At 46.5% G+C, this 72,089-nt stretch overlaps 1 protein-coding gene across 1 annotated transcript; it reads left to right on the forward strand.

The window, feature by feature from the left end:
• Positions 1-265: 265 nt before the first annotated feature.
• Positions 266-29,752, forward strand: LOC144829513 (transcriptional regulator Kaiso-like). Its single transcript, XM_078688727.1, has 2 exons — positions 266-327; positions 27,351-29,752. The coding sequence occupies exon 2, from the start codon at positions 27,353-27,355 to the stop codon at positions 29,324-29,326; it is 1,974 nt and encodes a 657-aa protein (XP_078544853.1). The 5' UTR covers positions 266-327; positions 27,351-27,352; the 3' UTR covers positions 29,327-29,752.
• Positions 29,753-72,089: the final 42,337 nt, after the last annotated feature.

Raw genomic sequence — 72,089 nt, forward strand, 5'->3', positions numbered from 1 at the left:
CGCCACCATCGGGGGGGGGGGGGGGGGGGGGGGGGGCGCATTCCTGCCTAAGCTCTTACCTTTGTTGTAATCTTTTTTCCCTACTGTCCCACGTCGCAAGTCTTCACCCATTTGCAATGGTGATGTTTGATTCGCTGCTGCTCGGCTTTCTCAAATCAGCATGTCAATGAGGGGGACAGCAGCTGAGATTGCCGGAAGTGCCGCGAAATTTGCGGGCATAAAACTCCTGCCTCCATTACCCGCTGCCTTTTATTCCTGGTTTCCTGTGGAGGCTTTCCCAGGGCACCGCGCTCTGAAGGACTGCTGAAATCTTGAAATCTGAAACAGGTGAGAGGGCTTTTTCGAAATCGGGGGCGGGGGTGGGGGGCTTGTGGGAGGATTGTTGTGCAGAGGTTCCGCCATAACAGAGGGTTGGAGGGGGTGGAAGAAGGGGAAATCGGGCCCATGCTGCTGCACTTTCACGAGGTTAATGCCTAGAGCTGAAATACTTTGTGGGAGGCAAGGAGACTCCTCTGCTGAAACCGAAAGCGAACGAACTGACAGTCCACAGTGAACTGTCTGTTCATTTGCTTTCGGTTTTAGCAGAGGAGACTCCTGCCTCCCACTGCAGCTGCTGTATGAATTTAACCCCCTCCTGGGAGTATTAGCTTTTCCCAGAACGGAAACAAAGTTTCTTTTAGAATTATCAGGCAGTAAAGTATCTATTAGCTTCCTAAACTGTATTGCTCTGGAAATTATAGTGCTTTTTTTTGCTTACTGTGAGGGCTGAAGTACTTTTGGGGGTTATGAGGTTCTCCTAGGTCTTCAGAGGTACCTTTAGGGCAGCAGCCCCTGGGTCTCCACAGTGAAGCTAAATTACACCATTTGAAACCTGTTTGAAAATATTTATAGAATGTTTAACTTTCTCTAAAATATTCCCGGACTGGAATTTAACTATTACATAGGCCTCCCAGGCAATTGTGTGGAATGTTACACTTGGGCTGCATTAGAAGAGCACAGCAGCCAAGCTGGAAAGTTAGTAGTTTATTTTAGAATTATACAGGTAGGCGGCAACATCCACAGGGCTAAAAGGGCTTCAAGTTGCCAAAAGAAAAATGCCAGCCATGTGTTGCATAAACAGCCTGCAAACTGCTTGTTTTGGCACTAAATATGGTTTATAAATAAAGAAGTATGTATTTATTTGTAATGTGACTTTTCTGTCCTTGTTTCTTTTAATTATCAGTCATGGATCTTCCAGGCAGCCCTAGAACGCAATTTAAAGTGCTTTCTATTTATATTTGCTGTTTGAAGTATGCACAGATAAATGCTGAAAATACAGCTTTAGGTGACTGCTTATTTTTGTACCACCTGGGACATCAAAATAATGAGCTGGCAACCCTAATCATAAAACTGGAAGTTTCTTGCAGGATCAAGTTCGGGCCTAGTTGCGCCCCAGGTGTGCTGGCAGGGTCAAAGAGGTTGCTAAAAAATTGGATAATAAACTAACTGGTGGTAAATGCACGCTTTTACGTTATGGAACCTTAGCTTGCGACTACCATCGCTGCAGATGCCTGTGTGTATTAAAGCTAAGCAACACATAATTGAACCCTAGTTGGTGCAGAGGAATAGTGACCTTTGTATGTATATGCCAGACCACTGGAATTAAGCATTGTGGCATGTTGCGCTTATTTATATATTTCCCGCATTTGCCACATAATCAATCATCCGCTGCATGATTTGCAGATTTTTTTTAAAACTTGTTTCTAGCTCAAACGGTTTCAAAAGTCACTAAGAATGCTGCAACACATGTTACCTCGCAGTGGAAGGCCCTTTCTAAAGGTTGGCTGGTCACCTTTCTGTTGCTTATTGCTATATGTTAGTGTTAATAAGGTACTTAAGAGGGGCAATAAAGCCAGGACAGTGTTAACAAGTGTACAAAAGGCAAAATAATGCAGTAATGCTACCACAAAATATGCAGCATTATGCAGCATAATTCGCCTTTGCTGGCTGCAGAATTTAGTCAACCCTGCGGCATAATTTGTCCCAGCCTATGGCAGAAAGCACTGTGAATATAGAAGTCACTATTTTAAAAACTTATTTACATACTCTAAGCTAGGGTGCTGCAAAATAATGCAGTGATTGAGATAAAACAAGTTCTTACAAAATATACTTTTTAGTAGATTCAAGATTCAAAGATAGCTTTATTCGGTATTTAACAAACACCATAAAAGCGAACATAAATACAAAATACAATCAAGACACAATGAAAAAATTGCATGAATTTAAAAGACACTACACAAATACAATTCATTAGGCTTATCAATTAATCTGATCTAAAAACCATTAAAAACTTTACATTTAAAAACATTTGATGGGGAGATAAATTCATTAAAGCGAAGGAGCAATTGAGGTAAATATAAACATATTTGTGTATTATATGATGTTATTAGGCACAAAATAATACTCATACAAACCCTCATGCTCCTAATCATTTCTCATGGTTCCTCTGCATTTTATAATGAACGACAAGAATTTTATCATCACTACAATGGTGAGCTCATCTTGAAGCAAATACAATCGATGGAGGGCAGATTTGCAACTTCTCAGACCCCATGCCTTTAACAGTGGTATCAAAAGTTTTTTCCTCCCCCACTGATAATACTGACAGAAGAGGATACAGTGTATGTTAGACTGGGTGGCTACACCATCGCACGGGCATTTTATCAGGTTCCCGGACCACTCATTTGGCACGGGGAACGTTATTAACCTGAAAAAAGATTCCGTCCTCATTCGTGCTAAGAGCATTCTGTGGTAGGATGAAAAATTGGGCGCCAGATAAGGGTGGAGGCCTTGATCATGGAGGATCTGGCGATGGGCAACGATAGTGGACTTGTGCCCATCTAAATAATATCTCCTGTCCTCCAATAAACCAAGGCATGACATTTTTAGTGATTTTTTTGAGATTAGGGCACATGATGTTGGATTTGAGAATAACTCTGGTTGGTTAATAGAATTCAGAAATTTCTTCACATATGCCAACCACGGCTGCTTGGTGCCCTCGGCTTGCCCCAAGCAATCGTGAATTACTTCCCTATTGAAAGTCGTGTCCTCACATGTCCAAATCTTGAACCATAACATAACTGGCGCTATCTTTATCAAATCACTAATGTGGGGTCTGTCAAGTTCATTGTGGCATATGGTGGTGGATATAGAGCGCGGGACTGCTAGAAGGTATCTCAAAAAAGCATTTTCCACCCTTTGTATTTGAGAGGGATCCGCAAGACCCCAGATCCCCGCCCCATAAACAGCCGTAGACACACACTTAGCTGCGTATATCTTAAGTAGTGTGTCTACCGGTTTCCCGCCTAGTTTTTTGGCAAATTGTTTAACTGCCCCTATCGAGCGTGCAAAAGCCAAGTTCCGGGAGGTGATCGCTGAGGACCATGTCCCCCTGTTATTAAAAATAATGCCCAGATAAGAAAACGTTTTAGACACAGCTATCTTTGAATCATTAACAAAGGTTTTACAGTCAGGCACTTTTTTACTGGTGGTACAAGACATCGTAAACGTTTTCCCCACATTTATTTTTAGGCCCCTAGAACTCATAAAGGTTGCAAAACCCATTAACGCCTTTTGGAGTCCCCGCTGAGTGCGGGCCATAATCACCGCATCATCAGCGTATAGCAATAGTGGGACTGGGAGACCATTTATCTTTGGGTAGTCCACCTCCAGAGCAATTAACGAGACTGCTACCTCGTTAATATATAAGTTGAATAGAAATGGCGCAAGTATGCAGCCTTGGCGGACACCCTTTGCTATGGAGAACTTTCTAGTTTGCTCGCCATTTTTGCCAAATCTCACCGTAGCGCCTGCATCTCTGTACAACTCCTGAATAAAACTTAAAATATTATTATCTATCCCCATTGTGGCCAGGGTTCTCCACAACATTCCGTGATCTAAACAATCGAACGCCGAGGTTAGATCAACGAATGTTAGGAAAAGGTTCCCTTTTTTTGCTCCAATATATTTATTTATTATTAGGGACAGATTTAGACCTTGCTCTACGGTTCCCAATCCGGACTTAAATCCATATTGGAATTTTGAGAGAATCCCCTTGCTCTCAGACCATGCTTGTAATTTAGTTAAGAGAACCCTCCCTGCTACTTTCATTAGGTTGTCTAGCAGGGAGATGGGACGGTAACATTTTGGGTCTTGTCTGTCCCCTTTTTTAAATATTGGGATGAGTATTGCTTCGTGCCATGTGTTGGGAAAACCTAAATTGGTATAAGCGTTCATGACATTTGCTAGTAAGGGGGCCCAGAGATCCACATTCCCCTTAAATAGATCAATGGGAACTCCATCAGGCCCAGGGGCCTTTTGACTAGCACTCTGGCAGATCGCTTGTTCCACATCAGCAGGGGTAAACATTATATTTAGTGGAAAATTTCTGTGAGACGGTGAATGGACCTCTCGCTCTACCTCCAACTCATCTTGTTCCAGCAATGCAAGTGATTCTTTTTTGTAGAGGGAGGTGAAATAGTCAACCCAGGTATCTTCTGGTATGCCAATTTCCAAAGAATCTTCCTTCCTGTCTGAAAAGAAGGGAGCATTGATTTCTTTCCAGAACATGGTGTTGTCCCTTAGGGCACTTGCCTTAATAAGGGCTTCCCAGGCTGCGTTTTTGAGGTCTAACTGTCTGGTTCGTAAGGTCTGCTTATATGCTTGCCTAGCCTCCTTAACTCTGCCACTATCCCTTGGGACTGTCTTTAGGGCCTGTAAGAGGGCTTTATGTGCTTTGGTGCAGGCTCGATTGAACCAGCCATGTAGTCTTTTTGCCTCCCCTAGCTTTTGTTTCTTATTTAACTTGGCGTTTATTGTGGCGGTAATCCCGTCAAACGCCTGTATTATTTGCTCGGGGTTGGAGCTTGATTCTAGGCAGATGGAAAACTGGCCCATTTCTTTCTGAACCAAGTCTTTCAGGAACTTTGTGGGATCGATTTTTGCCCATTTTATGGCGTAGCCGTTTTTTCTGGCCAGCGCCACTGAGCGACCATGAAGTGTGCTTATCGTGCTTGTTTTTGTGGTTCCCGAATTCCCTAGACTAAGGGAAGTGCTGATAGGGAAATGATCGCTTATTGCTAGATCCTCCGTATCAAAACCCACCACCCAGCCCTGATTCCTGTTTGAGACTAAGATAAAGTCGATTACAGTACCTGCTCCACGGCCACAAAAAGTAGTCTGAAATGACACAGATGGCTCACATAGTTCATTGGCGAAGGCCAAATCCCAATCGTGCATAAATTGGTTTAGCAGGTTGCCTACTATGGAGTGTTCAAAATGCGTGGTCGGGTCTCCCCTTAAGTCAAAAATACCACAGTTTTTTGTTTGGCTATAGGGGCATAGGTGGCAATTAAAGTCCCCAGCTATGAGAAGGCAGTCTGCCCCCTGCCCACCTCTCCTTAGCAGTGAGTCAAGCTCCGCTATAAAGGTTTTAACCTCCACAATCGGCGCGTTACTATAGATGTTTATTAGAAAGAAAGAACGCCCATTTAGTTTAATAAACAGACCTTGTAGTAGGCTCCCAACCCCTGCCTTTGAGCCACTAACCTCATGAATACACTTTTCTGTCTTACAGAGGTTAGAGGTAAAGATGCACAGTCCCCCCGAGCCTCTACCTCGAGTACCCTGAATCGAAGGGACGTAGAATGTGCTGAAACCCTCGACATGGGTCTCGTCTAAATCCCAACACTCCTGCAGGCAAATTATGTCCTGCCTTTCCATGAAAGTTAGGAATAACGGGTTCCTCACTTTTTTAGCTAGCCCGGCAATATTCCAAGATGTTATTTTTAACAAGTTTTTTTTTCCCTCGTTGCATGGACTCGGTTCTTCCTGGCTGATTGCTGGAGCAATACCCACGGGCAGAATTCCAAACTCATTATGAGTTAGAATATTATCTGCTCTGCATTGGTGTGCGGACATGCAGGTAGTTTCGACTGTGGACCCAAGTCCTTGGTCAGTTAGTGGCATACTAGTTTGCTCGGTTAGGTGTAGGCCTAACAGGTTTCCACCCCCCTTAGCATGATCTAGTGGGCTCCTTAACACGGAATTAGTACTTTCTGCCTGAGTAAGGACATCTTGGGTCTTATTTATGGGGGTTAAGATTACTAAAGCCCCAGGGATGACCTTTGTTGGTCAATCGACCATGTCTAAGCAGTCGTATCTGTTCCTTGTGGGAGCCCCCCTCCAGAAGTCAGGATTTGAGTTTCCTCTACTATGGTACCAGGGGCGAGAATCCCAGCCTCTGGACCAGTAATTATTGCTATTCCTGTTTCTATTCGAGTAACCCACCTGCGTCCAGGGCCAGTCTTGCACTTCATCCCAGCCAGTTGGAACAGCATAATTGGGGGTATTTAAAGGGGGATAAAAGAAGGAAAGACGCTGTACGTCGATCCCCCCCCTTTTTTCGAGGGCTGGCCAAGAAGAGATATAGTCAACCATGGCAGGATCGTCACAGTTGACTATAACACAGTCACCCTGTAGACTTTTTTTCGTGTCCCCAATCCAGTGCACTCTTCTCACAGAAGTTATTCTGCTATGGTGTGATGACTGGAGAGGTCTATTTTGACTTAGCCATTGCAGAACTTTGTTCCTCAATGACCACGGGGGCTCATCCGAGCCATCTGTCAATTCTGGCACCCCTGTTAAAACTACTGTGTAAGGGGTAGCCTCAGGCGGCAGATGGAACGGGCGCCTATGCCTAGTACCCTTTCTCTCTCTACCCTGGAATTGGGGAGGCTGAGTTTTCTGTGATGACTGTAAGGTCTCCTTGAAATTCGCTAACTGGGTGTTTAGGGCCACGAGGGCCGGGGTAGGCTGTACACTACCACTGATAATATCAGATTGACCCTTCCCATCTGCAGTCAGGGGTTTAGGTGTGTTTTGTGGATTTGAACTGGCACTTTTGTTAGTGTTGGAGTCTGCTATTCTATCGTGTGCAAGGGGCTTTGGGCAAGCCGCTAGTGAAATAAGCGGTTGAGCCGTTTTACTTAACTCTTTGGGTTTCCCATCCCCCGTATCTAAAGTGCCCAATGACTTTTGAGTAAATACAGGGGTATTTAGTTTTGCAAGTTGTTTTTCGATAATCCTTATACTTTTTTCTAAGGGTTGCAGGTGGTATTTTAGCAGTTCCCCCAAGCTGTTAGTAAGAAAATCATGCAGTGACACACATGTGGTGCAAGGTTTATGTAAACCACCTACAGCGCCTATTTCATCTAGGTTCCCCGGTGGTTTAGTGATCTGTGGGAGCGTGTTGAGAACCACTCTATTGGTGGAAGAATGGATTTGCGGAACTACAGTGATATGACTGTTCTTGTTCGGGTTGCAGGGATAGGCAATATTTGGTGGGGCAGAAGGAGTCTCCTGTATAACCAACCCACTACCTAACCTCTTGGGTATGGCGCCCTCCCTTTCACCCGTTAAATTAGGTTCCACAGCTAAGTCTTGGTTGTGTAGAAGTTGTAAATCCGGTGTTTTTTCTAAGTCATCCACCGAGTCAGACCCTGATGATAATTGTGTTGCGGACAAGTCCACGGTGTTTGGAACTGTGTGAACTTGTGCACTTGCTTGATTCAACAAGGGAATTATCGGCCCCTTAAGGATTGGAGTTAGTGCTGAAGCGAGGGGACCCATAGAGGATCTTCTCCTTGCAGCCTCCAGTTCATGTGACACCCTTCGTTCTATCAATTGAATGGTATTGTCAATAACTGCATTTGTCTTATTTAAAAATACATCAATGGGACCAGTTATGTCAGTAATTTTATCAGTGTTTTTTTCTGTCTTTCTCTTCCTGGTGGCTCTATTCATGATCACGCTCTATACGTTTCTAGCTCAGTAATATTAAGGAAACAATAAGGCTAAACTTCGCAGTAAACAAGAATGGAAGTATAGTTTGCCGGAGTTTTTAGCAATGAGAGAGTATAAATCAGGAGGTCAAGAGATGAAAGCACAAATACCGTGGCCCAGTCCAGTCTCTCACAGTCTGGAACGGGCTGAAACGGGCCCGCCCTTGGCCCGGGCTTCGCTCCGCGCTTCGCTCCGCGCGCGTCCCGCTAGCGCGTCTGTAACTCACTTTAAATAGCGGGAGGTGTCGGGAAGAGGACCAGCTGCGGCGAGTTAGTTGAAGCAGCGCCCGCTGGTCCTCGCAGTCCCTTAGTCCTTGGAAGTCCCACGACGGTATCCTCGTTGATCAGGTGAGCCGGCACTAGGCAGCCTCGAGCGGCTCCCGCGAAGCGGGGGCCGCGAGGCGTGGGTGGAAAGGCTGAAAAAAGGGGCAGAGAGTCCAAGAAGCGTCGTGCAGTGGTCAGCGTCTGCAAACTTCACACAGAGCGCTCACAATCCTACGCTCTTCAAGGTGAGGCGGGAGGGGTCGGGAAGAGGACCAGCTGCGGCGAGTTAGTTGAAGCAGCGCCCGCTGGTCCTCGCAGTCCCTTAGTCCTTGGAAGTCCCACGACGGTATCCTCGTTGATCAGGTGAGCCGGCACTAGGCAGCCTCGAGCGGCACCCGCGAAGCGGGGGCCGCGAGGCGTGGGTGGAAAGGCTGAAAAAAGGGGCAGAGAGTCCAAGAAGCGTTGTGCAGTGGTCAGCGTCTGCAAACTTCACACAGAGCGCTCACAATCCTACGCTCTTCAAGGTGAGGCGGGAGGGGTCGGGAAGAGGACCAGCTGCGGCGAGTTAGTTGAAGCAGCGCCCGCTGGTCCTCGCAGTCCCTTAGTCCTTGGAAGTCCCACGACGGTATCCTCGTTGATCAGGTGAGCCGGCACTAGGCAGCCTCGAGCGGCACCCGCGAAGCGGGGGCCGCGAGGCGTGGGTGGAAAGGCTGAAAAAAGGGGCAGAGAGTCCAAGAAGCGTCGTGCAGTGGTCAGCGTCTGCAGACTTCACACAGAGCGCTCACAATCCTACGCTCTTCAAGGTGAGGCGGGAGGGGTCGGGAAGAGGACCAGCTGCGGCGAGTTAGTTGAAGCAGCGCCCGCTGGTCCTCGCAGTCCCTTAGTCCTTGGAAGTCCCACGACGGTATCCTCGTTGATCAGGTGAGCCGGCACTAGGCAGCCTCGAGCGGGGGCCGCGAGGCGTGGGTGGAAAGGCTGAAAAAAGGGGCAGAGAGTCCAAGAAGCGTCGTGCAGTGGTCAGCGTCTGCAAACTTCACCAACTACTTTTTAGTAATAAGTAATCAAACTGAATTGAAAGCATAAGTGTGTCTACTATTCCAGATCTCATCTGATAACACCCTTACATTACATCTCAAAAATAATACATATTTGTCACCATGAAGCTTTAAGCAGAGCCACTGGAATTATTCAGCAGAAGACCACATCTCATTATGCTGCAGGTTTGACAAAATTATGCAGCAAGAAAAGGTAAATTATGCGACGCAATGCGCCACATTTTGTGGTTGGCATTACTTCATTATTTTGTCCTTTTAACTCAAGGTAATGCTGTCAGGGGAAATATTTCACCTAGTTTGTTCAAGTTTTAACACCCAAATACAGCAGTAAGTAACTACAAGATCGCCAGTCAATCTTTGCAAAGGGCCTTCCACTGCTCCGGAACATTTTGTCACGCTTTAAGTAACTTTTGGTCTGTTTGAGCTAAAATCAAGGTTTATTTGTTTGTTGAAATCTGCAGATTATGTAGCAAATGCAGTACACTGATAATTATGTGAAAAACGCTACTGCTGCAGAAACTCATAATTCCAGTGGCCTTGGCTTTAAGTGACTCAATCAATTGATGGCTGGTAAGAAGGCTGCTTTCTGTAACTTTCATCACTACCACAACACCCTTTGCTTTGAGGCAGAGACTCCTCAAAGTCCGTTTTAACCATTCAGGGGCAGGTTTTTGTGAAAGCGGCGTCCATGGGGTGCAGGTAGAAGCCCAGCAGGGTTGCATTCAGATGCAGAACCCTAATCCTCTTGATCCCTGGGGCCTCACAGTAATGGTCTAGGAGACAGGAAAGGAGCGAGATTCATAGATATTGTCTAAGAGAAAGCCCAGAATAGGGAGCACTGTATGAGTACTCATTTTTATATTTACAAATGGCCAGAGACATCTTCTTCAGAGAGAGACCCTAAAGAAAGGGACAAAGGGACATTCATTAGTGAAGCTGGTACTGCTGCCAAGTGTGTAAGTGGCCACTGCTGGTTATCATTAAGGAAGCAGATGCATCAGGACTGGTGCCCAGGGATATGAGGGGCCCACTGCATCACAGTTATGACTGTCTACCTTTAAAAAAGCGGCATCTGAGCTTATTTTCTTTTCAAGCATTAGGACCGAGGTGATGATCCGTCATGGTGGGGTAGAGGTAAAAGATGCAGAAGAGATGGACTGCAGTTATCATTAGTGCAGCAGGTGTAGTTGCATGGGTGTCAACTAGTGTGAGGGGCTCTCAACCTCCCAATTATGGGGAGCCGTTTGTTTGTGACGAAATCAGTTTTTGTTTGATGCATTTGCTGTTCTATAAGTCTCATATTTAGTGCAGTTCATAAGCTATAGAAAAAGTATTCCTGTTATCCTCTCATAGCCCCGCTCCCTGCACGCAGCCATGTCTCTCCCGCTCCCCAATGCTTGCCATAAAGTTTTGGAGGGGGGCCCGACCTCAAAACATTTTGCTTAGGGGGGGCTCAGAGTAAAAAATGTTTGAAGACCTCTGTCTTAAGGTAACGTTGAGGGTTAAAATGCCTGCTGCAAAGAATGATAACCTTGCAGATCACAAAGTAATGTACATAGGTCATTGGGTAACTGCTTTTGTCAGAGAGATCCTTTTGTTACTTGCCGTTTATTGAAGTTAGAATTCTGATATAGAATCCTGATATGGAACCGTAACATCTTCAGCTGGATGACTAGAAACCAGATGAAGCTCAATGGAGAAAAAACGGAGATTCTCCTCCTGGGGAAACAACACGAACTGTGGAACTACTCCCACTGGCCTTCTCAGATGGGAAATCTTCCAACCCCAGCCACCCAGGTACGCAACCTGTGGGTCATTGTGGACAGCTCCCTCTCCATGAAACAACAGGCCAGCAAAGTCGTCGGCCTCTGTTTTACCATCATGAAGTGGTTGAGAAAAATCCTCTGGATGTTGCCCATTTCCACCCAAAAAACCGTAGTCAATGCCCTCATTACATCCCGGCTTGACTACGGTAACATCTTGTACCTTGGTTCAAATAAAGCCGTAGTACGGCGGCTGCAGCTTGTCCAGAACTCAGCTGTCAGGCTGCTGTGTAGAATTCCTAAAAACACCAGGGTCTCGAACTACCGACGCGAACTGCATTGGCTCACGGTAGAAAAACGAATTAGATTTAAAGCCCTGAACTATATGTTCAGAATAAAAGCGGGTACTGCACCCAGATACCTATTGGCATTAGCCCATCCCTACACTCCCAAACGCAGCCTTAGGTCACAATCAGCGGCCAATTTCTGCGTGCCCAGGTTCAAACTCGCAAGAATGGGAGGCAGATCCTTTGCTCATCTAGGTCCAACCCTTTTGAACGCACTCCCTCCTTCTATCCGTAAGGAGGAAAACCACGCTAGATTCAGAAAGAACATCAAAACCTGGTTGTTCGAGCAATAATCTGTACAACCCCGCAAACCCTTGCGACCTTCTGTGCTGTGTCTCGGCGCCGGGAAACCCTTTTTGGGTAGCTGTTTGCACCTTACAAGTTAAAGAAATAAAAATAAAATAATAATAAATAATCTAATATTTTTTTTTATAAAGAGCTGCAAGCTAATTGCAAGGCATAGATTAGAGCATTAGGATTTTTTTTCCCAGTCTCATAGTAATATTGCAAAAAGGATTCATTTGAGTAGAAATTAATTCTTATTATTAAAGTGGACCGCCAACCTTATTACATTTTGAATTCGGAGTTAGTACTTCTCCAGACGAAGCATTCTTAAACTATACTGCCAGCCAGTATGGATGACATGTGACTCCTTCACCGTGCAGTGCTGTCTTATGGATCATTTCCTTTACACTGATATGCACACGGATCATTGATTGTCTGTTGAATGTGTGTGTAATGTAAAGTGCGCTGACACCCCACACTGGTATAAAACAAATTAAATGTATGAGAGAGACGGTGGTTATGGAGACTTAAGGGGCACTATTTAAGGGTGGTAGTGCGGGAATCTGTGGTGGAGGTGGTAATTGCGAGGTTGCCAACAAACACTGTCACACCTGGTGCACACAGCACTAAAGCCAGCCCTGATAATACATGCAAATAAGCGTAAGGGCTCGCAGTTTACTCTAGGGATGGAAAGATACTTTTGGCTGTTGAATTTTCAGGGATTTCCTTGGAGAAGTTTGCACTACTAATCGCCGGGATAAAGTAAGCAGCAGATTGTAAGAAAACATAAGCTGGCATGGTCTTCTGTCTTTGAACCCACAGCAAATGTGACAATATAAAAACAAGATTTAAATGCATCTTTATTGCTCATTCATGCTCTGAAGGAATAAAACACCTGGTTTTTGGCAGCTCGCCAGAACGGATTAGTAGGCCCTAAAAATAGCTCACCGAGATAAAATCTGGTTAGTCAAAACGAGTAGGGGAGCAGATGTTTGTAGAAATGTTCCTTTTTTGCTTTGTTGTAAATCAGTAGAATGGAGTGGCAAACGCCACTGATCTTGGAAGTTACGTGCTGCACTCACATGAATGATCAGTTTCTTGGCTGCATCACAGAGAGACCCAACACGGCCGCTCTTTCTCCTATAATGTGGCCAAGATGTGGAATGCCCTCCCCCAATATCTAAGGTCCAATCCAGAACTCACTTCCTTTCGCAAGCAATTAAAAACGTTTTTGTTTAATAAAGAGAATTCTTACCGGCTATATCACTCTTTTGTAACTGCACTCTCGCTTTCAGTCTCAGCGCTTGGACACCTCAGGGCAGCTACGTGCGCTTTACAAAAATCATTTTCATTTCATTTCATTTCACAGTGGAAACATTTTGAGGGAACATTGTGACTGTGTTATATTGTCACCACCCACCTTCCCTTCTGGGACAGCAGTTGATTCACGGTTACAATTCTCCACATAGTTCCACAAGAGAACAAGGGTCCAAGGGAAAATATTTACCGACCAACTACAGATTCAATCCCCAATTCCATACTAGTACAAACACAACAGGAATCTGGTGGTCATAAAATTATAGTGAGAAATGCAATTACTGATCAAACAGCCCCCAAACCGTATGTGACACCATACACCTCATTAGTGTGATCTTCCTACAACATAGGAAAGGAGCTATAGGATTTCCATCAACTGCCCTTCGTGGCCAGTGTCATCATCTGGAACTCCTGCTTTCCTACCGCAACACCTCATAGTTAAAGAAGGTGCCTCTATGGATGGGATGACCTACTAGTTGTTGCCAATTCCTCAAGAGAGGAAAGCCCTTGGTAAAACAGTAACCAACTTGGTCGCCAGTATAGACAATATACGCCTACGTTCCTATGTAACAGCAGCCGATGAGAAGTGTGGGTGCAGTGCAAATAGTGTGAAAGTTTTAAAAAGGATATTGAAGCAAACAAACACTTTTATTCCAGTATTGCTTTCAAACCTATTAAAACTAGTGCAGGAGTGGCTTGTACCAAATACGCCGCTGTTCTAATCGGTCTACTAGTTTCAGCCAAAAAAGGGGCTCTTGCCCTTGCTTTCTTCAGGACCCTATCTTTGTTGAGCTACTGCAATCGTGAATAGACATATTTATACTAAATGTGATTTGTCAAATTAATACCTCCATACAGGCAGGGTGATCTTCACTCCTGTAAGAGATGGTGACACAAAAAATACAGTGAACAGTAAAACCCGTAATTCGCTTTTAGATGATGTCATCTTGTAGTCCTTATATGGGGTAAAACAACATCACGTATTCTAAACACGTGATGCAATGTCAACAATGGGACACAACGTGCATCGGCTGGCCGCCTCGTAAATGCAGACTCTCCAGTGCCTCGGTACCTTCCACGAACTCAGGTCAGGTTCGAGCCACCGACGGAGAGGTAAGTCCACGGGATAACAGACCGCTTGGCTCTTGGTTATCGTTGCTAGAGCAGCTATATTTTGTTGTTGTTGTGTATGGTATTTCTTACTAGTGCATGGTACAATAGACCTCTTTGCGCTTGGCTATCGCTGCGACAGCGGCGATCTTGATGTTGAGTATGTTATCTCTTGCAACTGGATCTGCCTTTCATATGCGGTATACTTGTTGTTACACACGCTTAAGAAGTAACCATGTGGCAAAATTGGATTTGCCAGGATATTGGACATGTGGCGAATAAGGAGGTCATATATTACATGACACTGCTCGTGTAGTTGGAAAGCGACTTTAGAGTTAGCTCCGTTTTGGGCTGGGAGCCAAACCTTGAAGTTGCTACGATAAGGACTTAAGGGCTCATGTGGAGCCGTTTCTACCTGACACGCCTGAATAGCCAATGTAGTATTTCTTAGGCGACAGCTGGGCTTGGTTTGCATAACTCATGTAGCAGGTTATGCAGTGTTGAGATGATTCCTATTGAAGGCATACCCATTTGAGATGTCTAATACCATATAACCAGTCAGAGAAATATGGCCATTTTTTACCTTGAGAGGATTGCGCATTGTCAACATAAGGCACAGAAACAGCGTAATGTGCACATCTGAGCTCTGTCATTGAGGCCGCTAGGCCGGGTTATAAAGTCTTAGAGATGTTTTTTGTAAGAGGAATTTTTTTTTTAATGAATTGAAGGGACTGGGAACAAGAATAGAACCATCCCAGCAACACATTTAGGGGGTCTCTGACTTAAGTAAACTGATTTTCTTACAGGGCGGGTTCTTTGAAACCTGAGTGGTTACCAGGTGAGGTGAGGCCAATACCTCGCACAGGACAGGTGAGTGTATCCGTCCCAGCATTTTTCAACGATATGAAGTAAGGTAAATGTAATTACGGGTTTTACTGTTCACTGTATTTTTTGAGTCACCATCTCTTACAGGAGTGAAGATCACCGTGCCTGTATGGAGGTATTAATTTGATAAATCACATTTAGTATAAATATGTCTATTCACGATTGAAGTAGCTCAACAAAGATAGGGTTCTGAAGAACGGATTTGGCCGTAGGAAGGTAGAGCCACACTGTGCTCTCCTGAGCCCACCATGTCGATGTACTGCTCCCCTTGTGAGAAAGAGAATAGGCCCGGAGTGCAGCTTATTAACTGGGTTGTACCCACATCCAACTAACAGCACCAACTGCCCTGCCTGCGCTCCACACTGCACGCTTTGAGCAACAGGCTTGTTATTCCTTCACACCCCTTGAGCCACTTTGCCTATGCCCGATGAGCCTTGCATACCTCGCTCCGGCCCTCCTTCGTATATATCCTCAAAGGCTTCCTCAAATAATCGCCCACCATTCATGCTTCTACTCCCTTTTTCTTTGCCGTTGCTCCATTCCAACAATCCCACCACTAATGCTGAGACCGGGCCTCCTTTGTTGTGGCGTTTCCCATCTTCCTCTGTGCCTGCCCCCAGGTGCCCCCAAGCTGCTTTGCCTCCTTCCTCTGTGTTTTCCTGCTCCCACTGTGCCCTCACCCCTTCTGGCACCCTCTCCAACCACCCCCTTCTCTATAATGATATAGGAGTCCTGCGGCCCACCCTCTCTTCTACCCCTGCCCTTCCTCTTCTGTCCTTCCGCCACCTTGTGCCTCCTACGGGCCCAGTGCCTCCTCGCTATAATTTGCCTTCTCCCCCACCTGCCTCCCAACTCATTACTGTTGTGCCAAGCAGCCTATCCCCCCCACCAACTACTCTCTTCCTTGAGAAGACTCCCTTGCAGTCTGTCCTGACTACTCCCCCATTCCTCCACCCCTTCCCAGCTGCTGCTCGCGCATTATCGGCGGCCTACCCTCAACCCCGGCACACAAGGCCTCATGCGGCCCCTATAACCGCTTTCTCTCCAGCAGTTCTGCCCCGGCCTCCCCTCCTTCCCCTGAGGCCTCATATTGGCGTAATCTTTTCGCATTCCACCAGCGCAGATCGCATTGGCCCCGCCCCTGCCCTACGGCCCACTTCTCGCTCTTTCGGGGCTGCTCGCCTCACTACCACAGAGACTTTCTGGTGCTGCAGTGAGCACACGATCACCTCCCCTTGGTTACTTGCCCTGCAAGACCCCATTCCAAGTACTCATGAAGAATGCAACTGTTTTTGCCCCCTCATGACTGCAAGGAAACCATCAAGTGCGTTCCTAGGTGACTGTTCCGTAACTGACATCACTATGTCTGGATTGTGTCAGTTGCAGGATGCCACATCCCCTTAACCAATGTGTGAAACCCTTCTACTCCAGTGAAGGAGAGTGTGAGATGAAGGAAGTAGTGGATCTGCAAAAATAAGCAGCTCTCCCAATGCTGGGAGCTTCGGCATGACCTAGCTGCCCATTCCACTGCTGGCAGGGAAGTCACATTCATAGCACCCTGGTTATGAATGGAGAAATCAGCTTAAACTTTGACAATAATGCTGGCTGGGAAATTGAGATAAATACCAAATAAAGTGAACTTAGAAAAACAAAACTTAAAATATTATTTGTATTAGCAAAGGAAGGGGTATATTGGTCTTCAATTACTATAAACTGCAGACATAATTTAAAACCACAAGATTGACTAGAAAAGTACAAGGCTAAAGAACGAAAAAAGTTGGCATTGCACTCCTTTTTAGATGGATGTGTATATATCATCTGACAAAATGGTCACTATGTAAGGGAGGCAGTGGCCGAAGTGGTCTGACCAAGTGCCCCATGTTGTATGCTGTTGGGAGTAGTACCAAAATGTGAATGATAGTTGAACAGACGAGTATGAAGATGACTGATCCAAATCACCTTCATATATATTTTTTTTTCTTCAGTCAAGGGTTCATTCATTGATGCATCCCACTTTTGTCGAAGTCCTAGAGGTCCCACGGGCAGGTCCTCGCGGAGTGCCTGATAGAGGTGTAGGACGAGTCTTCCACCCAGCGCTGTTGTATAGGAAAACCCGTAGTATATTAGTGGTGGGGGTACCTCTGGGAAGGCCTCCCTTATTTTCCGCGCTTCACTAGATATTTTACCACATTGGAGGAACTGACCTGGTCCCAGTCCCAAAGGTGTTTTGTGCCTCCTCACGGGACATGAACTGCCCACTCACCTAGAGATCTTCCAGTAGGTGGCAGCCGCCATCTTTCCACTGGCGAACTGACTGTCTGCAATGGCTGCAAAAGGTCAATTCGCCCAGAAGGGCTTGTCAGGTGCAAACTCTTCTCAATAAGTTTTCCCATTCTTTTGCCAATGTCGTATTATGTATGGATACTTTTCGAGAACTCTTCCCCCGTTCCCCCCCCCCGCTATCCCCCCCCCCCCCATATCAACAGTTCTGCCAACAAGCCACTTCCAAATGTTCTGGATAGTAGAGCCGAAGGAAGTGACCCGATTAGGGTCTCCTGAGTCACTCGTGACAACCCCTAAGCCTTTCATACAAATGAAGAGCGAGTCAGACAGTAGAGAATACAAACCAAGTATATTTTATTCAGGTATACTTGAGAGAAGCCCAGTCTGACCAGCCTCCTATGATTGCTGCAGAGGGACTGACTTCAGCAAGCATGGTGATACATTATGTACAATTCAGAACCAATAAAGACACACCCAGACTGGAAATTTACAGTTGGGACCAGCTAGATCAAGAAGGCACAGAAGGATGAGTTTTGATCCTGAAATCGGGCACATGCTTTCTTACTGTCAAGGTCATTATGCCTGTGCCCGCCGCTGTAAGGGTGGGGGCAGGCCTCTATCTAGTGGGAAAGGTATGCACTAATAAGAACAGTGCATTCATTAGTACAGCATGGACCATCCTTGAAGAAACAGGAAAGTTACCACAGCTGCTTTTAGAAGAGGCAGAGAGAATTCCTTTCGATCATGGCCCAAAAAGGCGGTTAAACATAAAATGGCTAAGGCTAACTTAAGTCATAGAATTCATGAACAGCACAGCTAAAGCATTTTTATTCCAACAGAGATTGCTCTCATTTTTTTCTCTCTGTCTAACCAATGGACTGCGTGTTGCAGATGAGAAGCCATATAGTAGAATTCAAGTCTGGGTACCTCCAAGCCTCCCCGTTCCCATGTTCTCTGGAGAGTTGTTAGTCACACTCTTCTACGTTTTTCCCCCCCACAAAAGATCCCCAATGAGACTTTCTAATATGGCGAAATATGATCATGGAATTATAAAGATGGAGTGTTGTAATACATATAAACACCGGGGTAAAACAATAATTTTAATGATTGCTATGCGTCCCATGAGGGATACCCGTAAATCTGCGCAGAAACAAATACATCTTTTTAGCCCCTGTATTATGCGGTCGATATTAGACTTGCGATATGCTTTGGCTGTATTTTTCAGATCTATACCTAGGTAACACTCTCCTTCTGTCCACAGTAAATCAATGGGCTGTCTCAGCTCTGGGTGAACCATGGCCTTTCTACCCATTGGGACCACCCTGGATTTTGTACGATTTATACAGAGTCCTGATATCTCCCCAAAGCTTTGCATTTCTGTCAACAGTACTGGAACGGACCGTTCTGGCTGTGTCAAGTAGACCAAAGTATCGTCTGCGCACAGCGAGAACATATGATAAGTCTCTCCCAACCGTATTCCCCATGGTTCCATCAGCAAGATGGCCATTGTTTCCATCACTATTGCGTAAAGCAAGGGTGGGAGTGGGCATCCTTGATGGGGGCCTCGTCTAAGAGTTAGTTGTCTTGATGCCATTCTACCCACCCGTACTCCAGCTGTATGGGCCTCATAGAGCAAGTACATCCATTGGAGGCAAGTATCGCCCACCCCCATTCGCCAAAGGACTTGCCATATCAAACAAACGCTTGCTCGATATCTAACAGCGCTACGGCACTGTCAACATCCAGTAGTCTGGGGCCTGCCATACATCTGCCAGTCGCCTCAAATTACAGGTCATGTTCCTGCCAGGGATAAATCCCGCCTGGTCAGAGTGGATTCGTTGTGAGACCTTCGAGAGGACTTGCACCTCCATAATGCCGTTTAATATTTTCACATCGATATTTAACAACGATATTGGTCTGTATGAGGTCAGCTGGCAGGTATCCTTATCTTATCTCATGGCCACGAGTGCTTTACCCATTGTAGATGGCAGGGTACCTTTACCCAATGCCTCATTATAAACTTCTGGGAGTCTGTCGACGAGAAGGGCGGCAAAACATCTATAGAACTCCACAGGGACCCCGTCAGAGCCCGAACTCTTAGCCGGTTTGAGACGGCCTATAGCACCATGTATTTTGTCTCTGGTAATCGGAGCACTCAGAGTCACTTGTTTCTCAGGCGTTCGACACAGGAGATCTATCATGTCCAATTACGATATCATCTCTCCCAGATCTAGTCCAATACGGCTAGTGTATACCTTTTGCAGGGGATTCGCCAAGGCTTCAGCTATCACTCTTTGCTATTATGCTAATACTCCTTTCTCAGCACGGATTTGCAGTATCTGGACCACTGGTGTTTCCTATCTTTACAGGCATGCCAATAACGCTCCGGTTCTGTCTCATTCCCTATAGAGTTTCTGTCTACATGAAGTGTGAACATGTTTTTCAAGTCTGCGGAGATCTGTCATAAGAGCCTCCCTAGCCTTGCTCCATTCCCTCAACTTCTGTGGGGCCTTGGTGATCTCAGTCTCCAATTTTCCCAGGACGAGCTCATGCATTGCTACATCTCGTTCCAATTGAGATCGCACACAGTATGTGGTCTAAATGCAAATTCCCCATATAACTATCTTCATGGCCTCTCACTCAGTTGCTCGGCACAAGGCTGACCCCCAATTCTCCTGGAAGTACCTAGTCAGTTCCTCCGATATTTTGGCAGCAAAGGGAGGGTCTGTGAGAGCCTCGCTTTTGAGTTGCCACTGAGGTAACTCGGATCTTACTCCTCTACCCCCTCCCCACCCCCAATCTCCAACAGGGTCGGGGAATCGTCCAACAAATATCTGAGGGTTGTGTAACATGAAAACTATTTCGTAGTGGGGTGGCGCTCACGCCATAGGTCTCATAGGTGCATTCCTTGCCACATATCTTGCAATGCACCAGTCATGGTTGGTTTAATGTGGAATCATGGTGGCTCCTGATCGAGGGAACCATCAAGAACACAAATAACATCCCCCGCCAACATTACTGGTGCTCCCACATAAGGGGAGGCTGCCTCCAAAAGGTCGGCAAAAAAGGAAACAGTGTCATTGTTGTGTGCATATACATTAATGAAACATATTTCTGAGCCATCCAACATCCCATGTAGGATTACATACTTCCCATCTGTGTTGACCACATGGTTGTAGATATTGAAACCGAACCCCAGGCGCTACCCATATAAGTGCCCCCTTTGCACACCCAGAATACGAAGTAGCATACAGTTGTCCCCTCTCGCTTTCGCAGGGACTTTATTGAACCTCCCCAAACATGGGTCTACTGGAGACAGCTGACTTCCATCTTATATCTTTTTAAGTAGGCAAATAAGCGTCTTCGTTTTCCAAAGGCCGCAATGCCTCGAACATTCCAGGTAATTAGCGGACTCATTATGGTCTTCTTAGTGTACACCGTACGCCCTTTCGCACAGCATAATTCCTCACTGTTTTAACTGCGCTGATCATGTTAATCCCCTGGGCTATATCTAATTTCCCTCCTCTTCTGAACTGAAACTGGTGAAGGCATGCAGATGTCACCCCAGTCCCCCTGAACATTTCCCCAAACTTATAACCCTAAATAAGTAAACAAGAAGAAATACACTCTATCACCCATCTCCCTATTCAGAGGTATTGGCTAGTTAGCTGGTGAGGTGTGAGGACTAGCCTCCAATTCCTTGGCAAGGCACCAGCCTCTGGGGGACGAGCCCCCACCATATATCACAGTTTGTGTTAAATGTCCCATGGTGAAATTGTTCTCGCTCTCCTCCCTCCCCATATACCACCCCGGTTTGGTCTTACCAAATGTCACCAATCAAGGAGTGTCTGAAGGAGTACCAATTCCTTCCCTGTGCATTTCGAGTCATCTGTGTCCTCGCTCAGGTTACTGTTCATGGGGCCTCCGGGCGAAGAGGCTCTGGAGTCCGGGACAACATCTGATGCCCGTAAAGTCACATCCGGGCAAACCCTTATTCTGCTTGGTCTGCGGCTCTTGGCACTGTCTTGTGATTGCATATGTTGATGTTGGTGACTAGGTTGTCTCTGAGATCCAGATTTCCTTGGTGTCACTGTGGAGGGCAACAAACAGGTTCCCGGGGACCCTCTTGCATTGAGCCAGCCTTCCCCGCCGGAAAGAAAAATTATGTTTTACCACCACTTTCGACTCTCAACTTCTCCGGGAACTATGCTATATTTAAGATTCAAGTCTCTCATGCGACGTTTCACCACCAGGAAGGATGGTCTTTGTTCTTGTACTCTTTGCATGTAATCCGGGTATATAGAAATCTGGTGGCCATTGTATGTCAGCGGACCACGGCTTCTGGTAAACTGCAGGATAGAGTCTCAGTCCCGGAAGTTGAGGAATCTGGCTATAAGGGCCCTGGGAGGTGCCCCTGGTCTCAGGCGGCTTGGGGGGGGGGGGACTAATGCTTTATGTGCCCTCTCCACAGTGAAAAACGTGGAAAGTTTCTTTGGGGCCAAAGCACCAGCCAGCCAGTCTTCAAGGAATAGCTCTGCAGATGGGCCCTCTGCTTTCTCAGGAAATCCCACAAAGCGAAGATTGTTCCTTTGCGATCTATCTTCCGCATCTTCAGCCTGATCGTCGAGGCACACCACGTTTCTCTAGAGGCCGACTACTGTATCCCTCAGGGTATGTAGTTCCCTTTTGGAGCATGTCTACCGTCTCCTCTGTTTTAGTGACCCTATCTGAGATCTTTCGTAAATCACACCGTAGTAGGTTCACGTTTATGGCGACAGAGTACATTTTATGTTTTAGCTCATTTCTTGTAGCATGTATAGCCGCGAGCACATCCGTTATATAAGGCGGTCGATCCGAGTCTTGTACCTGCTCATCTGTATTGGTGTTGGGGCCAGTATTTCTGCCTTTTGATCCAGAGGGAGTGGCTTGGCATAGTTAGAGATTTTGTTCATCTGGGGTGGTTTACCACCCTTCTCTTTCACCATATTGTGCAATAGGTTTTTGCCTTTTAAGAAGTATAGAGCGAAGCCGGCCCAACGGGGCACAAGCATGGGTCCACTTGTCGTTATCTCTTCCCAATCCGCCACCAAGTTTCAGCTAGGGAGGTCTCTCTCCCAGCTCTTCAGGACGTCTAATATAGTCTTTTATGTGGGAATATTACTTCACCCAACCGCCTCAGAAGGGTCTTTCAGTCACTCCACTGAGTCCATTAGCCACTCTCCGAGTTCCCTCCTCAACTATTATGGTTTTGTTGCCGTCGATTTTTATGCTACAATTTGGACACTGCACATTTAGGTGTCCTATGTGTACTTTCAGGACTCTGCAGCTTCAACCCACGTCCTTGGAGAAGCAGTTCCCCCTTGGGAGTTTGTGGGTCTCCGAAGCCACCTTCAGTTTATTTTGACCCAGGGGACTTTTCTGGTTGGTTGCTGTCGTACATGCAGCTTGCAATGTGCCCCACACCGTCTAATATATATACTCCTTTATCCTGCTTAGAAATTACAACAATGGAAGCTTCACCAACCATGCGGTCATGTACCCAGCAGTACAGCTAGTGGGCTCAATTTGTGGGTGGGGTCACATCAGCCCTCTGATGTATCGTGGTCGAATGTGAAGAAATGTCCATTCTGAAACAGTTTCCTGAAACGTAGTTTATTTCGGAGGCAATTAAAATGATAAATTGCACCTCCTTGCCATGTCCTCCATGTTAGTATTTAACTCCTTGGGGCTTCGTCACCGCAGCAGTGCCGACAGCCCTGTGTGTGGGCAGACCGGGCCTTTCCCTGCGGTGTATCTGCCGGTTGATTCGGCTCCCGTGCGCCCAATGCGTGGCTCGAGTCTTTGCTTTTTCCCCCCTGCGTCAGGCCCCAGGCAGTCCACGTCTCCTCTGCTCACAGCCGTAAGCGGTACCTGTTTATTGCCGCATCCTCAGGGGGCCTCGACTATTGCCCTTTGTTTCTTTTCGACGGGGCCGGGCCCTTCGCGAGTGTCTCAAAATGGCTGCTCGTCTCCGTCTCTTACCATTCATTTTCACTGTTTCTGCGTCGCATCAGAGCTCCGAAATTCAGCTCCAGACATTCTGTTATTAGCCTTGCGAGAATCGTAGATGGTAGACGTCCAAGAAAGTCTAAAACCAACTTGATATTGGTCCAACCAGCTAAGAGGGAGTACTTTACTGATTTACAGCATTGGAGCATGAGTGAAGATTCCATCCAGTATGTGCCCTGCACTATGCGAAAGAGCATTGAGTAGTTGGGAGAGACTGAAACAAGACATTGTGTCAGTAAGTGAAATGGACTATCTACATGTACATCCTCTGAATAAAAAGTAAAGTCCCCTAGTATGGTGAAATTAGCTTTCTCTAGATTCAGTTGGCCGATTTGTAGTGTAAAGACTGATCTAGGGCCTGGCGGTCTGTGGACTAGAATGTTTAAGAAGGCTTTTGTATGCTGGATTTTTAATGTGAAGCGTAAAGCCTTACAGGAAATTGTATACCATATAGATTCCTTACAGCAGCGATACCGGTCTTTAAGAATAATTGCAATATGCTCAATTATGTCCAAGTATTGTGAATCATGGGGGAAGGGCATCCACCAAGTCTGGGCCAGAGGAGTCACCGGCCCATGTCTCCGTAACTAAGACACAATCAGTTTTGTGCCACAAAACATTTAGCAAATCCTGTTTTGTTTTAAATTCAAGACCTAGCATTAATCAGGAACACCCTAAATGTCTCTTCTTTGAGCTACTCACCTTCTTCAGCTTCTCACTCTCAAGTTTAGTACGAGGATTTTTAGGTGAGCCAGATAGCGGGAGAGCAGTCTTGGTTGCAAACCTGCATCACATGCTGGTCAATCCCCATTTCTGACTGAGCCCGCTGATGTTAAACGGAGAGCAGCTTAATGATTTACCATCATTCCTCAGGCTCCAAAGACTAGTCTGCGACTAGATTATCCGTGGAACCTCTTCTGATACTTAACGGCCAGAGTTTTTTGGCGCATGGTGCAGTTCGGCCGTGGACAGGTGCAGACAGCTTTGCCATTGTTGCTGCGGCTCAGACGCAGCTCTGTGTTGTAAATAAAGGCCAGGCTAACAGGGGGCATGGCTGTAGCAATGACATGTCGCATCAGCCTCAACGAAGGCGGGCGACTTAAAATACCAAACTGGAAGCCAGCAACTAATTTTCTCCCAGATGCTCCCCTCTGGGGCAAATGTATGTGGAAAGAAAAGTTAAAACTAACTAAGCAGATGGCAGCTAGACAGGAGCCAGGCAGCTCTAAAACAACATGCACTTTAGTGCTCTTGTCATCAATACAGCAAAACAATAGCCTTCACAGGGTTATTTTTATAGTTTACCATATTGTATTAAATGTGACTTCTCACCAATAAGCCACACCCAAACCCTGCACTCCCTTTAGGCGAGGCAAGAAAACAAAGCCAGGTGTATTTAAAAAAACACACAAGTTTATTAATGCAAAATTTAGAACGGTAGGCCTAATATATTAGTAAATGCAGATTACCAAGTATACAGTGACTAAAATGAACAATTAGAATAAAATGCAGTTCATACAAGTAGCAAAAGAGTAGAAAATATATACAAAATGGTTAGGAACACCTCACCGATCGATTAAGCAACATCCTGGCCAACTCAAGATGGCGGAGCCCTTCACCAGCCCAGGAAGGAGTTCAATCAGAACTCAAATTTCGTCACCTCCACAGCAATACGTCTATTCTGTGGCGAGCTTCCGCCTGGCCCTCGAAGGTTCCTAGCTTAAATACCATTACTAAATGTAAGGCGAAGCTTTTAGAAAACCTCGCCCCCTTCTCATTAGAAAACACCGAGCTGAGTGTACCAGTCTGCGTCAAGGCCAAGACGGAGGCTGGCCAAGCTCCTGTATTTTGACTCTAAGGCAGAGTTGTACATTCCACAGATAATATCCAGTTCACTCTTGTCAGTGAAGAGCGAAAAACAAGTGAGGAGCAGAAACATGCCCTCCCCACTTTGCAGCTACGTGCAAGCACAAAAAATGGTGTCAGTTCAGAAAATGGAGTCAGTATAAAGGATGCCATGAGGCCATGTCAAAGCCAATAGTAAGACCTTCATAATTCTCACCAATGTACAACACAATGCACATTTATGCACAACTGCTTATAGCATCACATACTTTATCTCTCAATGTTCTATAGCATCACATACTATATCTCTCAATGTACAACACCGAGCACGTGTCCATCACCGCTCACAACACTGCACTTCGAAACCAAAAAGCACATTCCACACATCTCGCACGCTTTCAAATGCACATCCCACACCTTCTATTCTTGGCAAGACTGTTCTACTCCATGACAGCTCCCACTGAAAGACAACAAAATTACAAGAAAGAAGAAAAGCAGGCATATGCAGGACTGTCTCATATATCCAGGCTAGGTTAAAATAACACACTAAAGTCAATTAAAATGATGGTAGTCGAAGGTCATCATAGGGTGCCAAACCACAAGAGTGCCTCTTTCACTACATATATCTAGTCCAACTATATCTACAATATTTACCTACCATAACTTACCCGCCATACTTACCATATTTACCTACTATATGTAACCTAATTATCGACCATGCCATACTTACCCACCTCACCAATCTACGAGACATAACCTACCACACCTGACTTTCCTTAACCTCTGCAGTGCATGTATCTTACACCTGGACTGTAGTGGCAGCTCTGTGTGAAAAGGAGCATCATATGACTTTGGGATTCCTAGTAGCAGCTTACAGTTAAATACTGCAGCCTGTCACAGAAAGCCTGTGTGTCTAACTTGAGCGACCTCTGGCAATGATGTAGGGAACTGCTATCTGCGTTGTTAGTGCTAATTGCAACTTTTGAAGAGCAAGCAGATGAGAATGTCATTGCTTCTTTCAAAACAGCAAGACCTATTGGCTTTGCCATTGTCTGTTTGTTTATGAATTCTTTGCATAACTTGAGAATGGCGAGACAGCTACAGCTGTGTCTAGGTTAGACATAAAAATAAAGAACTGTAAGATTTTAGCGGGACAAGAAATGAGGTCGTCTGTTATACAGAAGACAATAGAAAATAGGCATTGTATAGAAGTCTTTTGAAGCCATACTTGATAATAAAGATCTAGCATTGTTTGATTTGAGTATATATTGAAGTACTCCTGTGCAAAACTAATTTAAATAAACACTAATACAAAATATTTTAATATCTGTATGCCATGTTAGTTTTAATAAAATAATTTTTTCTTTTAAGTATGTCCTACAAAATAATAAATGGCATTAAAACGTGTTTTCTTGCTACTTTTGAATCTGTTGCCTGCAGAAAGGTGACAAGTGTAACTTTTTTTCAAAGTGCAACGTTACAAGAATGTCAACTGCTTGAAAGTGCTCAAACGAATTACTATCTTTTGTCAACTATTGCTTCTTCTAGATTCAGGGCCTTATTACAAGTTTGGCGGTCCTCCTGCAGCACCGCCACCACTGTGCTGAGAGGAGGACTGCCAAGCCCATGGTTCGCCCACCCATCGGATTCTGAGTTGAATCAAGGGCAGTCGGGTGGTGCTGCGGTGGTCTCACAGTGGCAACTGTGTTAGGCTCATAGGAGAGCCTTAACAGCAGACTGCTGCCGTGACATGGCCTGCAGCACATTGTTGCACAGTGTGGCATGCACCATGTTGTGCATGCCACACCGTGCAGGACAGGGGTGCAATTCCAGAGGGGCACAACATATGCCACCGGCATGCAGCCACCCCTTAGTTGCATGCCCACCACCCTTTTTATGGCAGGCTCCCGCCATGAAATGGGCGGTTGCAATGCAACTCGGAATATGCTTGGCGGTACCGCAGCGGCACCACTAGCATATTCCTGCCCATTTCCGCTGCACTACTGCCTCACTATCCTGGATTCCAGCAGAGGTGGTGATCCTGTGGCAACCAGACTGCCACCCTCGAAATACAGCGAGCGGACCGCCACAGCGAGTAGGCTCTGAATAAGGCCCTCAGTCAACGAGCCTATGTATTACTGATACAGCTTGCGTTTTACCACCTGAGTGATAGTCTTATAACTTAAGGAGTAGTTTAAATCAAATGTACACTTTTTTGTTACAAAAGCCACATCTTTAATGCACTTTTTGTTTCCATCCCCTTTATAGGTATGGAGGGCCGAAAACTGATTTCAGCTACAGATACCCAGTTCTCTAGTGCACTATTAGCATCTTTAAATGAACAACGTATCCATGGACTATTTTGTGATGTCACTATTATCGTGGAAGGCAAAAGGTTTATTGCCCACAAAAATATTCTGTCAGCATCAAGCACATACTTTCATCAACTATTTTCTGTTGCGAATCAAGTGGTTCAGCTGACTTGTGTAAGAGCAGATATCTTTGAAGAAATTCTTAACTACATCTACAGTTCCAAAATTGTTAGATTACACAGTTCTTTGCTTGAGGAGTTGATTAGATCAGGCAAACTACTGGGCATTAAGTTCATTGCAGAGCTAGGTATCCCTTTGTCAGAGATGAAAAGCATGACAAAGGGTGTAAATAATAACTGTGTGGGAATCTCTCAGCCTAACCTGGACCAGAGAGGATTTCAAAATAAAATTGCATCTACAGAGGAGCCCACCAAAAGGGTACTGAGCAAAGAAGATGGAATATGTGCCGTACCGTACAGTAATGAGGAAGACGCTGATGATGATGTCATTTTCTTTTCTGAACTTCTACCTCCAAAACCTGGTGTGTCAAATAACGTAGAAGTAGCACAACAGAGGTGCAGCCTAGATGTGGTTGCTTTGTCTAGTCAACAAATAAACATCGATGGTAGCAGTTCTGGTAACACTTCAATTGTTCCCATGGCAACGCCTGAAAGCAACTTACATTTCAAAGGTGTCTTGCCACCTGGAGAAGATTCTTCACGTGTTAACATTCAAAGTCAAAGCAAAACACAAGCTAGTGAATCACCTTTAGCTGCTTCCACTCACCATCACTCGATTCCTAGCAGCATGTTGCTACATCACCATCCTTCTAATTCATCAAGCGTCTACTCCTTTCCTCAGAAATGCTTATCCCCAACAACTGATAGGATTGTCCTGCAGCTCACATCAAATAATGTTGCTTCAGACAAGGTTGTGATTGCTAGCAATGATAGTTGTCCTAGCCCAGATTTGTTAACTGCCACTCATGGTAGTGCAGATGCTTGTGACAAGCAAGAATTTCAGAACCCAAAAAACATAGCAGTTAACCCAGAAAGTAGCTCACGGAAGGAGATGGAAAATACAGATGTTAATCCTGGATACACCAGCGATTGTTTCAAAGGGTCAGTTACAGGGTCCCAGAGCATTGTGGAGGGAAAGACGCTCTTCACCCTAGGGACCCCATCTGAAAATGGAGGGTTATCAATTGGTGACAAAGATTACACAAAGAATGAGAAAGATCCATGTAACATAGTTGTATCAATTAAGGATGACTCAGATGATGATGATGATGGTGAAATTAAGCTACCAAAATCAACTGATGGTTCTCCAAACAACAAGCGTTCGAAAGTAAAGCATGAGGACCACTATGAGCATGTTGATGAAGATGGAAAGGTGTACTACATCTGCATCGTATGCAAGAGATCCTATGTATCGGTGAAGAATTTGAAAAGGCATTTTAATATCCATACATGGGAATATAAATATCCTTGTCGTTTCTGTGGGAAAGTTTTTGCATTGGGGGAGTACCGCACAAAGCATGAAGTTGTGCACACTGGGGAGAAGAGGTACCAGTGCTTGACATGTGGAGAGGCTTTCACCTACTATAGTTCTATGTCTTCACATATGAAGACGGCTCATAATCAAGACCCTTCTCGAGACCCCAAGCTTTATCGTCTGCACAAATGCAAGTCATCAGTCAAAGAGAATACGTGTGACAATAAAACACGACTGTCAACTAGTGTTCCTGTAGTAAATGATGATGGATTTATTAGAAATAAAGGTACTGTTTCTGATGAAACAGCATCTAATTTATCCTCCCAAACAATTAACTGGGATGATCTCTTTGGTGATCCAGGAAGGCAAAATACTTTTAAACCAAGCCCATCCAAGGGCAGTGCTGAAATTGAGTTTATAGTACCGGAGTCTTACTAAGCTGATCACAAACTAAAAAACTGGTATTATGTAAATAGATTGCTAACAAAGTAAACACTAATTTTTACGCTGGAAACAAAAGATTTCAATTTGACATGTCTTCAAATGGTGTAGGCAGTTCTTTGTTGCCTTTGCTTTTTACAGAAATATGGCTGAACATGTGCTTTACACTCTGAGGATACTTATTGAAATAGCAGCCAGTTTCTTACTGTAATTTCATAACTTTCAATAAAGCAGACTCGAAAGGACATTTTAAATACTGGAAAGTTTACAAATGATTATGAGAAGGGAAGAATATTTCCCCCAAAAATGTCAGTGTATTCTGTTGCTGGAAATATGGCCATTTGCTGTTTTGAAGCAGCGCATTCATGTCTCTTGTATAGAAAGTTGTTTCTGTAAAGGCTATTAAATGGATTTTTGAACATCTGTCAGCCAAATAATTATTATAACATTTCTTTTTATAGTTTTTTTTTCATTTTCAGCCAACATACCAGCAAGGAGAAGCTTACATCAATTCAAAGTTAGTGCCTCCTTGTTCTAAGACACCATATGTTAAACTATATCTTTGGTACATAGCCACTTGTCGATATATTCATATAAGTGTGCCTGACCATAGAGGTCTAGTGAATTCTATCATTTAACAGTATGTCCAATTCTCCGCAAAGATCTTTTTGATGCCTCCCTGAGGTCAGAACTGTCCTTGACGTTTGCCACATATCTTTACAGACTTTGGCATGCAACCTCTGTTCCAGTAAACCAGATTTTCCAAGCTTATTCTTATCTTCCCTTAAGTCACAGAGATCACAGTATATCCTTTCCATTTAGTGCTCTCTTGGCTCCCAGAGGGTTCGAGTTTGATGAAGCCTTTTTCTCTACATACAATAACACAAAGATAGACTTCAGGTGTGTATGCACTGTCTGTTTTAGCACCTTTTGGAATGTTCCAGATATCCTCCCAAGATATTCCCTACTTGTTGAAATGTGTAAAATCACATGATAGAATTCTACTTTCACATATCCTTGAGTCTGTTCCTTCAAATCTTGTGTAACTGTAGTAGACCCAATAAAAATATTTAAGGCGGATCAGTCTAAGCCAGGCTTCTCCAACAAGTAGCTTGTGAGCTACTGGTAGCTCGCCGGCTAACGGTAAGTAAATGTAAATGTGTAGTACTTGTATAGCGCACGAATCACCCATGAGGCATCTCTGCGCTTGTACGCATACCAATGTGGAACCCTTCCTGGCTTTTCCCTGTGAAGTGCCCACTCCTGGGCACCCCCAAGGTGAAGCCAGGCATCCTAGCGTTGTTGGGGCCATTGTGGAGATTAAGCAAGCTATTGCCCAGAGTTGCACCCATGATTAGAATAGGCACCGAGGCAAGAATTATCAGGTCCGAAGAAATTGAGCCAGAGACCGGCCGAGGCGGGAATTGAACCCTGGTCCCAGGCTAGACCTCTGGATCAGGGTCTGCCGCTCTAACCATTGAGCCACACTTCTCCAAGTAGCTCTTCTGGGTGCAGCTCGGCCTACTAAATTAAAAGCTTTTAATTGGACCAATTAATTACACTGAAAATGGAGTATTCAACACCAAAATGTGTATACTTAAAAAACTCATGAGCTGATGCTTTGAGAAAATTGGCAGAATTTTCAAAATATATTTACAGCTGATATCTGAGTGATAGGTCATGCGGTGTTTGGGGAGACATTGTTAATAATAATACCTTTTTTACATTGCTGCTGGCAACTGCGCCTTATGGTAATCTTTCATATAGTGGCCACTAATGTAATCTTGTTTGATGTGGTCACTGTTACAACATTCATAATATTGGTAGTTTGGGGTGATTTTTATTAAACATACGTAGCTCTTATTACAAAGAAGGTTGGAGACCCTGCTTAGGGTCATATAAGGCTTCCCTCTACCCTGATAGCTTAGGCGAGGGGTTCTATATATATATGTGTTAAAAAACAGAGGCGAAAGAGGGCAACCCTGCCGTGTCCCTCTAAGAATATCAAAGCTAGATGTTAGAACGCCATTTACTAGAATCTTAGCAGAGGCCCCCTGATAGCAAATAACCAGGCTTTGAATAAAAATAGAAAAACCAAAGGTGGTGATGGACGGAGCGTTGACAATACAAACACTCACCCCCAGTCAACTGATCTGGGTTTAATCCATCACCGTTCTTTAGCTCACTCCGCCACCCCAGTTCAGACATGGCCATATGCAAATCAGTCTGACCCTGTGCCTCATGGGAACAGTCCAGCCCGAAATGCCAAGCCATGTGTTCCCTGGACCGGAATCAAGCTTCCCAGGACCGGTTTCTGGCATTACAGCCGGGCTTGCTTGACTCCAGTGGCAAAGTGAGCAAGGGACTCGCGTCTGAGCATACCCTGCCAACTTAGGGCGAACAAAGAAAAACCAAGATCCTTGTACTGGGGTGAATGGCTGACATTGTTCTACATTCTGTCCATCAACTGTGTTTTTTGCAATTTTCACCCCGAGTGGGCTGGGTATGCTCAGACGTGAGTCCCAGGCTCTCCACACCACTGGAGTCAAGCTATCCAGGCTGATGAAGGCTGATAGCCAGAAACCGGTCCTTGGATGCTTGATTCCGGTCTGGGAAAGACATGGCTTGGTAGTTAGGACTGGACTGTTCCCATGAGGCACAGGGTCCGAGCTGATTTGCATATAGCCAGTGTCTAACCCAGGGTGGTGTGGAGTGCAAAAAACCGATGGATTTAGGCCCAGATCCTTGTACTGGGGTGAATGTATGACATTGTTCTACATTCTGTCCATCAACTGTGTTTTTTGAATAAAAATAGGCCCAACCCCATAGCCCTCAGAACCTCCCAAAGGTAAACCCAACAGACTATCGAACGCCTTGGCTGCCTCCAATGCCACTACAGCCAAGGGTTCCCATCGAGCAGTGGCTTGATCAATATTACCTATTAACTGTTGTGTTAAATCTTGGATGTATCTTTTGGGGAAAAGCCTTTCTGATCACTATTAATCAACTGAGGGGCGATTTTAACTACCCTACCTGCTAGAATGCTCATAAAGATCTTACAATCAGCATTCAGCAGGGAGATCAGTCTATATGAGTCTGCCCTTAGCGGGTCTTTTCCAGGCTTTAAGATAAGAACAATGGTTGCCTCCTTCCAAGAGCTAATTACCTTACATCTGATTGATAAACTGAATTAAACATAGCACCCAAAATAGGGGCCAGTTCTTCGAGCAGATGTTTGTATATCTCGCTATGGATGGCATCTGTACCGGCTGCTTTATTATTTTTACACTTTCCAATTTGTTCCCTGATCTCGACCTCTGTAATTGGGGCATCCAGTGCAACCAGGTTAGGTGTAGTTTCCTCTTCATAGAGTTCTGCAAATAAAGAGAAGACTTACTTTAATATCGTCTAACCTGCTTGAGGTATCACCATTTTCATTGATGATTAATTCACTTATATGGTTTTTTGCACGGTCCACCCTGGCTTTCCATGCCAACAACGCACCTGCCTTCTCACCATATTTAAAATTCAGCATGGATTTAGAGAGCCACTGAGCCTTACATTTTGAATCAAGCATAACTCTAAACTCCTGCCGTGCGTTGTCAAGATCGCTCTGTCTTTGTAATATTCTATCAGTGTACCCCTGATTGGTCCTAATCCTTTCTGCCTCTAACCACAAGATTTTTTCCTCCAATAGCCGAAGATCCCGTGCTTCCCTTATTCTTTGCACTAATACGGCTGTGAAGGAAACCCCGAATGAATGCCTTGTAGGCATCCCAGACAATTCCATTGATGTGGAGTACATGTTATCTATAAAGTAGTTATGGGTTGCACCTTTAAGGTCTCTTACTATCTCGGGGTCCGATAAGACAGATCTTTTGAGTGTCCATCTAGGTCTTGTATTACTTCGACGCCCTTTTATATTAAATGCAACAGGGGCGTGGTCAGATATGTGACTAGGCAGAAGGTCTATCGAAATTACACTCTCCACAATAGAGCGACTGATCGAGGCATAATCGTGTGCTTGAGAAGTGTCCATACTTTTTACTATGAAAAGTATACCCCTGTTTGTTGCCCCTCTTTGCCCTCCATAAATCTACAAGCTCTAAATCATGTAACATATTATTCAGGGCCTGACGTACCCGGGGGGCTGCAGTGTGATGGCTCTGATTTAAACCTATTCTTAAGGGTATCTAAAAGGACATTAAAATCTCCACCTATTACTACTGACGAAACCTCTTCCATCAAAACCCATGGTAACTTACAAACATAGGTAGGATCATCCATGTTAGGGCCTTAGAAGGAGACACATATCATCTCTGACCCTCCAGAATCTAATCTAGCCATTACCCATCTCCCAGACTGATCTGTTTTTACCGATGTATTTAGTGCAACCTGCACCATGCTTAATCAAAATGACCACTTCCTTACAGTGGACCATCTGCTCACACATGCAATAATTTTTTTATCCATGAGTATTTAGAAAAAACAACCTGACTCTCTATTTGACTCAGGTGGGTCTCCTGGATTGGACAGATTTGAGCTGGACTATGTTCTAAATACTTCATTACTATTCTCTATCTACGAGGGCAGCGTAATCCGTTTATGCTTTTTAACATATATATATATATATATAGAACCCCTCGCCCAAGCGATCAGGGTAGATGAACAAATTACCCAATTCAAATCTCATCAATATAGTAGTAAGATCGCCCTATATGCGGACGACTTTGTAATATATACTGACAACCCAGGGGTAACAATACCGAGGGTCGAAGCTCTGCTGTTAGAATTCAGTGCTTATTCAGGGTATTTAGCTAATACCACTAAAACCGAGGTGATGCTCTGGAATATAGATAACTGGGTAGGCAATATTAGTAAAGAGTTTACATATTTGGGCATTATAGTAGTTGAAGAGATTGAGAACATTGCACAGATTACCCTGAATAGAATTACTAAAGAAGTTGGGCGAATTGTAGCCAGGTGGAAAAATCTCCCGCTAACAATTTACGGCAGGGTTAACTTGGTTAAAATGGGTATATTACCCAAATTAACGTTTCTTTTTAACGCTATTCCCCTTGCCTTTCTGGAAATTGCACTTAATAAAGTACAAAGAAGATTACAAGTTTTATTTGGGCACAGAAGGGGGCTAGATTGGCCTGGAAGAAATTGAGACGCAGGCTGATCAAAGGGGGACTGGCTCTCCCAGATCCAAAGTGTTACTGTTTCACTTTTCAATTTAAAAACATTCAGGTGATGCTCTCAAAACCAGATGACTCAACGTGGGGCAGACTTTTAGCAGAGATGATAAGGCAGGAGGGTGGCAATGGTTTTTTATATAAATTCAGAGCACCTAGATACTTCAAAAAAGTTTGGTTGAAAGTTTTACGGGATCCCCTGGAACTTTGGTATAAGATTAGAACCAGATGGGGGATAGGATACTACTCGGAATTCGCCCCAATTTGAAATTCTCCTGGGACTCCGGAGTTTATTAAAGACTATTTGGCAATTCCAATTAAAAGAGCTGGTAACCCCATCTGGTCAGATCTGGTGTCTTCAGAGGGGGCACTCCCATGGGAGGTTTTAAGAGCAAAGATTGGTGAGGGCCTCTCTAGATTTAAATATATACAACTGGCTTCGTAGTTTTCAGCTGAGAAGAGAAATATCTATGGGCTTTGGGAGGTTGGGAGTTCCCTTCAGGATATAAATCTTAAACATAAAGAAATCTCAAAATGGTATAAAATGCTGATAGAAGAAGAATCATTTATCAACAGATTATATTATACCCCTGCTAGGATCGCAAAGATTGCCTCTCTTACAAATCCAAAATGTCCAAGAAGCGACCTGTCTCAGGCCAATGATCTTAACATCTTCTTTGAGTGTCCCCAACTTGCTCCTTTTTGGAGCGAAATTGACGAAACCTTAAGTGGGATTTTTAAAGATGAAATCAGTCTAAATATAACAACGGTGTTCTTTGGCGACGATGGTACGCTAAGTAAGAAATTGAGGCATATACATAGAGGCCTATTGCTGTACCTGATTCTAAGTGCCCGAAGGGAGATATGTCTGAAATGGAGAGACCCCTTGCCCCCAAAGCCCCAGGACTGGGTTATAGCTGCTTCTTTAGTGGCCAGACTAGACCAGCATAGTAGTAATAATGATGATAGTCTAAATATCTGCAGGCCTTTACTGACAGGGGCAGAGGCCTGTGCTTTTTGAGAAACCCGTTGGTCCTATGCTTACACCAAGCCACTAAAAAAGGGGCTCGTCCGGCTTGGGACCGAAGTGAATGTAGAGGCTGAGAGGCGCACAGTTTGGTTAAGCGGCTATTTAAGAATTGCACACACTTTTGGTGAGATGAGAACAAAAATATATATATATATATAATGCTTCCCTCTTTTCTTCCTCACCTAAGGTCCCCAGATTCTTTTCTTGACTATCATTGATTTTATATAAGGGTCTTATTGTCTATGCAGCAAGTTCCTTGTATAAAGAGTTTTCTTCGCATTTGGGTATTACTTATTTGGCAAATAGTTGGCCACAATCTATACATGATCCACAGAGGTTTATGAAAACTTGTATAGATTATATCTTTTCCCCTGAAAGTCTGCACATATATCCTGAAAAGAATGTATCTACCCATCCAAGTTATAATTTCGAACTCTTATTCCTGTCTCTTCTCTTTGAAATCTTTCAATCTGTTAGCCTCCTTAGAATGGACTCCCAAGCATAAACTTGCATCCCCAACAGTACTGCATAGATACCTGTCCCAAGGCCAAAACTGCAACCATGCCAGGTAAAACCTTCCTAATCTTACCAGATTCTGGAAGTTACATGCTTGGCCCTACACCTTGCGATTTGACCCATGGGAGCCGGATATCTAAATGACAGTTATTAGCCTCCACCAACTGTGCTGCTAGTAGTAGTATTTGTTAACATTGGCTGATTCTACTCCACCATCCTATACTAATCTGTACATGTAGGTCAGTGACATTCATGCTGCTTCATCTTACAAAGTTTTTTTCAAACCTCATTCCAGTTAGCTTTACTACATTATAGCAGTCATGGAAGGCATATTCTGCAAAAAATGTATAGAACAGAAGAATAATTTTATATAAAGTTACTCCTTCCAGTGAAGTCAAGAAGGAAAACTAACCCCTACCCAATGCCTTAGATCATACATACATGAAATGGTGCAATACTGGTTCAACATTAATGCTCCAAAACTCTTGTAAATCTAGTTGTGTGTAGTGCATATTTGTATTAAGTTCTGCAGATTTCGCCATAGGCAGCTGTAGTTTCCATTCTTCTTTATTATATCTATGATTCTATAACCGGACAGAAATTGGTTTCCAAGCAAAAAAAGAGATCTTTTTATTGTTTTTTTATTCTATTGTTACTTCATTATAGCCAGTGAATCAGGATAGCCCCGCCAGTGAGTGATGGGGCTATCCTCGTCCTCTCTGCTAGTGGCTTTCTAACTAAAGGGACGTAAAGTACCCATAATTAATAACCATTTACCCACACTCTGGGTCTCAGTGCCCAGTGTGAGAGAATGAAGAGTTTCTTACCTGTAACTCCAGTTCTCTTGTAGGGATATTTCTGTGATAAGTCATAAGCATTTGAATAGTCCCGCCCATGTGCGGGCACCCCAGAGCACTTCGTTAGATAGATCTTCTTAAGTTGTCATATTTTGCCATTCTTCAGGAAGGCCTGCATAGACACTTAAGAGATAGAAAGACAATAATGCAGCCTAACTAACGAGGCTAAACTGGCCATTACTTCATCTTGAAGTGGAAAAAGATAGCCATTGATTTAAAATGTTTGCAATTTAATACATATAGAAAACTCACCTTCACAAAACCCCTTTTTACATCATAGAGATGAAAGGGTTGGACATAGAAGCCCCCATAGGCTGGCAATATATATGTCTGAAAATGGATACCGTGCCTTTAAGAGTCTCCAGAGACCACCAGAATCCCATGATACACAGCTAGTGGCAGTTACTTTCTTCATTTTGAAGGCGTAGAGAAGTGAATGCCTATGCTAGATCCTGGATAAGTCAGCCTCTTCTGCCAGGGAGGAGGGAGAGTTGCTTATGACTTTTCACCGAAATACCCCTACAAGAGAACTGGAGTTACAGGTAAGAAACTATTCCTTCTCTTGTAGGGGATTTCCGTGTATAGTCATAACCAATTGAATAGACTACCACGCCCATCCTATAACCCCCAAGTAGTGGAAGAAACCGAGAAGTGACCTTTCCATTAGGCAAACAGATTCTCAGTGGAGAAGTGTGGCTCACTGGTTAGAGGAGGCAGACCTGGAAGCAGAGGTCAGCCCGGGACCAGGGTTCAATTCCCGGCTCGGCGGGGTCTTGAGTCCTAAAAAAATGTCCATGGACTCGACAATTCGCAGCCAATGTAAGGTCGCTGAGCGGGCCTGGCGCCATCAATATGATGGGGAGGCCAAACTAGTCTATAGGGCGGCGGTGAAGGCCTATCACCGTGATGTTCTTGGTGCCAAGCGGGAATATCTTGCCAGGAGGATTGAGGCGTCGGCAAACTCCTGCAAGGAGATCTTCACGATTGTGAAGGAGTTCACGTCTCCATCTTCTTACTCACCTCCGCCTGCATCACCTGATGTGTGGGCGCGTGATCTTGCCACCTTTTTTACCGACAAGATTAAGGCTATTCAGGCTTCTTTCTCGGAAAGTACGGAGGAGGGTTGCTGCGATCTTGGGGTGGGACTTGGAACATCGGCCATGCATGTGGCTATCCTGGAGGACTTTCCACCTGTCTCCAGTGACATGTCCCGGACTTTGTTAGCCAGTCTTAAATCTGGCTCCCCACTTGACCCTTGCCCCGCCAAATTTCTGGCCGGGATGGCGGCAGTGGTGAATCCCCTGGTCAACCCGATCCTCAATGCCTCCTTGAGGGCGGGGAGTGTCCCACGCGCCTGGAAAAGGGCGATGGTGATCCCCCTCCTGAAAAAGCCTGGTCTTGATGCCGAGGCTTTGGCCAATTATAGGCCAATTTCACTTCTCCCGGCTCTGGCCAAGATCACCGAGAAACATGTGCATGGCGTCTTGTCGAACTTCCTTGAGGTTAACAATCTGCTCCATCCATCCCAATCCGGTTTCCGTCCGAATTTCAGTACGGAAACAGCGTTGGTGGAGGTCTCTGAGATCATCAGGGAGACCTTGGATGGGGGTGGCAAGGCCATGCTAGTCATGTTGGACCTGTCGGCGGCTTTCGACACCGTTCCCCATAAGGCGCTGCTTGCCAGGCTTTATGACATCGGCCTAAGGGGGACGGTGCTCAGATGGTTTACATCCTTCCTGGAGGGTCGCCGCCAGACGGTCTGGGTTTCCCAGAGCTCCGCCGAGATGCCGCCATTGGGTGTTGGGGTTCCACAGGGCTCGGTGTTGAGCCCGACATTATTTAACATCTTTATGTCCCCTCTGGCGGCTGCGGTTGAGGCTTATGGAGCCCAGATCGTGTCTTACGCCGATGACACACAACTCCTCTTCACGTGTCAAAAAGATCAGACATTTGACGGGGAGAGAATCCGGGACTGCCTGGATAGGGTCTTCAGCTGGTTTCAGCAAAACTGTCTGAAGGCCAACTCCAGCAAGTCGGAGGTTCTTTTCTTCGGCTGTGCCTTCGATCCCGAGTGGCGACAGTGGTGGCCGGCCGCAATGTGCCCTCCGGCTCAATCGTCCGTGGTCGCCAAGAACTTGGGTGTTAAGCTCGATAATAAACTTTCTCTGAAAGCGCACATCCTTAGCCTGTCCGGCACCTGTTTCGGCATCCTCAGAATGCTCCGCAAGTTTCTACCCTTATTGTCTGCGGAGCACAGACGGATCACGGTGCAGGCGCTTATCGGATCCAGGCTAGATTACGCTAACGCCCTTTTCCTAGGCCTCCCGGACTATTTGGTTCAGCGCCTGCAGGTGGCGCAGAACTCGGCAGCCCGGGCAATCTTTGGTCTGCATAGACGAGCGCGGGCCTCGGAGTTGTTGCAGACGCTTCATTGGCTTCCAATCCGGAAGCGGATTGTTTTTAAATCTCTGACGCTGGTGCACAAGGCTTTGTTTGGCTCTGGCGCAGGATACCTGAAGAAAAGATTGGCCTTCTATCGCCCAGCTCGCTCGCTGCGCTCTGAATCCCTGTTCACTGCGGTGGTCCCACGCGTGCGGAAAGCCCGGATTGGGGGGCGCTCTTTCAGCCTTAAGGCTCCCCAGCTGTGGAATGCGCTTCCGTTGGCACTCCGCAGCACTCCCAACCTGCTTCAATTCAGGAAGAATTTGAAGACTTGGCTTTTTAATCATTCTGTTTAGGTGGCTTTTTCTCGTTTCGGGTTTTGTTTTATCTGTTATGTTGATTGATACTGTAAGTTGCCTGTGGAAAGCGCCGGGACACTCTTTTAGAGTAGCCGTGCGCTATAAAAATGCATTTTAACATAACATAACATAACAATTCTCGCTCTGGTGCTTACTCGATTCACGGGTTCACACTCTGCGACTCTGGGCAATAGCTTGCTTAATCTCCACAACGGCCCCTCGCGGCGGGATGCCTGGCTTTCACCTTGCGGATACCCTGCCGGGGTTATCTCACAGGGGAATACCAGGACGGGTTCCCTAAGCAAGCGCTTAGAAACCGCTTGGTGATTTGCGCTATATAAATTCCGGTACATTTACATTTACATTTGAAGGGAAGCCTGTCCAACCTGAGCATCTGCCTTGGTATCAGTGTCCAGGCAGTTGTGTTTTATAAATGTGTGGACTGAATTCCAGGTGGCAGCTTTACAGATTTCTGAAACCGGTATGTTATGGAGTAAAGCCACAGTAGCAGCTTTGCCTCTGGTAGAGTGAGCCCTAGGTTTTCTTACAAGAGTTTGTTGGTTTTCTGATAGCACAGCTGGATACAGGACACAATCCATCAGGAGATGAGCTGTTTGGAGGTAGCTAGACCTGTACGGATAGAGCCATAGTTTACAAATAACTAATCTGCTCTACGGATATCCTTGGTCTTGTCTAAATAAAACTTCAAACCCCTCCTGACATCTAGGGAATGAAGAGAACTCTCGGCTAGAGAAGAGGGGTGCTGAAAAAAGGTAGGTAATGAAATTGTTTGGTTTACGTGGCAATCCGAAATTACTTTAGGAAGGAATCTCAGATGTGTTCTCATAACCACCTTGGCGGAATGGAAAACTGTGTATGGTTCTTGATAACATAGTGCCTGGAGTTTGCTAACCCTGCAGGCAGAAGTAATAGCTTTAAGGAAAGCTGTCTTCCAAGACAAATGCTGGAGCGAAGCCCTATGAATGGGTTCAAAAGGCTCCTGCTTCAGTCGAGAAAGAACCACATTAAGCTCCCAAGGAGGAGAAGGACGCCTGAAGGGAGGAAACCCTTTCCTCAAACACTCTAGAAAGTCTCTAATGACTGGGATTTTGAAAAAGGAAGTGTGTGAAGGGCATTTCCTATAAGCAGTTAGAGCTGCTAGGTGCACTTTAATGGAAGGAAATTGAAGGCCCAATCGTGCTAAATGTAGCCAATATGGGAGAATAACATCTTCCTGACAGGATGTAGGATCTTCCTTCTTCGAGGCGCACCAGATGCAGAATCTTTTCTACTTATACGCATAAGAAGTTCGTGTGGGTGGTCTCTTAGCTTCTTTAAGTATCCCCATGCAGTCCTGAGGTAAATTCAAATGCCCAGGAGTCTGCTTGGAGCGTCGGCCTGAGCATTTTGAACACCTTAGAGTGAGTTGCTGTGATGGTTAGATTTCTGGCTAAGAGCCATTTCCAGATCGTTTGGGCTTCCCAAGATAACGGTCATTATCTCGAGCCCCCTGCTTTTTGAGGTAAAACATTGTTGTCGTATTATCCGTCTGGACAAACAGAACTGGAGTGGAATGATAGCTGAAAGGCTTTCAGAGCCAAATGGACTGCTCGTAGCTCCAGTAGCTTGATGTGGTATGTGGATTCCTTCGTGGACCTCTTGCCCTGTATCTGAAGGTGGTCTGTGTTTGCACCCCAGCCGAGGAGAGAAGCATCTGTTACTACAGTTTGTTTCGTTATCTTCTTGTGGAAGGGGATCCCTCGCAGGAGATTAGGGGGAGAGCACCACCATCTGAGAGGCTGAAGAGCATGCTGTGACAGCTGAATCCTGTCTTCCCAATCCCCTATTCTCTGGTTCCATTGATAACATTCCTGCAAGGGTCTCATGTGGTGTTCTGCATTTGGAGTGAGGAAAATACAGGATGCCATGGAGCCCAAAAGAGAGGAGACCTTCCTCACTGTTGGAAAGGGCATGGTCATGAGAGCTTGAGCCTTCTGAAGGATCGATAAGCATCTCTCCTCCTAAGGAAACATTTTGCCATGCGAGTATCGAAGGTCCCTCCAAGATACTGAAGACACTGGACAGGTGTTGAGACAGACTTTGTTTTGTTGATGTGAAGACCCAACCGAAGGAGAAGATCGGATGTCCAATTGAAGTGTAGTTGAGCTCCCTGAGACGTAGATGCCTTGTAAGCTTTAAAAAACTAGAAAATCTCCGCCCCATCTCTCTCCTGCCGTACATGGCGAAGGTTGCGGAAAAGATTGTTAATCACCAACTGATGAAGTTTGTGGAGGAGGCCTCCCTGTTCCATGACTCTCAGTTTGGCTTCCGCCCCCGCCACTCGACGGAGTCAGCCCTCCTCATGGCGGTAGAAGCCTTGCGGCAGGGGGTGGATGAAGGCCAAACTATGGCCTTGATCCTTCTGGACCTGAGCGCTGCATTCGACACTGTAGCACATTCCATCTTGCTACAGTGTCTGAGTGAAGGAGGGGTAACAGGTGCAGCGCTTGGTTGGATTCGATCGTTCCTGTCTGACAGGTGCTTTCGGGTCCGCCTGGGCGACTGCTACTCAAAGGAGATGGGGCTTGGACAAGGTGTACCTCAGGGGTCATCCCTGAGCCCGACCTTGTTCAATCTCTATGTCTCCCCTCTAGCGACAATTGTTGAAAAATTCGGGCTGCGCCTGGTGTCATACGCCGACGACACGCAGCTGATCATCTCCCTCTCACGCGCGCCCGGTCTTGCGGCGGACATCTTCAGGGACTGCATGCAAGAACTGGCTACCTGGATGTCCGCCAACTGCTTGAAATTGAATGGCAACAAGACCGAGGTGCTCGTGGTGGGGGGCGGACCGGCGGCCTGGTCGTCGGCGTGGTGGCCACCCTGCCTGGGAGAAATGCCTGTTCCCTGTCAGGAGGTAAGAAATCTTGGCATGTGGCTGGATGCGGATTTAGCCCTGGGCCCTCAGATTGGCCGGGTGGCCGGGGTGTGCTTCGGTGTCCTGAGAACTCTAAGAAAGGTATTAGATCTCCTTCCTATTGCAGCTCGCAGGACGCTGGTGCATGCTCTTGTAACGTCGCGCCTGGATTACGGCAATTTGCTGTATCTGGGGGCGACGGGAAAGGGCATAAACCGCCTCCAGGTGCTGAAAAATGCAGCGGCACGCCTGGTTTTGAGGCTCCCTAAGAGGTCTCCCTCTAAAGCAGCGCTTCAGGCATTACACTGGCTCCCGGTTGCGAAAAGGGTAGAGTTCAAAGCTCTCTCTACTTGCCACCGCATTCTGAGCGGTAAAGCCCCGGCTCCGCTGCAGACTCTGGTGGCCTGGTATGAGCCTACGCGCAGTCTTCGCTCCTCCCGCACCGGGCTACTGAAGGTTCTGAGAGTAAGGAAAGCTCGTATGGGAGGGAGGTCCTTCAGGTACCTTGCGCCTAAGCATTGGAATGCCTTACCTCTGGATCTACGGCTGGAACCGTCCGAGACCTTGTTCAGAAAAAGGCTAAAAACTCACTTGTACAGCAGGTAGACGCTTTGGGGGTGGTTGGGGCTTCTATTTCCACTTACCATAGCGCGGGGACACGCCGGTGCGCGTAACCAGGCGCTCTACAAATGTCCAAATATATATCAGCCAGTCGTCTAAGTAGTGGTAGACAAACAACTTGTGCTTCCTCAGATGGGCAGTCACTACTGCCATGCATTTTGAGAATGTCCTGGGAGCTGATTTCAAGCCGAATGGAGGCACACAGTATTGATAGTGGTTGTTCCCCACTGTGAATTTCAGGAACTTGCGATGCTTCCTTACTATGGGGACGTGAAGGTATGCGTCTCGCAGATCTATCGCGCATAACCAATGCCCTGATGAATTTGAGGGTAGATTTGATGCAACACTAACATTTGGAATTTCTCTCTCCAAACCCATTTGTTTTTGTGTCGTAAATCAAAAATGGGTCTGAATTCATTCTTGTCTTTCTTTTGGACCAGAAATAACCTGGAATACAGTCCTGTCCCCGCTGTACAAGGACACGTTTTATTGCCCTTTTTTGTAAGATAATGTTGGCCTCCAATTGTAACGGATATAGTTGGTAATGTGAGTGTGTTGGAGGGATCGAAGGAGGAGGGCTAGTGAAATGTAGCGAGTATCGATTGCGAGCAATATTCAGAACCCAATTGTCCAGAGTTATTTTTTGCCACTCTTCCAGGATAATTTGAATGCTTCCCCCTATCGGAGTGGTTAACAGAAGAGGGGGAAGAAAGGCTTAGTCCCTTGTGCAGGTTGCTGGCCTCCCCGTCCTCTTGGTTGACGTTTCAGGAACGGTTGGAACGACCGCTAATATGAAGGTTGCTGATTTGCCTGTCGGCCCTGGTATCTCTGGTACCTCTAGGAAGAGTAACTCCGTTGGAAAGGGTGGAAATATTTGCGCTATTCCTTCAGTTTCTCAAGACCTACTGCTTTTAAAGTCTCCATTTTCACCATCATGCTAGCCATCGCCTCATCCGCATGAGCCAAAGAGGGTAGTGCCAGAAAAGGATAAATTCAAGATCCGCTATTGAGCCTAGGTCTTCAGTGAGGTGAAGCGAAGCCATGAATGTCTTCGGAGAGCCACTCCATGACAATAGCCATGTGCTGACACCAAAAGTCCTTCATTTAATATCTCCGTAAAATCCTCCCTCTTGTTCCTTGGCAGAAGGTCTGCAAACTGCTGAAGGGATTACCAAAGGGAACGGTCGTACCTGCCCAGCAGGGCTGTAGCACTAGCAGCCTTCATTGTAGTGGTTGCCGTGTTGCATACCTTCCTCCCCACTGAGTCTACTTCATGGTTTTCCTTATCAGGCGGTACTGTTGACGTTGGAGCCGTAGCATGTTGCTTCTTGGCTGCCACAACAATGACATTGTCTGGTGTCGGGTCTGTCCGGAGGAATGTGGGATCTTGCTCATGTGGGCGGTATTTTTTCTGTAGCCTGGAAGGAGCGGATTTGATGGAAGAAGGTGTTAAGAATAATTCCATCGCCGGTTCCAATAAGCCTGGCACCACAGGGAACAAGGGACGAGAAGCTTGTCTCTGCTGGAGAATTTCGAAGATGACTAAAGTTGATGGCACAGGGGTGGATAATGGAATATTTAGTTTGGACGCCCCTCGCAGTAGAACCTCTTGAAAGGTGGTAATGTCGTCAATAGGAGACACTCTTTGAGGAGGAGAGTACAAAAGTGTGCACAAATACCTCCCAGTACTTGTGGAGGATGTGTCTCTGGTGTGCTGGGAGCGAGATCTGGAATAACGATGTCGGTGATGAGTGTGTTGATGTACGTTGTTGGCTGCGAGGCTGTTCTCTCGCATGGGACCTAGGCACAACAGGAGTCATGGCCCTAGAGGAGGCGACGTTGGTGGCGGTGGAGGAGGATGGTCCGCTGGTCCAGAAGGATCAGAGTGAGGTGGTGTCCTCGTAGGTGAATATGTACGTGAGTTCTCAGAGTCCGAGGAATAAATCAACCGCCTCCTTTTTCGAACTGCCTGAAGCGAGGAAGGAGCCAAAGATTCATTATAAGATCCCCCCCCCTCGACGTCGATCTACTGGTCGATGGCTATCTTCGATGTCGTCTTGACCTTGAACTTCCTCTTGACGTCGACAGACTCATGGTTGATCGAGTCTGCGATTGGTGTTGTCTCGGCATAGAGTGTCGGTGACTCCTCGACGCCGATGGTCGGTGGCTGGTCAACGTCGATCGGAGCTGATGTGTCCATGTTGACCGGGGAGACAATGTCTTTGGCAGTGATCTCTGCTGTGATGGAGAACGAGACTGTCTTGCCGCTCTTATCCTCGACGCGGGGCGTGGATGCCGCTTCGACTCAGAGCCCTTAGTCGATGGTGAACATATTGTCCCCATACCTGCCCTCGACATCGACCGGGACCAGCGTCGTTTTTCCGCTCTATGCCTGGGGAGCCCCCCCCCCCCCCAGAGGCTGAAGACAGGGTTTTGGTAGAGGACTGACCCTTTCCATGCCCATTGGTCCCACCTGTGGATGTTGCTTGCTGTTTCCTTCGCTCCTCTGCCACTTGAGCCGAATCTTCTCCCTGTCACGCAGGATGCTCTTGAAGAAGGTTTTACAGATGGGACATGTCTCAGGAACATGAGAAACAGGCAAACACAGAATACACACTCTGTGTGAATCCGATGTGGCCCTTTTTCTTCTACACTCGGGTCACTTGTCAAAAAGGGAAGGCAATTTGACTAACAGACTGTGGAAAATCTGTCAGAAAAACACAGCAATAGGTAGAAAAAGACCAAAAAGTCGAGTGAAGTTATAAAAAGGTAAATTCTAAAGAGATTTTTGACGAAAAGCACCAAAAGGCGTAGAGCTCAATGCTCCAGGGTCCTGTTAACAGGAGACGTAAAAAAAGAACTAAAGTAACTGCCACTATCTGTACATCATGGGATACTGGTGGTCTCTGGAGACTCTTAAAGGCACGGTATCCATTTTCAGTTAATGGCAGCCTATGGGAGGCTTCTCTGTCCAACCCTTTAATCTCTATCATGAAAAAAAGGGGTTTGTGAAGGGGAGTTTTCTATATGTATGAAACTCCATGAATGGCAACATTTTAAAATCAATAGCTATCTTTTTTCCCTTCAAGATGAAGTAATGGCCAGTGTAGCCTAGTTAGTAAGGCTGCATTATTGTCTTTCTATCTCTTAAGTGTCTATGCAGGCCTTCCCAAAGAAAGGCGAAAGATGACAACTTAAGAAAATATATCTAACAAAGTGCTCCGGGGTCCCCACACGTGGGCGGGACTATTCAAATGCTTCTGACTATACACAGAAATCCCCTACAAGAGAAAGAGTCTAGAAAAACACAAGCCATCTTTTCTAATGTATTAAGTAGAAAAAAAACATATAAACAACTTTTCTGCATCCAATGACTTTATTGCTGCAGTGTCTATTATATATTAGGGAAAGGTTTTTTGTTTAGGGTGAGAAAGGGTTTTTGGGTGGCAAGGGAATTTTTAGTGTTTAGGGTTCTTATGGGTTTTTGGGTCACAAAGGTAATTTTAGGGTTTAGGGTGGGTTTGTGTGTGATCTTCAAAAACTCCTCATTACAAGAGAGCTGAGGCCACGCAGGGGGGAAGCATGGAAGCACTTTTATTTTCAAAGTATTGGTGAATGCATTTCGGCTTTAATCTGCCTTCATCAGCACCCAAGTGTTCAGGAGGCTTCCACCATAGATATATATATATATATATATATATATATATATATATATATATATATATTCCACAGTTTTGCTTAGAAGCAAGGAGACGCACTCAGGAATACTCAGCATAAGAAATTTATTTCCCAGTTGACACGCTACGCGTTTCGACAATGAATCTTGTTTTGATCACACGTGAGTAACCCCTGTAGGTCAAACCATAATATACACACTACCAGGAGGTTTGTAAACCTAGAAAAGGTAACCTTGCACTGTTAACTTCACAGTTCAAAGGAGCCGCCATCTTGGACTGGCTAACCATTGTAGATGTATACAGCGAAAATTGCACTTATTTCAATGATTGTGCATTCTTATTTTACCACCTATATTTTGTCAAACAGCATATACATTTCCATTTGCGATATTGTATAATTGCTATATCAATTGAATTTCAGGTTACTGACGGACTAGTGCCCCAGTTACCCCTCAAGGCAGGTAAGGATCACTGTCACCCGATTGATAGGGACAGGAAAGGAAACAACTTGTTACCTTTGTTTGGTTATTTGAGCCGGATCTAGTTCGGTCTAGTGCCTGATTACTACCCACATAAGAAGAAGTGGCCCTTATTGTATGGCAACCTCTCATGCATGGAGCCCCCCAGATAAGCGTGTGTTGATTATGTGCTACAGGGAACGGTGCAAAAAGAATCCAAAAAGTGACAATTATACTTTCATACAGGTGCACAGTGTCTTTCTTCCAAAGTTCAAGGAGGTCCGAGGACCGTGATGTGGACGTGACAGGAGTGAATAAGGAATTCCATCCTCCTACAAAACACACAAAAAAAACATACAGTTAAAATATGCATAAAATCAGTTGGACATTACTAACATTTTAACTTATTCTAGACACACAGGTCTATCGTTACATCTTGAATCTTATCTACATAATCAGATGGTGTTCCCAGTGTGGGCCACACCAGGGTCTCTAGTCTTTCTTCCTCACAAATCTATTCCTCATGTAAGTGGGTTGCAAGCTCTTCATCCCAGTTATGCCCCCCAGGAAATTTTGTCTCGAGCTCCATGATCCAGCGTGATTCCTTCTTCCTCAACGCTAGTTCACGGTTTCCCCCTCTTCTCACGATATTAACCTGTTCAATTATAAAATATCTGAGAAGGGAATTGTCTGAGTTGTGATGTTCCTGGAAGTGCCTTGCAATGGGATAATGGCTATCCGCATGTGTGATAGCCATGAGGTGTTCTTGTACCCTCTTCTTGGCCATGCATGTGGTGCTACCCACATATTTCTTTTTACATGGACATACTAAAACATAGATGACAAACGAAGTGGAGCATGTCAAGAACTGTTTTATCATTTTAGGCTCTTGCCTGCCTGGTATGTCTATCTGTTTGACCATGGTACTGTTGGTACAGGCTCTACAATGCCCACAGGGGTAGAACCCCTTTAGGCCTTGTCTGTGCCGTTTGTTTTCCGTTATGTCACCTTTGATGAGCATGTCCCTGAGGTTTCTACCTCTTCTGTATGTGATTTGAGGTCTGTCTTTGAGGCTTGGACCCACTATATTATCTGCCTTGAGGATGTTCCAGTTATTGGCAAGGATTTTGCTGATCTTGTTAGATTGTTGGTTGAAAGTCGTTATGACACGGGTGTTAGTCTCATTATCTTTAGTACCTGATGGATTCAATGTGTCCTTGCGATTTATACGAGACACTTTGTGGACTGCCTTGATAAGCACCCCCTCTGGGTACCCTCTTGTCCTGAATCTTTGTAACATGATTTCTTGTTCGGCAAGGAAGCTCTCTTCACTACTACAATTCCTTTTCGCCCTCAGTAGCTCACCAAACGGAATACTCCATTTGAGTGAATCCGGATGAGCACTGAGGGCGTGGAGGAGGGTGTTTCCTGCTGTATCTTTCCTGTGAAGTTTAGAGGTGAGACTGTTGTCAATCAAAAATATCCCAATAGCTGAAAAGGGAGCGTCCAATATTCCGACAGAATCAGACCCTGATACATCTAGCCTAAACACAAGCACCGCATCAGACCTGGAAGTCGTTACTAAGCAGGCAAATCTTTTAGACGAGTTCAAGGTGCTGAGGACAAGACGGAAGAAAGAACAGATACCACCCATCCCTTTCCAAAAGAAACGAAGTCGGGGGTGCCCGAGGGGAAGAGGAAGAGGAAGGGGAGATCGTTCAGAAGAAGACTCAAGCTCCAGCAAAGGAGAAGAAAAGAAACAAAAACCAGTGGGAAACAAAAGAGTTGGTTACAAAAACAGAAAATAACCATGGATGCAGAAACGGTAAATAAAACCATCATTAATCTTTCCTCTAGAACTCTATCTTACTCGGAAAAACAAACTTTATGCTTGGGCCTTTGGATCATGGAGCTCGAGACAATTTCCTGGGGGGCATAACTGGGATGAAGAGCTTGCAACCCACTTACATGAGGAATAGATTTGTGAGGAAGAAAGACTAGAGACCCTGGTGTGGCCCACACTGGGAACACCATCTGATTATGTAGATAAGATTCAAGATGTAACAATAGACCTGTGTGTCTAGAATAAGTTAAAATGATAGTAATGTCCTACTGATTTTATGCATATTTTAACTGTATGTTTTTTTGTGTGTTTTGTAGGAGGATGGAATTCCTTATTCACTCCTGTCACGTCCACATCACGGTCCTCGGACCGCCTTGAACTTTGGAAGAAAGACACTGTGCACCTGTATGAAAGTATAATTTTCACTTTTTGGATTCTTTTTGCACCGTTCCCTGTAGCACATAATCAACACACGCTTATCTGGGGGGCTCCATGCATGAGAGGTTGCCATACAATAAGGGCCACTTCTTCTTATGTGGGTAGTAATCGGGCACTAGACGGAACTAGATCCGGCTCAAATAACCAAACAAAGGTAACAAGTTGTTTCCTTTCCTGTCCCTATCAATCGGGTGACAGTGATCCTTACCTGCCTTGAGGGGTAACTGGGGCACTAGTCCGTCAGTAACCTGAAATTCAATTGATATAGCAATTATACAATATCGCAAATGGAAATGTATATGCTGTTTGACAAAATATAGGTGGTAAAATAAGAATGTACAATCATTGAAATAAGTGCAATTTTCGCTGTATACATCTACAATGGTTAGCCAGTCCAAGATGGCGGCTCCTTTGAACTGTGAAGTTAACAGTGCAAGGTTACCTTTTCTATGTTTACGAACCTCCTGGTAGTGTGTATATTATGGTTTGACCTACATGGGGTTACTCACGTGTGATCAAGACAAGATTCATTGTCGAAACGCGTAGCGTGTCAACTGGGAAATAAATTTCTTATGCGGAGTATTCCTGAGTGCGTCTCCTTGCTTCTAAGCAAAACTGTGGATTATAATTAATTTCGGTCGGCGTGGTCCGCCGAATTCTGAGACGCCACCTGACTGGGGAGAGAGGATTCCGGAAGGACCTCGTTGTTGTTGGAAATATATATATATATATCCACAGAAAAACAACGCTTCTTCCGGAGTGCTGGGACCCAAGAAAGTTGGCGCAGATACCGGCGAAGCAGTCCGGTAAATTAATCCATCATAAAGAAGCAAAGTTTATCTTGCGCTCTCGGTCAGTAAGGCAAAGGAACCCAATTGTAGAATTTGTAGTTTATTACACAACGCTCTCAAAGGTGGCGGGCTACCGGCGAGGTCGCGAACCTCCAGAATCCAGCAAACACTTCTCTCTGACATAAAGAGAATGCACCGAGCCCCAATTTGTTGTTTTCAGCGCGTATTTATTTCAAACGAAATGCGGCAAACAACACCCGACGCGTTTCGAAACCCGTAGGTTTCTTGGTCACGGGTATATATAAAGAGAGATATTAAGGAAAGTTTTTTTAGGGTGGGTAAGGGTTTTTGGGTGGAAAGGGACTTTTTAGGGTGGGTATGGGTTTTTGGTGGCAATGGACATTTTAGGGAGGGTATTGGTTTTTGTGTGGCAATCGATTTTTTAAGGTGGGTTTGGGTGGCATTGTTTTTTAGGGTGGGTATGGGTTTTTGGTTGACGAGGTACATTTGAGGGTGGGTATTGATTTTTGGGTGGCAAGAGAATTTTTTAGGGTTTAGGGTGGGTTTGGGTTTTTGAGTAGCAAGGGAATTGTTAGGGTTTAAGGTGGCAAGGGAATTATTAGGGTTTAGGGTTGGTATGATATTTTGGGTGGCAAAGGGTTTTTAGGGTGGGTTTTAGTTTTTTGAGGGCAAGCTTATTTTTAGGGTTTGGGGTGAATATGGAATGGATGGCAAGGGAATTTTTAGGGTTTAGGGTGGATTGACTTTTTTTGGTGGCAAGGGTATATCTGTATATAAAAATATATATATGTGTGTGTGTGTGTGTGTAATATATATATATATATATATATAATCTACCAGAAAGGATTCTTGTCGTGCAAAAGAACCGGAGGGACACAGCGGGAGTGACAGGTAAGAAATGTATTCCAGCATGGCATGACGCGTTTTGGAAGTAATTTCCTTTTTCAAATGCCTGCTGCAACGAAAGTCATTTCAGCCAATCAGCAAAGAAATAGTTCACATCGTTTTGCCATTGGTGGAGGTCCAGGTGGGCAGAATCACGAGATCACAAGCACTGTAGCTGCATCGGCTACTACAATGACCAGCATGCACCTCTCCCTGCACACCGGGTGAATGTCTCGCATCGACTCCACTTAATCCCTTCTTGAGACCTGGATTGAATTAAACGTGAAAAAAGCTTGATGGGGACAAACTTGCTGGGGGAACGAACTTCTCCCCTGGGACACCCAAACCGCAAAAATCCATTTTCAGAATGCCCTGGAGCCACGGATTAAGTAATCCTAGCTCCTCCGTGAAATCACGAACTGCTGCCTTGCTGTGCCTGGATGCGGTGGGCCAGAGTACTCCCAATATCTTGGATGCTGAGTTTGTGCCGAAGCTGCCCTTTGTAACTCTGGCCTCTTGAAGGGCGGGTCTCCTCAAACGCACTCGGGGCTGCGTGCGCAATAAATACCAGAAAGGATTCTTGTCGTGCAAAAGAACCGGAGGGACACAGCGGGAGTGACAGGTAAGAAATGTATTCCAGTATGGCATGACGCGTTTCGGAAGTAATTTCCTTTTTCAAATGCCTGCTGCAACGAGGGCAAGCTTTTTTTTTTTTAGGGTTTGGGGTGAATATGGGATTTTGGGTGGCAAGGGAATTTTTAGGGTTTAGGGTGGGTTGAGGTTTTTTGGTGGCAAGGGTATATGTGTATATAAAAATGTGTGTGTGTGTGTATAAGTGTGTGTGTGTGTGTATATATATATATATATATATATATACACACACATTCCTATATGTATTTATGCTTTTGTGTGTGTGTGTGTGTATATATATATATATATATATATATATATATATATATCATGTGATCAAGCCTCAGGTTAGAGGCGAAACGCGTCATGCGGACTTGCTGGGTGTTTATTTTTCCAACAAAATAAAGCACTGAATTTGCACCAGAAACGGGTTTGGCTTTTTAGGTTTTGCTTGGCAATGCGTACGAAGTACGCATGCGCTAGCAAAATCCTTATGTTTTGCTCTGTGGGGTCGGGTATCCGCCCCCTCCTCGCCCCCTCCTCCCATTGGCTAGCTCCATAAATGGAGGCTAGCCATTGGGAGCCGGATCTGTCCGTCAAAGGCCGGACCAGATTCGGGGGCGTTCCCGCGATTTTTTCCCTCTCCACCCACTTCAGATCGTCATCGCGGCGGAGGGTGTGTGTTATTTTTTTTTTTTTGAGTCGGCTTGTTTTCGTCTTTTTCAAGTGTCTGTTGTTGGAGTTGGCTGCGAGATTCGAGTTCCCACGAGGCGATCAGGTAAGGAGCATTTTGTTTATAAAAGTGCGTGTGCGCCGTGATCCTCCCGCCCCCCCCTGTCTGTGTCTTTCCCGTCCCCCTGCCGCTTCCGTGTCTTTCCCGCCCCCCCCCCCCCGCTTCCGTGTCTTTCCTTGCTCTTATGACCGGTCACATGGCTTGGCTTCACATTTGACGGTCTTAAACCCTATTTGCCAAACCACTAAAGTAGGCAGAGTAAAGACACGTTTCCGGAACGCCTGCAGAAATACTTAATCCCTGGTAGCTGGTCCGCCCACAATGATGGGCCCGAGCAGAGGAGCAGAATGAGGTGACCGACAATTAAAAGTGATTAATACCCAACTGCATTATGCAACAACACAACAAACACCCGCTACCCGCCCTCAACAAAGACAGGCATGCAAGCAACCTGTGGCTATCTTCAGCATAGGCTTGCTTCGCACTCACGGAGTCTTGTGTGCAGGCAAATAGGAGTTAAATTCAGCAATCCCAGCATTTTGAGTGGCAGGGACAAGCTCTGCATTCCAGACAGGATGCCATTAAGCAATACAGGCCGCAAGAGCAGGCTTAAGCTGCTCATAAATGCACGAATCAAGTTGGAAAATGTTGCAAAGCGCCTGCCTAATTCCCACCTTTTCAAACATTTTATTTTTGGTGTTTACGCAGGTTGGAGAATTGTTTTGTATAAGATTCACTGGTCGCCAGCTTTACTTTGTGATGCATCCCTGACAGACGACGAACCCCCAACCCTCTCCCCCCCCATACACGCATCCTCGTCGTTATCGCAGGAAGGCTGAAACTCAAACACAGCCTTACAAAGAAAACCTTGACGCTGTCGCAAAAAAAATAAAAAAACACATCCCGAGAGGATGCTGGCAAGCAGCACCGCCTGGCCTGAACTGACTGCGAGAGGCCCGTCCGGCACGGCCTGGAGAAAAAATATACCAAGACAGCATCAGCGGCCGATAATGTGAAAGACGATGGGTAACAAGACGCATACACAGTTTCAGCACAGAAAACGCTTGTGCGTGGGGCTTTCCACAAGGCTTATCACTGGCATCCTCTCCAGGGAAAGATGACCAATGCAATCAATGCCTGCCCTGCTGCACGTGAAGAGATGGGAGCCCGATGCAGCCGGCACACCGACCCTTCAGCCGCAGGAAGTGCACTACTGGCGTGGCATCGCTGCAATAGGTGGGGTAGGTGTGCAAACAATTTCACTTTCAAAAAGGTAGCACCAGAGCAGGTTCCACCTACCGTAAGACTTTGGGAGTTAAGTGTCACTGCTGTGCTCTGAAAGTGCAGATGGGTAATGTAGCAGCCACAAGTCAAGGAGGCAGACGACCAATAGGTACAAGTAGAAAAGTCTACACTCAACTAGCAGGCACGTGGCAAGGTACGCAGGACGGTGGTATCCAGCTGCCCCATCAACTGCAATAACCGGGATAAATTGAGCTCTGCTACTAGTTTTGATGACCCAGGTTAGTAAAGTGCTCAGTAATTGTAATAATGGGCCGTTAAGAAAGCAACAAAAAAATGCCCCTCAGGTCTTTCAGTTGTTGATAAGATTGTCCCAGAATAAGGCGCTGTGAAATTTGCTGTTACTGCACCTATTATCTCCTCAAATAGTTACAGTAATATGTGCTTTGTGGGGCTCGCAGTGTGGGGGGGCTCTGTGTGGGTGTGTGGGGGGGCTCGCAGTGTGGGGGCCTCTGTGTGGGTGTGTGGGGGGGCCTCTGTGTGGGTGTGTGGGGGTCCTCTGTGTGGATGTGTGTGGGGGGGCTCTGTGGGTGTGTGGGGGAGGGCTCTGTGTGCGTGTGGGGGGGCTCTCTATGGGTGTGTGTGTGGCATTTGCGAGAGATTAAGCTATTGCCATTGAAAATGACAAGGCCATTTATTTATCTGTTTTCAAAACCAACACATAAATAAAAAAGTTGTCATTTACAATGCCAATAGCTCTAACTTTTGCAAAGGCAAAACCGTTGCATTGTAAATGCTTGTTCGTCCTTCTCTGCGATCTGAGGGATTTGGATTGAAGACGTGTTTGCGTCGGACGCAGGCCCGGACTGGCCGTTGTGGGCATCGGGCAATCCCCCGGTCGGCTGCAAGGGTGGGGGCCGGTTTTGGGCCCTGGGGGCCGTTTTTGTTGCAGAGCCGTTTTTGCAGCATAGCTGCAAAATCGGCCCTGTAACAAAATCGGCTGAAAAGCGGCCCTGGCAAAGCGCTAGCCCCCCTCCCGCCCGGGGGGGCGGGGGGCCGGCTGAGCACTTTGCCAGGGCCGGTTTTGGTTCCCAGTCCGGCCCTGGTCGGACGGAGTGTTTTGAGATATATATATATTCACTGAAAAAACCATAGGTTATAGACCATATATAGTTAGGAATTAGCATTTACAAAACCTTGAAAATTCACTGAAAAAAACATAGGTTATAGACCATATATCGTTAGGAATTAGCATTTAAAAAACCTTATTTTACCCACACAAAACCATTGAAATTCCATATATAGTTAGTTGCACTAACTATATATCGCGCACCCGCAATCCACTGCTGATGATGTCACATATTACATCATTCATGACATGGTCAGTGACATCACTGATGACATCATCCAGTGACTGTGTGTTTCTGTAAAGTTTAAATATGTTTTACATATTGAAGAATGAGTAGATGTAGAAGTGTCTGTATGAAGGATTTAGTAGGTGCGTGTCTGTATGAGTGAGTGATTAAATGTGTCTCACTGAGTGCATGGGTTAGTGACTAAACTGTCTTAATTTGTGCATCATTATGTCTGTTGTTCTGTAAACTGCTGCATGTGTTGATCAGTAGCTATATGAGTAACTATATGGGTTATTGATTGATTGCCCAAGTATTTGTATGGGAGACTGAGTGTGTGTGTGGCTGGCTGGGAGGTGTGTGACTCTGTGCAGATCAATGTGTACTTGTATCAATGATTGTATAAGAGAGTAATTATGTGTTAGTATATGTTTCAAAATGTAAGGTGCTCTATGTTTAACTGTATAGATTAGAAAATGGAAGTGTGATTGATTCTTTACAGGACTGACTAGGTGTGTGACTAACTCCATGGATGAGTGACAGAGTGTGAGAGTCTGTATAGGTGTATGAGTGCATATGATAGTGTTGTAAAGATGAGTGATTGTATGTATGAATGATTGTATGGGTAAATGAGTGAATGTGTGTGTAAACATAGGAATCACTGAGTGCGTATGTAGTAACTAGTATTGGTGTGTCAATGGTTTCAAAAATTATACTCTGTATTTAACACTGGGTGTAACAGAGGTTATATTAAAGTGTGAGGAGATGCATTGTATTGTCACATGAATGATATCATCAGTGATGTGGTCATTGATGTCAAATGAGATGTCATCAGTGATGTCATCAGTGATGTCATTTGAGATGTCATCAGTGATGTCATCAGTGATGTCACTGACCATGTCATGAATGATGTAATATGTGACATCATCAGCAGTGGATTGCGGGTGCGCGATATATAGTTAGTGCAACTAACTATATATGGAATTTCAATGGTTTTGTGTGGGTAAAATAAGGTTTTCTAAATGCTAATTCCTAACGATATATGGTCTATAACCTATGGTTTTTTCAGTGAATTTTCAAGGTTTTGTAAATGCTAATTCCTAACTATATATGGTCTATAACCTATGGTTTTTTCAGTGAATTTTCAAGGTTTTGTAAATGCTAATTCCTAACTATATATGGTCTATAACCTATGGTTTTTTCAGTGAATTTCAATGGTTTTTTAATAGCAAATATCATAAGCTGTCGAATGTCAAGTACGTGGTAAGTAAAAACATTTTCGTGTTTATGCACACTGATCTGCTTTGAATGCTGCCCCCCCCCTCATTTCTATTAGGAGTACTCTCTCTTTGCAGATAGTGAAAGGTAGTTAACGCAGGCCTTTGCCCCCCTTGTAATACGTTGTGCCTGCTTCTCTCTCCATTTGATTGATTGTTATCCAAGCATTTACTGTTTTAGAATTGGTTCTCTTTGGTTCATTCTCTATTTACAAACAAACACAGAGTCGCAATACTATGTTTAGTCTTTGCAGATAACGAAAAATCGTGTAAAACAACAAAAGGAATCGAGCAAAATCAGTAGGCCACTAATGGGATCTCTTTTTGACCTCGCTAAAATAGAAACATTAGGAACAACCCCTCATGACAAATACGAAACTAGTGAGATGAACTGAACTCCACACCATGATGGCTGCAATACAGCTCGGCTCCGCCACCCACCCCGCCCAAAATAACGATAAAGAGCGGCTGCCATGATTGCTCGCGGAATGGCCACGACGGAGCTACGAAATGGTGGTGCTCTCATGCTAACCCCAGCTTCAGTCTGAAACATCCAGAAACACTGTAGACTACCAATTCGATCAGTTCCGGTAGCGCCCCAATGTAACCCGGTAGAGAAGAACTAGCCCTCCCCTCTTTGACTGATGGTTCTTGTTGCCTGTCCCTTCTGTTGTCATTTAACAGAACTATTTAGCCTGCTGAAAGGGGTTGTGTTCCGATCGCTGGTTGGTGGAGACATTTTGACTATATTCTGGACCTGCGTTGTCGCGTAATGCGTCATATGACGCGCCGCGTTAGCGCATCTGTGGAAAAATACAAACTGGGGGGGCACTACCAACCAGAATATAAGATCCTTAATTATTGCCCGGCGATGTCGCCTCTTGAACCCACACAGAAGTTAAACTATTGAAGAGGCAGGCGCTGGAGACTGGAAGGCAGGAAACAAGGTTTTTTATTCTCTCCGGAGGAGAACACAACGAAACGGACAGAAGGTATCGTTCTGAGGTGCTCTAACTGCATCCCGGAGGCCTGGCCTCTTATACACGAGTTTATCTCTTTATTACATGTAACACATTCTCGTTGATACTTTGATGTACGGAAAAGACATCCTCAGAATCCCCCCTTCCCAGCCCGTTCCCATGCAAGGCTATAGTGGAAGTCCCCGCCCCGTTCACAACAGGTGATGATCATTGCGCAGCTGGGTATTCCGCCGATTCACGGAGTGTGCGGGTTTCGATCGGATCTCGTGGGGTGGGGGGGCTTTGATCATCTCGGGGATCCTTTGGGGAGGGAAGCTTCCTATTGTATGGGGAGGGGCAAGAGGTTGGTATCGGCAGAGCTAGGTGTCGGTCTGGGAACGGGGAAGACAAACGGGCACACGGGGAAAAGGGTTTGCCTCAAAAGGGCCGGAGATCATGACGGGGAAACAGGGAGGTGTCGCGCTGGGAACAGGATGAGGGCCTGGGGCAGAGCAGCGCCGAAGGGGGGTTTATGACCCAAGGCAGGTGCAAGCAGGGGGTTGCTAGCGAAGTTAGGAGGGAGAGAGAGACGCGCTGGCTCTCGGCGAGAGCCGGGAAGCCATGGTGTCCAAAAATGGCGGCCGTTTTACGCGCACAAAAGGTTTAGGGAGAGCAAGAGGGCGCCGATAATGTTGACGGTTTTCAGCCTAACTTTTAACAGTCCTCCCTTTTCAACATATCTAGCCAACTTGCTTATTCAATGTCAATTTTCATCAAATTCCTAACTTCGGTATCATATAATGCCCTCATATGTTCGCTTCCAATGTCCACAGTTTTGGGAAAAATACAACTCGCACATAAAGAACACATAGGTGGCAAACATTGAATTCCTAAGCATAGGCCACATATTACAACTACGGGAATCAGGATAATGGTGAGCAGTCTCCAGCCCCAGCTTTTGACGGTGTCCCAGAACCAACCACCAAGCGACCATTCTTCTTGCTCTTGGTGGACTTCCGAAGAGAGTCTGTGAAGATGTTCGATGGCTTTGTACACTGAGGGTGAGTTGTCCGGTATGTATGTACAACAGCTGGCCCCAATAATGCGGCATGCTCCTCCACGGTCCGCCAGAACTACATCTAGAACGAGGCGGTTCTGAAGGGCCACCAAACGGACCGCTTGGAGCTCGGCAGTGTTGTTGGCAAGGATGCCCGCTGTGATGTTCATGGTTGTCTCGACTGCCTGAGTCAAATGTCGGATGGCACGGCTGTTTGCCATCGGGCCCCAGAGGGGGACGAGTCCTTTCATAGCATCGAGGAACTGTGCTCCTGTTGAGTCGGCTTGCTCAACGTCTTTTGCTCGTTTTTGCCTGTGGTGATTCGCTGGGGCCACATAAGTTGGAGGAAGGACGAAGGAGATGTAGCAAGTGCCCCCCCCAGCCTTTGGGGAGCCAGGTGTAGGCCTTCGTGCCACAGATGAAATACATGTTTGGGGAGGACACAAAGGAAGGTGGATCCGTGGAGTCCAAAGTTCTGGTAAAGCGGCAAGCGCTGTGACCCACCAGCTGTGTCCCAAGTCCTTCTACACACATGTGGCCTGTGACGTTGATGACCGTCAGGGCTACAGTCAGAGTGGCAGCCGTTCGTTTCCGCAGATAGGAGAAGGTGGGTCTGGTTGGATTGTGGAACACCTGCATTTCGATTCGTTCTTTGGCCGGAATGTCCATTTGGATTGAGTCGCTGGGTGTCAGCGGGCAGAAGTGTGTCTTTGTCTTGTTTCGCCCGGCCCCATGAGAAGAATGTGCTGCAGCTCTGCTGGAGGTGGCATTTTCCGTATAGCTCTCTTGCAGGAGGATCAGCCAGGCAAGGCAGGAGCCGTGGACGGAGAAGGGTGAAGGGATGAATGGTATTGAATGTCCAGTGGCATGGGGTAGCAACCCACAGATCCAGCAGTTGGTGGCGTTGGTGGCAAGATTGTGCTGGTGAAGTAGCTGCACGAAAGAGTTGTTCCAAAACTCCTTTCGCCTCTCTCTTAGTTGAGGAGAGAGCGAAATTAGATAATGTTCCTTCGTGGTGGTAGGCTGAGCAGTGGTTAGGAATGTTTCGTGCGCAGGTGCGTGTTCTTCCATAATCCAGAGCGTAGTCATGAGGAGAAAACAGAGGAGGATTACGATGAAGAGTGCAATTGTCTTTGAGCTATGGAGCCTGTCTGTTCTCGGATTTCTGTAGTGGGTATTTCCTGTTGTCTCAGTCGGCTTCTTGTTTGGCGCTTCCATCATCTTCTTATCTGGCGCTTCCATCATCTTCGTCTTCAAGGTGCTCGGTAGTGGGCAGGACCACAGACTCAGTTTTAGCTTCTCTCCAGGTAACCCTTGGTAGTTTGGGTCACCGTTCTGAGATTCTTAAGCTTAGTCCGTGGCCTACTTAGCCGAAGCTCCCTCCTTTCGACGCAGGAAATACCCTTCTCGAGATGGCACAGTGGGGTCAGGATGTTTTGAAAGTTCAAGTGTCTCTGTATCAGGGTAGCAGCTCAACGATGGTCGGTCCCGGTTCAGGAGCTCTTCTTGGGTGTTGACGGTGTCTGTCGTGGCCAGGGCTGGAGAGACCTTTTTGCAGTGATGAGCGTGCAGCCAGTGTTTCTTCCCCTCCACTCGAAGTGCGGTCCGAGTGGTGATCAGCACTTGCCAGGGGCCCGTCCACCGGGGTTCCAAACTCTTTGATCGCTGAAAGTTTCGGATCAGCACGAAGTCCCCCGGCTGGATGGCGTGACCCGGACCCCTGGAAGCATCGGGGATGGCCTGCCGCACCTGCTGATGAAGGACAGACAAAGTTTCAGTCAATTTGTACAGATAATCAGACATTAGGACATCCGGAACGTCATGAATGGACGTTGGTTTCGGGGCAGACCAGACGCTCATGGGTCGGCCGAAGACAACTTCATAAGGGGTTAAGTGATGTCGGGTGGGGGTAGAGCGCATCGATAGCAACGCCAATGGGAGGGCGTCTGGCCATTTCAGGCCCGTCGTAGCCACTATTTTGGCCAGTTTAAGCTTTAGTGTGGCGTTGTGTCGTTCGACCAGCCCAGCAGATTGAGGGTGGAAGACTGCGTGGAATTTCTGTTTGATACCCAGCCCATTTAGGATGAGCTGGATAACGTTGGCTACGAAGTGGGGGCCATTATCACTCCATAAAACACGACAGAGGCCATAACGGGGGAAAAACTCTTTTAACAGGACCTTTGCAGTGGCCATAGCGGTGTTGTCACGGGTCGGATATGCTTCCACCCATTTGCTAAATGCGCACACCACGACAAGTACATATTTCAGGCCTTGGCATCTGTCTAGCTGGATGTAGTCCATCTGCAGGACTTCAAATGGGTGGTTTGGGACCCCAAATCCCCCCCGGGGTACTACAGTTCCCTTCCCGGGGTTGTGTTGCAGGCATATTAAGCATTGTTGGACCAGGCGTTTGGCGGAATCTGGGATCTTGTCATTGTGCCAAACCCTGGAGACAAGTTCGATCATGGGGGCTGATCCTATGTGGGCTGGGGAGTGTGCCATGGATAATATGGGAATCAAGTATGAATCAGGTAGCAACCATCTGTTCGTGTCCTTTGTCCGCCAGCAGCCTTCATCGTCTTTCAATCCCACCCGTGCCCATTCAGTCAATTCATGTTGTGTGCTAGCCATTTGTATGTCTCTAATTGTGTCCTTGGCGTCAGTCCAGTTTTCTGCTTGTGACCTGGTCACGTACATACGTGTTGTCGTTCTATTTTCTGCTGTCGTTCGGGCGGTGATGTCGGCTAGTGCATTTCCCTGTCCAATAATGTCTGTCACCTTCTTGTGTGCCTGGCATTTGATAACGGCAAGTTTGTTGGGGAGGAGGACAGCTTCGATTAAGGCGGAGACTAAATCCCCGTGCAGGATGGGTGTGCCGTGTGAGGTCAAGTACCCTCTCTCCCTCCAGAGGAGCCCAAAATGGTGAACCACCCCGAAGGCATACTGGCTGTCGGTGTAAATGTTCGCCGTGGTTCCTGTTGCCAGGATGCAGGCTCTCGTCAAAGCAATCAGTTCCGCTGCCTGGGCAGATCGCTGGGTGATGCGGGCTGTTTCTACTACAGTTCGAGCTGTGGTGACTGCATAGGCAGCGGAAGTGGTACCATCGGAGAGTTTGATGCAAGAACCGTCCACCCACAACTCCCCGTCGGGGTCAGGGAAAGCTGTGTCTCTGAGATCGACCCTACTCCTGGTCTGTTCGTCCGTAAGAGTCACGCAGTCATGTACGGGGTGCACATTGGGGTCGTTCTCTGGCAGGGGTAACAGAGTTGCTGGGTTCAGTGTGGTGCATCTTTTCAGGGTGATATGGGGGGCAAGCAAGGTTAGTTCGTATCCAGTCAGTCGTGCACTCGTCAGATGTTGCGTCTTGGTTTGGTTCAGGAGGGTGTCGACTGCATGGGGTACCAGTACCGTGAGGGAATTCGAGAGTACAATCCCCTCACTCTGTCGGATAGAGACTGCAGCAGCAGCTACAGCTCGAAGGCAGGCAGGCAAGGCTCTGGCGACAGGGTCAAGAGTGGCAGAGAAGTAAGCGCACGGTCGTTGCTTAGGACCGATGGCCTGGGTCAGGACAGATAAAGCGCACCCCTCCCTTTCGTGAGTGTAAAGGGAGAAGGGCTTTCTGTAATCAGGGGTACCCAGGACAGGGGCTGAGCAAAGGGCATCTCGTAGTTCTGTGAAGGAGGTTTGACACTCAGGAGTCCAAGGGAGTGGGAAAGGGACGTCTTTGTTCAAGAGAGAGAGCAGTGGTTTTACAACGAGGCTGAAGTTTGGCAACCATTGTCGGCAGAAGGAGGTGAGGCCTAATAGGGAGCGAACCTGCTTCTGGGTTTTAGGGACAGGGGTGTCTAGAATGGTCTGGATTCGATCAGGGGTGAGTTTCCTTCCATCTTTGGACAGAAGGTGGCCTAGGTAAGTGACCTGGGGTAGGCAGAATTGCAACTTCTTCTTGGAGACCTTGTGGCCATTTTCCGCAAGGAAGTGCAAGAGTTGAATGGTGGCGGTAACCGCTAGAGGGGTGGTGTCGGCTGCCAAGAGGATGTCATCGACATATTGTACCAACACCACCCCGTCGGGTAACCGGACTTGGTCTAGTTGCCTTTTGAGGGCCTGGCTGTAGATGCTAGGGCTCTCCGTGTAGCCTTGAGGGGCTCGGCAAAACCTATATGAGCGGGATTTTAGGGTAAAGCCGAAGAGATATCGGCTGTCTGGGTGGATGGGGATGGAGAAGAATGCGTTCTTGAGGTCGATGACGGAAAAGGTGGTTGCAGTGGATGGAATCAAGGTCAGGATGGTGGTGATGTCTGAGACCACAGGGTACTGGGGTACTACCACTTTGTTGATCTCTCGGAGGTCGATGATGAAACGGTATGCTTTCTCATCTCCCTCTCCCTGCTTCTTGATAATGGGCAAGATAGGGCTGTTGCAAACGTTGCTAACCACTTCCTCTACCACCCCTGCGTCTATCAGTGACTGGATAATCATTACCAATGCCTTCTCGCCCTCTGGCGATATCCGATATTGTGGGAGTTTTGGGAGTGTTGCATCTGGTCGGACAGTAATGTGCACTGGGTCAATTAACATACGCCCTACGTCCGAATCCGCTTTGGCCCACAGATACGGAGGCAGGGTGTCAAGTAGGGACGCGTCGACGTCGGTGATGGAAAACATGTGTCGGGGGGAACAATGTTTAAGCAGAACGGGGTTGTCGTAAAGAAACACTCGAACTCCATCTTGAGAACACCTAATCGTCGCTCGGAAGTGTTTCAGTAAGTCAAGTCCCATAATGGCGTCAGGGCTATTGGAGGAGAGCAAGAACGTGGTGTCGGTGGTGTTGTTTTCTACGTCAAAGAGAATCGGGGCAGACAAAGGGTTGGTGGAGGGCGTTCCATCGAAACCTGTCGATGTTATGAGTGAGCCAGACAAGGGTGCCCTTGGAATCAGTCGTTTAGATAACGCACTACGTGTTGCGCCAGTGTCTACCAGAAATGGAGACTTGGTACCCAGGACCTTAGCAGTGACATAAGGGCCCTGCTGGTCAACATAGAGCTCGACTGGATCCCTCCCTCGCCCTTGGCTGTCCTATGCAAAGGTGTGAGTGTCGTCATAGTCAGATTGTTGATATTGGTTCTGTCTGGGTCGATCGAACGTATTCGGTCTGCTTGATCTGTCATTAGTCGCGTCATTTGGGGGCCCTCGTTGTGTTCCCCTAGGTCTCGGTCCGTTTGCTACCTCCCTGGGGTCTCTGTTCCTGATCATTTCCAGGAGAACTGGGCACTGGGATTTCCAATGGCCAGTCCCTTTGCAGAAAGCGCACTGGTCATTTCTAAGGTCTGTGCGTCCACTGTAGGGAGTCAGAGTGCGGTCCTGGGGAAATGCAGTCTTAGGGGCGTTTGTCTGGTAGTTTCCCCGGTATTGGTCTTGTCCTATAGTCACCCCTTGCAGTTTGGCAATCATCACCCTCTCCTTTAAGTCTTTCTTCTTTTTCTCTGTCGCCCTATCGTTTTCATTTTTCTGATGCTCATAATATTGGGCCATTTGAAGAATCGCTGTAGGTTTGGAGGCTGCCCAACTACTCTCGCTGGCCTGTAGTTTCTGGGAGATGTCCAATGATAGGCCCTTAACATAATTCTGGACAAACAGATGGTGTCCGGTTGCAGTGGTCATGTCCTGGCCGCTGTAATCGGAGAACACCGTTTCAAACCGGGAGAAGTATTCCGATACATCCTCCTGGGGTTTTTGGCGACAGGCTGTTACTATCGACCAGTCCACTTTCTTTTCTGGGATTAGGGTTTTTAATTTCTCTACAATTTTATCTGGGAGGTCTAGAATGGATTTCAACGGCTTTTGTCCTGGTCCCCGTTGTTTGTCCAAGTCATCGAGTTGTGGCCAGGTATGTCCGAACAGCTCAAGGTGGTCGACTTTCCGGATTTGCTTCCACACATCAGCTGGTAGACATAACCCGAAGAACAAGTCGATGTCAGCCAGGGTCATGATAGTCGAACCCAGGGCTGTACCTAATTCAGTATAGAAGGCAGTGGGGTTTTTACGTAGGTCGGGTAGAGATTTCCGGAATGTCAGTATCTCTTGCCGGTCCCATGGCTGGTAGACCCAGTTGTATACTACCCTTCCCTTCGCATCTTGGTTGTTTGCATCATCGTGAGTCCCCGTACCCCGAGGAGGAACCCAGTAAGGGGCAGCCTCACGTATCGGCATCATGGTGTTAGAATGCTCGGTTGGCGGTTCGGTCACTACGGGGGCCGCGGATTTAGCTCCCGGCTTTCGTTCAGTGAGGTGGCGGAAAACCTCAAGCGTACGCGTAAAGAGGTCCGACACATCACACTCGCCCTCATCCCCGATATCGACCTTCCGGTACAGAGTCCTTAGGCTCTCGGGACCTTTGTCTCGATATCGGTCCTCGTATGCATTCAAGACATGATAACACAGTCGTACGGTAAAATGTCGTCTGTGACTCCCTGTATACGAGCTGAACATATCTGTGATGTACTCTTCATCATCCTTCCTTTCTACCAGTGTCCTTGCTATTTTGTCGATCCCCGCTCGCTCATCTTTGTCTAGCCTGTTTATTCTTGCAAGGCCAGCCCCTCGAGTCTCATGCTCGTCTAACGTTGTCGTTGATGCGGGTTTTAATACCAGGGGTTCGGCTGGCACAGAGGCCATTGGGGCCGACGCTGCGGCGGTACCTTCGCTTGTACCTGGGGGTGGCGCGTGCTGCGCCAAGGGCCGAGAAGGGGCGTATGGAGGGGGCATGTAGATGATAGGAGGACCTAACAGCAGGTCCTCATTGGCTTGTCGTTTCGAGGGCAAGTCAGGGTAGAGCATGGAGGGGGTTCTAACCGGACACTGGCTTGGCGTTTCCCTTTCTAGTTTCTGTTTAGCTTTCTCTCTTTCCTCTATCTCCTTTTTTAGCTTCTGAGCAGCTAGGTGGGCTGCTTTTTGCAGCTCTTTTTCCAACCTACTCTCAGTTTTCTTTTTACGCTGTTCAGTTTCTTTTCGCCACATGCCGAAGCTATCAAGCATAGTGGGTGTTGTCTTGTTTTTACCCAGGGCAGTTTCTAGCATTTTTATTTTATCATCATCGAAGGATCCTGTCAGGGGCCATTGACTTTCTTGACCCTGTTTTGTATATTTATGCCATAGTTTACTATAGGCAATAGCGGTCAATCCATGCTTCATGAACATGTCCTTATTAGGGGTGCCTTCCAGTGGGGCTGGATGGTCCATCTCTAATAAGCGGTCCGGGCTAAACAGGCTACCAATCAGTGGGGAGAAGACAGACATGACGGCTCGTAACGAGGGACTAAAAAGTCAGCACTGCCTATCTTATCACTAGGTGCAAAGACTGGACAGAATATTTCTATTCTACGTTGTTTGCAGGCAGTGAATACCTCATGGATCACAATAACCAAAGACCAACAAATAACAATGGGGAGAATGAGTAGGTCCGCAAAGATCTGCGTTATCTACCTTTTTCGCTATCTGCAAAAAGGGTGGTCTCTTCCCTGTTTGCAGACAGGGAATCTCCAGGAAACAATAATTTTGCGAACAACAGTTCAGTTTCAAGCAATTATAGGGTGAGGGAGAAAAAAATAAGCACGGCTGCTACCCTACCTATCCTCCACTGCTTGCAAAGAGAGAGACCTTTGTTTCTCCGTTTGCAGACAGTGAATCCCTCGTGGATCAAGATAACAAAAGACCGACAAATAACAATGGGGAGAGTGAGTAGGTCCGCAAAGATTTGCGTTACCTACCTTTTTCACTATCTGCAAAAAGGGTGGTCTCTTCCCTGTTTGCAGACAGGGAATCTCCAGGAAACAATAGTTTGTGAACAACAGCTCAGTTTCAGGTGACTATTGAGTGGGGGAGAAAAATAAGCACGGTTGTCTGCCCTACCTATCCTCCACCGCTTGCAAAGAGAGAGCCTGTTGTTTCTCCGTTTGCAGACAGTGAATCTCCAATTAAACAAAAAAGAGCAATACTAGTATTTAACAATCAAGCAAATTTTTCGCAATTTGTCGTGGTAACACGACCTTACCCGGACCGCATGGACAGTTTCCTGACTTCCGAATCCAGCGCCCGATCGTCCTCTCTTCTTCGTTATCCTCGCGGCACTCCTGATGGTTCCCAGTCAGGACCGTAGATCACTCGAGAGAGGTCTGTTCGGAACCAGTGAAGTTCGGATGATCGGCTGTCAGACGAGGGTCTATCGGACAGACGCGTTCCCGATCGTTGCAGTCGTTCACTTTGTCGTCAGGACCTCTCCCACTGGATCCATGGGTCGCTGATGGGCCCCACGCTTGGGACGCCAATTGTGGAAAAATACAAACTGGGGGGGCACTACCAACCAGAATATAAGATCCTTAATTATTGCCCGGCGATGTCGCCTCTTGAACCCACACAGAAGTTAAACTATTGAAGAGGCAGGCGCTGGAGACTGGAAGGCAGGAAACAAGGGTTTTTATTCTCTCCGGAGGAGAACACAACGAAACGGACAGAAGGTATCGTTCTGAGGTGCTCTAACTGCATCCCGGAGGCCTGGCCTCTTATACACGAGTTTATCTCTTTATTACATGTAACACATTCTCGTTGATACTTTGATGTACGGAAAAGACATCCTCAGAATCCCCCCTTCCCAGCCCGTTCCCATGCAAGGCTATAGTGGAAGTCCCCGCCCCGTTCACAACAGGTGATGATCATTGCGCAGCTGGGTATTCCGCCGATTCACGGAGTGTGCGGGTTTCGATCGGATCTCGTGGGGTGGGGGGGCTTTGATCATCTCGGGGATCCTTTGGGGAGGGAAGCTTCCTATTGTATGGGGAGGGGCAAGAGGTTGGTATCGGCAGAGCTAGGTGTCGGTCTGGGAACGGGGAAGACAAACGGGCACACGGGGAAAAGGGTTTGCCTCAAAAGGGCCGGAGATCATGACGGGGAAACAGGGAGGTGTCGCACTGGGAACAGGATGAGGGCCTGGGGCAGAGCAGCGCCGAAGGGGGGTTTATGACCCAAGGCAGGTGCAAGCAGGGGGTTGCTAGCGAAGTTAGGAGGGAGAGAGAGACGCGCTGGCTCTCGGCGAGAGCCGGGAAGCCATGGTGTCCAAAAATGGCGGCCGTTTTACGCGCACAAAAGGTTTAGGGAGAGCAAGAGGGCGCCGATAATGTTGACGGTTTTCAGCCTAACTTTTAACACATCCGGAAGTCATCCGGGGCGCGACGCGCAGTGCGTAACGTAAGCATAACAGGTCATGTGACTTGTTAATAAAACTTTTCATTGGTTCATTTTACTTTTCTTATTCTAATGATGAAAGGCTTGGTCATATGACCTAAAAATTACGCTTTTTATTACTTCCGAACATTATTTTTTCTTAAATATATGTTATAATGTTCCAGGCTAATGTACTTTCCCGGAAAATTTACAACTGTCCTGCAAGTAAAATATATTATTTTTTCGAGAAAAAGGGCGTTTCTTCGTCCCATGACGGAGCCGTTGAGCAAAAGAGGGTCGACCTGCTGTCTTAGTCGCCGATACGCCTGAATATGAGATTCTTATCGATCACTTTATGTTGCAGGAGTAGAAAACACAACAGCCCTTGACCATTTATCTTTACTGCCCCACTACAGCAGACGAGCCTCCATCTAGGAAGGCCCGTTCACGCCGCCTCCCCCCCCCCCCTTCGGGCACCCCACGCCGTTATTCGGAGCAGTATTGTAGGATGGCCACACCAGTGCAGCAACTTGCTAGACACCACCTCGGTGGTAACCGAATCTCAGCGCCTTGTGGTGTCTTCTATTCCAAAAATATTGTTGCGCTGCCTTTGGCCCCATTCGCACATCGGTCCGCTACTGACGCCATCTCACAGGCCAACGGGGCGCCCCACGCCGACTTTCAGCATTGTAGGATGGCCACACCAGTGCACCTTACTAGACACCACCTCGGTGCCATCCGGATCTTGGCATCTCAGCGCCTTGTGGTGTCTTCTATTCAGAAAATATTGTTGCGCTGCCTTTGGCCCCATTCGCACATTGGTCCGCTACTGACGCCATCTCACAGGCTAATGGGGCGCCCCACGCCGAGTTTCAGCATTGTAGGATGGCCACACCAGTACAGCAACTTGCTAGACATCACCTCGGTGCCATCCGGATCTTGGCATCTCAGCGCCTTGTGGTGTCTTCTAGTCAGAAAATATTGTTGCGCTGCCTTTGGCCCCATTCGCACATCGGTCCGCTACTGACACCATCTCACAGGCCAACAGGGCGCCCCACGCCGACTTTTACCATTGTAGGATGGCCACACCAGTGCCACAACTTGCTAGACACCACCTCGGTGCCATCCGGATCTTGGCATCTCAGCGCCTTGTGGTGTCTTCTATTCAGAAAATATTATTGCGCTGCCTTTGGCCCCATTCGCACATCGGTCCGCTACTGACGCCATCTCACAGGCCAACGGGGCGCCCCACGCCGACTTTCAACATTGTAGGATGGCCACACCAGTGCGGCAACTTACTAGACACCACCTCGGTGCCATCCGGATCTTGGCGCGTTGTGCTGCCTTCGGCCTATTCGCACATCGGTCCGCTACTGACGCGAACTCACAGGCCAACGGGGCGCCCCACGCCGACTTTCAGCATTGTAGGATGGCCACACCAGTGCTGCAACTTGCTGGACACCACCTCGGTGCCATCCGGATCTTGGCGCGTTGTGTTGCCTTCGGCCTATTCGCACATCGGTCCGCTACTGACACCGCCTCACGTGCCAACGTATTTTCTCCGCATTTTATACCCTATGCCGCATAACAGGTCATGTGACTTGTTTATAAAACTTTTCATTGGTTCATTTTACTTTTGGTTTCCTAATGATGGAAGGCTTGATCATATGACCTAAAAATAACACTTTTCATTGGATGAAAACTTTTTTTTTTCCCAAACGATGAAAGCCCCACCTTGTTTCTGGATGTTTCAGACTGAAGCTGGCGTCACCATGAAAGCACCACCATCTCGTGGCTCCGTCGTGGTCATTCCGCGAGCAATCATGGCAGCCGCTCCCCACCAGAAGCCTGCAGGAGTCGGGGGCCCCCAAAACTTTTGTTGAATCCTCAAGGCGGAGGGGACGCTTTCGAGAATGGGGTCCAAGACCTAGCAGACAAGCGTCCGATTTCCAAGGTGTCCCAGGGCCATTTCAGTGGACCAGGCCCAAAAAGGAAAGAGCCTGCCGCCATTTTGAGAGTCCTGTGACAGCCGCCTATCGCTGCACTGCAAGAGTGGGCGCAACTCAGCTGAATTGCGGCTTTTGACACAGTGGACCAAAAGCGGACGGAATGGCAACTGAAACGGTAAAGGGGCGCCCCACTACAACAGACGAGACTCCACCTGGAGAGGCCCGTTCACGCCGCCCCCCCCCCCCCGGGCGCCCCACGCCGTTATTCAGAGCTGCATTGTAGGATACCAAAACCAGTGCGGCAACTTACTGGACATCACCTTGGTGCCATCGTTCTGCTGCCTTGGAACTATTCGCACAACAGTTTGCTACTGATGACCCACCCCCCGCGACGCCCCACGCCGGATGCCGAAATCAGTGCGGCACCCAGGCAACATCACCTGGGTGCCGTCCAGAAATCTGGACGTTGTGCTGCGTTGGGACTATTCGCACAGCCGACCGCTACTTCGTTGTTTTTCCCTAAAAATGTTTAAATGTTTTTACTGTTTTTGTTTTGTTGTATATATTTATAAGTTATTAAAGTTTTATAATCTTACTACTGTGTTGGAGTGCTATATATTTTTAATGTGACACATAATTGTAAAAACTTTGATGTACAAAGAGTCATCCCTGGAATCTTCCGCTTCAGGCTCGGTCCCCTCCCCAATCACAATACAGGATGGTTTTCAGATAGTAGGAACGCGTGTGCTGTGACGGATCTCATCGAGTGTGGGCCTTGATCTACTATAACTCCTTTGAAGAGGGGTGATTCTTTACAGCTGGGGCCATAAACTACATCTGCAGGGCTAGCTGATAGCCTAGGACCGGCCTGGACAATCGGACACAGAGGAAAAGGAGTGTCAGAGGGTGCGGTAGTGAATAGGGCGAAAGGGAGGTGTCGGGCGGGCACAGGGTGTGATTCTCAGGGAAGAGCAGCGCAGATGGGGGGAGGTTTATTACCCATGCATAAGACAGAGAACGGGGGTGACCAGTGCCTGGGGGAGATGCTTGCGAGGGTGGGGAGCCATGCTAAGGATCGACAGCGTGCAGAGAGTGGGTCTGGTCAAGGCATCTAAAATGACTGCCGTGCACGACAAAAGTGTGGCATTTGAAAAAAGGCAAGATGGCGCAGACAATGTTTTTCAACACTTCCTGATTTCCTTCGAATCGAACGTTAACAGACGTTGGGGCATATTACCAAAGTTAAGCGATATTTATCCCTAACGATGCTTAGCAACGAATTTTTTACCGCTAAGCATCGTCAGAAATTATCGCAGATAAACCTTGCTATTATCAAGGTTTATCGCAAATGCGATAAAAAACGACCGCAATGCATTAATATCGCTGAAAACTCAGCGATATTCATGCATTACCGAGCTAATGCTCTTAGCCATGTTATCCACCTCCCATTGGATAACATGGCTAAGAACTGCTCAGGGCAGGTGGTAGCTTTTGGAGATATTCGCGCTTAGCGCGAATATCTCCAAAAGTTGGTAATAGGAGATAGCGATGTTAGCGACTGTTTCCAGTCGCTAACATCTTGGCATGCCCACTTTGCATGTCATTAGTGATAAATATCACTGACATGCAAAGTGGGGCCCAAGATGGTCGCTATCTCCTACTAGCGGTCGCTAACTGGTGTTAGCAACAGCTAGGTAATACAGAGATAATTTTATCTCCGCGAAGCGGAGCGCTGTTACAGATATATATCTTTTTTTGAACGTTAATTTCTCAAAATCCACTGAAGCACATATATTGAGACCTAGCAAAGGCACATCGAGCTACCAGTCCCTACAATTTTGCCAAGTTTCGTGCAAATCCATTCAGCCGTTCGATTATTATTATTATTATTTTTTTTGCCCCGCGGGGCCCTTTTAAAACCTCCACATCAAACCTAGGGGGTCAGGGAGGATCTACTATGCCCCCTTATGGTCATTTGCCCCTTCGCTTTGGCCTCCTCTTGTCTCTCGATCCTACCGAGAGACAAGATGGCGGCCGCTACGGACTGTTTGGAATGTTTACAGACGCCGGAGAACCAATCAGCTTCGCAAAGCTCCGTTACGCGAAAAGTACGCGAAGCGGAGCGCTGTTACAGATATATATCTTTTTTTGAACGTTAATTTCTCAAAATCCACTGGAGCACATATATTGAGACCTAGCAAAGGCACATCGGGCTACCAGTCCCTACAATTTTGCCAAGTTTCGTGCAAATCCATTCAGCCGTTCGATTATTATTATTTATTTTTTTTTGCCCCGCGGGGCCCTTTTAAAACCTCCACATCAAACCTAGAGGGTCAGGGAGGATCTACT

Source organism: Lissotriton helveticus, chromosome 4_1 (assembly GCF_964261635.1).
Source record: "Lissotriton helveticus chromosome 4_1, aLisHel1.1, whole genome shotgun sequence".
NCBI lineage: Eukaryota > Metazoa > Chordata > Amphibia > Caudata > Salamandridae > Lissotriton > Lissotriton helveticus.

Coding starts and splice junctions, on each gene's coding strand:
- LOC144829513 (XM_078688727.1), top strand. CDS start 27,353: ATGGAGGGCCGAAAACTGATTTCAGCTACAGATACCCAGTTCTCTAGT.